We start from the raw sequence: 70147 nt of genomic DNA on the forward strand, positions 1-70147 counted from the left end.
TGGATGGTATCGAGGAACTTCAGAAGACACCAGCACACATGCAAGAATCTGAAGACCTATCTGAAATGACAGACATGAAGACTCCAAATGTGAAGAGCTCCCCATTGGTGTGTCTCACAGGTGTCAAGAGAATAATGAAGACGCCCAAAGAAAAAAGTGCTCCAGTTGAAGATATGGTTGGTGTGAAGAGGCTCATGAAAACTCCCAGAGAGAAAGCTGAACCTGTTGAAGAGAACTTTGGCATCGAAGCACTCATGAAGTCACCCAGGCTGAGGGGTAATGCTCCAGTGGAAGACTTTGAGGGACTCCAAGAGGTCATGGAGGAGGTACTGACGGATTCTCCCGGACCACTGAAAACAGATGAGGTAATGATGGAGACACTTCTATCAACCTTTTTGTTATTTTATTGGAAGGATTTGCCTGAATTAAGTATTTAAGAGAAAGAAACTTACAGCAGTTGGCAGATAGTGTGATCACCAATATGAACAGTTGGGATTCAGCTGTATGAAAAGGCAGACCAAATCAATGACTGAATCTAGTAAAAAGCTTTTTATTGAGATAGTTGATGAGTGAGACTTTCATGTTACAGGAAGTCATTTGATTGAATAATGGAAACAAAGATTTTGGGCTTTCATGAGTGTCCAGTAAACACACAGCTGAGCAAATTGTGTTTTCAATATATCATTTCATTGATGTAATTTGTGTCTAAACATTTAAGCTCGTTTCATTTTTCATCAACAAATTTTTGCGGGGGCTAAAATGAACAATGAATGTAGCCTCAATTTCACTAATCCCAGCCTGGTGTTGTCTTGCATTGTTTGCTTGCTTTATTTCACAGTGAGGGCCAATTGTCTAAAATGTTTGTTTTTTACAGGTTGAAGATCATCCAGCTCCTCCAGATTGTGGTGAGGACATAGCAAAAGGTCAGTTGGTTGAGTGTAATAAGAATAATGTTAGATAAGCAATAAATTACATTAGAGTGGTTATATAAGCTGCAATACACCAATCAGCTGATTATATTTTTTTGTTTTCTTGTCCTCTGTTCCTTTTATATAGAACTAGACTTTGCCTGTGGGGAGCCACAAGATGATACGGCGTCTGATGTGATCGACAATGTTCCCCAAGTTGATATGGCAAAAGGTAACTTTGCTAATATTTGTCCCTTTTTAATTGGTTTATGTTAAAATTACTTATGAGATAATGTCATACAGAAACTGAAAATATGGATTTTGTGAATTGTGTTTTCTGAAGCTGAGAGTAATGGAAGTCCAAAACAGTCCTGTCTAAAAGAACTACCACATGAATTAAATGTCACACATAAACACAAAATATACTATACAAGTATTTCAGACACTTTTCCCCCCTTTTTGTGTCTTATTTTAGAAACGGATGCAAATGAAGCTCTTGTTCACAACCACATTGAGGAGGTGCCAAGTGGACATGATAATAATGAATCATCAGATGCCATGGAAACTATCTCTCAGGCAGCTGTGGATGAGAGCCTACCTGTGGAACAACCCAAAGTGGATGCAGTAGATGAGACTTTATCTGAAGAACAACAACCAGAAGTGGAGACTGCTACTGGCAAAGTCACAGAGTTGGACATGAATGCTGCGGCTCCTCACCATGAGAAGAAATCTGTTCGAGGCCGAAGAGCAAAAACAGTGAAATCTGAGGCAGCTGAGGATAAACAAGAGGCAACAGAGCATTCTGAAGATCCTGTTGCCCCAGCTCCAGTCAGAGGAAGAAGAGGGAAGAAAACTGAAGCCCCAGCTCCATCCACTGTGAGACAAACAAGAAGAAACAGAAACAAGGATGTTGAGCTCACATTAGAAGAAAGTGCCCCTCAGTCTTCTGAAGTTGCCCTTAAGCCTAAAAGAGGAAGAAATGCCAAAAAAGCTTCTGAAGATCAAGTTGAAATGGTAAAAGAAGTTGCCTCTGAAACAGAAATGGTGCCAGAAGTTGAGAGCAATAACATCCCTCCACTTGATGTCGACCACAAAGCAAATGACAGTGCAGCACCCGAGGAGAAGGCTGTTTCCAAACCCAAGAGAACGAGAAAAGCTAAACAAGAATCTGAACAGTCAGTGTCAGATGTGCCTTGTGACGATGTTCCCCAAGCAGATGTGGCAAAAGGTATGTCATCTTTCTTGTTTGTTTTCTGCTTTCCTATTTCTGACCCCATGCATGTGTAAAAGTGAAGGAAATTGATCAATTTTCCATTCATTGTTAACAATTGTATGTCTCATTTTACCAAAGCAAGACAGGGTGTTTGAGTTGGCTATAAACACAAGTGTTGATTAAAGTAGCTGCTCTGTGCTTTAAGGACATTTTTCTGTGTATCAGCTTTGCCACAGATTTTCACTGGAAAAAACAATTCTGACTGATGTACTGTATTTGTTATTTTTACAGTTGTTATTTGATAGTTAAATGCAGAAGCACTCAAAAATAACATTCCTCCAATGTTTTCTCCAATGATTTTAGATACAAATGAAGTCTGCAGTGACCAGCTGGAGGTGGTGCCCAATGAAAATAATGAAACTAAATCCATTGCCATGGAGACTGTTTCCCAGGCACCTGTAACTGAGAGTCTACCTGCACTGGTCACAGACACGGATGCATCTGTCGTTCAGAAGAAATCTGTTAGAGGCCGAAGGGCAAAAATGGCGGAAGCTAAAACAGCTGAAGATAAACAGGAGGCAGCAATCAATTCTGAAGATCCTGTTGTCCCTGCTCCACTCAGAGGAAGAAGAGGGAAGAAAACTGAAGCTACTGCACCACCTGCTGTTAGGCAAACAACAAGAACCAAAAACACAAAGTCTCAAGGAAGCACCAGTGATACTAATCCTGAAACGCAACCAATGACTGAGATTTCTACTGAAGCTGTGAGTGACCAAACCAGCCAAGAAGAAGATGTTTCTGCCTCCCCTGTAGAGGAAACTGACGTGAAGCCCATTCGAGGGAGAAAATCTAAACAAAAACCTGTTGAGCCAACTCAACCAGAGCCAGAGAAAAGTGAAGTCCTGAGTGAGGAGCAGCTCATGGCAGATCCTCAACCGCCTGTCCCCACTGTTGGAAAACCCAGAAGAGGGAGAAAGACAAAAACTGATGTTGAACAAAATGAGGTTGCAGAAGACACAGTTGTCATTGAGCAGACCAAGCAGCAGTCTCAGCCTCCAGTCAGGGCGAAGAGGGGAAGAAATGCTAAACAGGAAGAAGAAAAGCAAGAGAACGATGGCAAGGCTACCTCAGCTGAGACTCTTAAATCCCAGGAGCCCGTTAAAAAATCAAGGAGAACAAGAAAGGCTGAGCAAGACAACGTAGAACCAAGAGAAGATGAAATCCAAACTGCTGAAATGGTTTTCCCCAAGGAGGCTGAAGCTGCACCTGTTGATGAACCACTGAAGATGAGTGAACAGGTTAGTGTGGCTGCAAAACCCAGGAGAGGAGGGCGAAAAGCACAAAAAGACACTGAGAGTGAAATCCCTGTTGAGTCCACTGAGGTCCCTGCTGTCAGCTCCACAGACAAACCCAAACGGGTTAGGAGAGGAAAACAAGTCACTGAAGAGGTTGACGCCACCATCGAAGTACCAGAGGGAAAACCTGACCATGAGCTGGAGGCTGAAGAGAAGAAAACTGCTGAACCAGATGTTCCAGTCATTAAACCTAGCAGGGCGAGGGGGGTGAAAACTGTGAAAAATGATGTTTCAAATGCCATTCCAGCCAAGAGAGCACGTCGGGGTGCTGCTCTTCCCCTTGAGGAGACCAATCCAGAGTCCACAGTCCAGGTTTCAGAGTCTGTTCCAACCTCAGTAGAGCCACCTAAAAGGGGGCGACGGGCAGCAGCAAAGCCCACAACAGATGAATCCGCTTTGAGTTGTGACCAGGCAAATCCCTCTGAAGATTTAAGCAACGCTGTTGTGGAAGACACAAAAAAGTCCAAAAGATCTGTCAAGTGGAAAGCAGAACCAGAAGTCTTTCAGATTCCAAAAGTAACACCTGTAAAAGCTGTTCGAGGCAGGAGGTCAAAACTTGGAGACCAAGTTGAACCTGAAAGCAAAAATGTGTCAAAGGCTGCCAGCAAAACTGAAGAGAAGGATCTCTCAGATGAAGTTGTTGAAGCTCAGCCCATCAAGAGAGCCAGGCGAGGGGCAAAGGTCACTGCTGACACAGAGACCTCAAGCAAAGTGGGCCCAAAGAAAGGTGCTGAAGCTGAGACACAGCCAAAACCCAGAAGAGGAAGAACAGCAAAGAAATAAGAGCATTTGTATACTGTATATTCTTAATCACAACTATTTTTTTCCTTCAAACCCTTTGTGATTGTCATGTTTTAGATTGTAAGGCATTTTAGAAAGTAGTTTTATAGACTAAAAATGAAGCACTGCTTGTTGTTTGTTTTCCATGGCTGCAGGGAATCTGGTTTTAACCATTTGTTTTGTGACAAGTTGTATGTTATTCATTACTGATGTTTTTTGTTTTTTTTTATTCTTCCAAATATTTTCATGGTGGCGGAAAAAAAGTGCTTATTAAATTTTTTTTGTACAATGGGGAAAAAAATGGTCTTTTACTGTTATTCAGTGCCTTTGCATGTGGTGTTAAAATAACTGGGATGATTAATCAAACATGGCTTGAAAGGCATCAAAAATATATCGGCACCTCGAGCTTATATGTAACCTATTGTAGGTGCAGGTAGTGTTTTCTGGTGACTGCTTGATCGTTTTCAATTTTCTGTCAGTTACATAAGGTGAGACCATCAGTGTCATTACATTTGCTCTCGTGCTACTTAGTGTTGGTGCAGGTCTGATTTTATAAGCAGAGGCAAAAAAGAAACATTGTTTTGTTCTCAGTACATTTATACATTTCATACGTGGGGGAATGCGAAAGGGTGAGACAGACATGAAAGTGTAAATTGAAAAATAAATTACGGGGTTCAAAAGAAGACGCAGCTAGTAAAAAATTGATCCAAGAGGAATACAGCAATCTGCCTCAACATATTGTAATGGGAAACAGACTTAGAGTGGGACCTGCGCATATGAAGTTTATTATTAAGTATATTATTTATTTATCTTTGAGTTTGAGTCTCCATCATTCAGTATTGCAAAATGGTTACTACAGTGTATTGTTTAGCGCGAGACATTTTAATCCATTAAAAAAATAGATCAACGGGAACTCTGATAAAACAGTAGAGCAACCCGGACAGGTTTTGTGGACGGACTGGAAACAAACGAAGAATCGACGCTGGAGGGAGATTTGAGAGGCGCATGGACGATGTTCGGCCTTAAACTTCGCTGAGGACTTTGCTGGTCGATTTATTTCCTGTGTTGTCGTTATATTTTATTTCTCTCCATCATGGAAACAGACAGTGACATAAAAACGACGCCGAGGGGGTTTCACTGCACCCTGTGCAATGTCGGTTTACCCAACAGTAAGTAACCTTAAGCTAACTTAGCCAAATGCGAGTCAGTTGAAGTAACTTTTGATGCAACTTTTTTCCAGGCAGGCGGTCAGATGGACGTACAAACCTAGCCAACTTAAAAATACGACGTTCCCGCCACATCAAAAACTTACGTTATCTTCCTCGTTCGTCCTTGAACGCTACAGTATGACGTTAATGCCATGCGTTGTTAGAACGATTAGCTAATGTTATAGTGGCAGAAGAGTTTTAATGTATTTTATAAACTTGCCATGCTTAGCAAAGTATACTAAATGTTCGCAGCAACTGGTGTAATTGCATGTATTCGCGGTACTATATATTTTAATCTTTTAAACATTGGTGTGTCTTGGGGTTTTTTTTCTCATTCAGCATTGCTCATATTATCATGTCCAACAGTGCCAAGTCTGGAGCAGCATGTCAAAGGGCGGAAACACAAGACTTTGAGCACCGTGCGGGCTACCAGGAAGACCCAGGAGGAGCATAGTGTGTTTGTTAGTGGCATCAAACCTGTCATCTCTCAGACTGACATAACGGAGTACTTCCAGAAGTTTGGGCCAGTCTCAGATGTTATCATGGATAAAGACAAGGTCAGACAGCTGTTCATTATCAGACACAGCTTATTTTAAATGATGTCCATAGCCTCAGTCTTTACAGATTGTGTACATGTCAAGAGCACTGATGGTCAGTTTCTTCTTCTTCTCTTGTGACTGTGATGTGTCACTGTGCACTCACAGGGTGTGTACGCCATCGTGCAGTTCAGTGAGACTGAGAGTATACAGGCGACGCTGTCCTGTGTTGAGCATCAGATGAAGGGACTGAAGCTGCGTGTCAAACCCCGGGAAAAGAAGGACTTCAAATTGATTCCCAAGAAGAAGAGTGACTTCCAGAACCTCCAACAAGCTCTTGACCGTCTCAAACCTGAGCTGTGTGAGCTGACATCTGTAAGTACCCTGTTATCAGATATAAAGTGTGGCTCATGCCAGTGAAAGTGTGGGTGTGTAAGAGTAGTGAATACACTCGGTTGAAAGGAGCATTGAAGACTTTAGAGGATGCTAGGAGCCTTTTAGATTCAATGTCGTTCCACACTACAGTATATCATGTATTAACCATTAATTGTGTAGTTTCATATAAATTAAATATGCAGTTTATACCATATTAACTATAATTTATGCCCTGCATACTAAACGCAGACAAATATTAATCAAACACAGCTAGTTTATTGTGTATTTGGACTCTGTTTAGTCTGTTTTAGTCAATGAGAATATACCAGCTCATTATAACATGTATGTATGTTATCAAGACGGCTTGTTTAAGTAAGCACTGTGGTGTTGTCCTTTGTTCCTCTCCAGGTGGAGGCACAGATGCAGCACATTGTTGAGCGTTTCCAGCTGGGAGAAAACGAAAAGAATTCACGAGGCTTGCTGGTTCAACTCCTGCAAGAGGTTTTCATAGAGTTTTTTCCAGGTGACTTTTCTAAACAAAGACTCAGTTTCTGAAATCTCCTTTCATAATGATAATCGTGCAAAAGATTGTCATAGATTGGTTGTCTCACTTTTTATGTTATGTTTGGATGTTTTGCAGACAGCCAGATTCTGCCGTTTGGTTCATCTGTCAACACTTTTGGCATCCACTCCTGTGACTTAGACCTCTTCCTGGACCTGGACAATACCAAGGTGTTCCAGGCCCGTGCCAAGTCCACCACAGAACAGGTCTGAATTATTTTTTTTTAATATACAGTAATGGTGCCTATACATTTTTTTTTGTACCTCAGTTTTGTCACCAAAAATAAAGTTTGAACCCAGACAATATAACCAAAATATTAGATAATCTATCTAAACAGGAACCTTCTGTGAATTGAATTATCCTTCTTTATCTCTACCATCTTTTTCAGGCAGGAGAGGGCATGTCGGATGATGGCCGCTCTGAGGACTCCATCCTGTCTGATATTGACCTGTCCACAGCCTCGCCGGCAGAGATCCTGGACCTTGTGGCAGCGATCCTGAAGCGCTGTGTCCCCAAGGTGCACAAAGTCCACGTAGTCAGCAGCGCTCGTCTCCCAGTGGTCAAGTTCCATCACCGTGAGCTTAACCTGCAGGGGGACATCACCATTAACAACAGGTCAGTTGATTATTCCTCGATACCGTTTAGTACTGACAGACCTCAGAGGTGATGAGAAATGTTTTATCTTGTACACTAGGCAGTTAATGTATGGTTTTCCTTTTTTCTGTGTCCCGTACTAGACTAGCAGTCAGGAACACCCGCTTCCTCCAGCTGTGTTCAGGGATGGAGGACAGGCTGAGACCTTTGGTGTACACCATCCGCTACTGGGCTAAGCAGAAACAACTGGCTGGTAAAATGAAAACACTTGCACCGTAGTGCTGACAACATCAATTAATGAGAATTGTGATTGTAATAAAAACAGATATAGTTTTTTTAAACTAAAAATTAGTGTCTTTAGGTGGTTATTTCAGTTTTTGGTCAACAGATGTCACTAGAACTTCACTTGTCCCATGTGATCATGTTGGGATCTGCTTGGACACACTGATCTGCTATGCCTTTAGAGCCTTGTTACGGAAGCTGTGGTAAGATAAAGGCAGCACAAGCACAGCCGCTGTGTTGTAATGGTACAGGCAGATCCTCCTGATATAAAATCAAATCTCAGTGAGAGGGATGTTCACTGAAGAACACACTCATTACCTTTTACTACTGGGGCATATATCGAGATCTCAACAGAAATGTGACTGTATGTGAATAACCAGCTTAGTTATTCACTCAGCATTGCCATTTCCCTTCAGCATGAGAACCAAACTCAAGCTGCAAAAGCCCTCAACAGATGTTACTGCTTTCATCTCAGGATGGGTATCGTTAAGATTTTAATGGTACTATTACTTTTACACATCAGTCCGGTACTTTAATGGTACTTTTATCGGTACTTTTTTGTTATTTTGTAAGAGAAAAAAACAAATTAAGAACAGAATTAACATTGCTGTGTTTTCTCACCATGTACTCAATTTACATTCTTGAGTAACAAACCTCCACAGCATTGTTTTGAACAAGTCACTGCTAAAGACTGATTTTGAAATGATGAAAATGTAAAACAAATGTAATACACAGTGATTTATAGTGCAGTACCAAATCACTAAATGTGTCCCTGCTGAGTGATTTGAAATGGATGAACTGTGCGAGGCGGTCGGACACTTTACGTTTTTCCGTCTGTATGTGATGGATGTTTCAACACATCGCTCATCTCTACGTCCTTGCATGCAAAAGACTTAACTACACTTAATTCTCTCCGCCATTGTCGCTAATAACTGCAGGGTGTGTGTGTGTGTGTGTGTGTGTGTGTGTGTGTCCGTGCGCGTGTGCTGCACGGTGCTTCAGTGTGTGAGACAGAGCTGTCCCTGCCGCTCACAAATAAAGAGCCTTGGAGAGAGAAGCCTTTCTTCCGCATTGTGAATAGTGAAAATGCAGAAACGGAGTTGGTGAGATAAAATGTGTGAGAGAACTTTTATGTAGCAATAACAAATAGGAAATCTGTTTTCTTAATTTCTCCAACACTGAGAGCAGAACCAGTAACGTCAGATCCTATTGATACTATGGTCTTAAAAAATGTAGCCCCAGGGCCCGTTTAATACCTGGTTTCAGTACCAATCCCTACTTTCATCTGTTGATTACATCCTGTGGATATACACATTCATGGCCTTGCTGTAATTATAGTATCCTCCTGTTACACACACATTCTGCGTTGTTGCGTGTAGGTAATCCCAGTGGTGCCGGTTCCCTTCTCAACAACTACGCTCTGACATTGCTGATCATCTTCTACCTGCAAAACTGTGAGCCTCCTGTCCTCCTCCCGGTGGACCAACTCAAAGACATGGCCTGTAAGTGCTGCATTGCTCTGATAATCACCACGGTCTGTTCCCTGTTGCTCTGCATTACTGTACAATTTAACTTCCCTGATAGTTTTGCTAAGCGGTCTCAATGAACAAAAAGGGGGTTACCTTGCTGTTGAATTGTTTTACTGTGAGAATAGATGCAAGCAAAAAGGGTAATTTAGACTGCAGAGAGTTTTAATTGCATGCACATTATGTCTGCATGTATCAGGTCTGCGATCCAAATATTCAATTGTTTAACAGAAGGGTTTATTTAGGACAAGTTCAAATTACTTGTGTAATATAGATAAGTCAGAGAGTCCTGCACAATAAAACTGTTTTAGCAAGTTAATTGGTTCTGTTTTGCTGGCATGTCAATCAGATGCTTTCTTTACCTCTCTTTGTTAACATCCTTGCAGGTGAGGAGGAAGAGTGTGTGATTGAGGGCTGGGACTGCACCTTCCCCAGTCAGCCCATTGCTGTGCCCCCCAGCAAGAACACACAGGACCTCTGTAAGTGAGAGTAATGTTAAAAAGGAAAAGTGTGTGATTTGTTTTTCAGAGATTTCCTGTGACATATGTGACTTAGCTTCTTCATAAATTTCTAACTCTTGAATGAACTGCCAACATCACCAGTACATACCCGTAAGGACACTCTTTCTGTGCATCTGTGTTTTCTCTGTCTAGGCACCCTGCTATCTGGCTTCTTCTCCTTCTATGCTAACTTTGATTTCGCCAGTAGTGTCATATCTGTCCGGGAGGGACGTGCACTCCCAATCACTGATTTCCTCAGCAAGAATAAAGAGGAGGAAGCCATGCAAGAGGAACAACCCACCATGACCCCCCACCACAGTCCCAAACTGGGCCCCCTGAATCTCTTGGACCCCTTTGAACTCTCACACAATGTAGCTGGAAACCTGAATGAACGCTCACACCGCTGCTTCCAAAGGGAGTGCCAGGAGGCTGAGAAGTATTGCCGCAGCCTACAGTACCAGCGCAAATCCACCAAGGGGAAGTCATGGGGGCTGGTGCGCTTATTCACCCCCCATGGAGATGTCCCACATACCAAAACAGAGCAACTGACCATCAGCATCCCCTTCAAATCAGCATCGCTCCCTCAGGGGCTGCGTAATCAGCTGCACATGGCGGGAGATGGTTTCCGGCTGGTGTGGTTTCAGAAGGTTTGTGCCGCTGTAGAGGGAGTGCTCAAAAGTGTTCTCCGTTGTCGCCTCACTCCCTCCACAGATGCCGTCTTTGGTGAGGGTTCAGCTGTCCATACTGCAAAGGAAATGGAAACTAGCTCAGCTTCCCTCAACACATCACTGAATGACAGCTGTGACAGTGTTGAATCCCAAAATGAAGCCAGCTCTCTGGGTACTGCCGCGGTTGGTGCCAAGAGGCGGCTGTCTTCTGGCAGTGATGCTTCTGTGTCTCCTCAAGGCAAAAAGCAAAGACTGGCGAGAAGGGGGAAGTCTGATTTCCCTCAGTGGATCTGTGTGCAAAAGCACATAGTGTGGGCTGGCAGGAGGAAAGTGAGAAGGGAGCTGATCAAAGATGCGGACTCGAGGCCAGAGGGCAGCTGTATGGAGATGGAGTCCCAGGTCACAGCTCACATCATTGAGAAAGAGCCAGAGCTCAAGGAGCCCCTGGAGTTCAAGGTTCAGCCCCAGATGGTGGGTGGGACTGAAAGCACAAGGGCAGTGCTCAAGTTGGAGCCAACCAGTGACAAGACGGGAGTTTTTCAGGACTTTTTTCATTTCCTGGAAGCCTTCTTACCTAAGATGGTAGAGACACTGCTAGAGAGAGAAATAGGAAGCTCTTAAAACGGGGCCCATTTCCCATATGTTGCAGTTAAATCTAAGAATTTGGGGTTTTCTTTGTTTTCAGTAAAAGATGCGATTATACTGCCACTTGAATGAACCTTTGAGAGTTGGACATGAAAGAGCATTACTTTCATGACTTTATATATACCAGCCACCCATTATAATACTGTGTATATGGACTTTTTGTTTGTAATGTTTTCATGTATACTGTATATTTTATACTTGTGACTTTGTTTCCGAAGCTTACATTTATGTTTGACATGTGGCTTGGTTTTTAGTACTTTTCTGTTTAAAACTAGTGCTCTTAAATCATGAAGCTGTGAAGGGAAACTTCAGTGGCATGGCGTCTGTTGTCTTCAAATGAAATTTAAAAAAAAAAAAAAAAAGATTAAAAAGATAAAAAGAAAAGCTTTGTCAAACACTGCCTCATTCTATAAACAGTAGCTGCGATTAGTCAGGACCGTATGTACGTTTATTCTGCATCCGTTCTGTCATTTTTTTCTTTGTATAAAGCGCAGTTGCAGGGATGGTTTTAATGCTTTGGTTCAGCTTGTGTCGTGCTCTGCCAGAAAGGGGCCGTGGTGTGGAGCTTTTATCCAGTCGGGTCTTCGCTCATAGGACTGAGACAGATGAGAGTAATTACTCAAGCAGGCAGATTGCTTTATTACAGCAGGACAAGCAGGAGCTGAGGGATGCGCACAGCTCCCATGTGCTGATTAACATCATTCATCTCACTTTTAAAGGGAGATGCAGATGGCCAGCAGGTTAGATGGGGATGTGGGAGATGGCGATGGCTGTGCTGATGAAGACGTTTTGAGACGGCTTGATGCTTGTTCACATCACTGGTGGGATGTTTGCTGTGGCCATGAAATTAAAGATAAAACTGGGGGGTATGACCTGAGGACTCTGTACGTGTGGTCCAGCAGAAATCAGTGTATTTTTAGTAATAATCAGAAAATAGTTTTACATAAGTAACTTGTCCAAAGTTGATCGCCAAATCTAATGAGCAACACTGTTTCTTATAAAAAGTATATTTTGGCCCAAAATGGACAAATTTGACTATTATCAGAAAAGCAAATGATGCCGACTGACATTTGAACCACTTGAATATTGTTAAAATTGATTTTAGCTATGTTATTGGCTTATCTTTGGGCCTGCCTGTACACTCAGTCTTGTTTGTTTGTTTTCCTTGGCTGAAACTGACTGTTCTCATTTGTGCGTGTGCTTTTCATAGGTTTATCTCTTTCACTGACCCTCCAGGCCACTCCAATATCACCACCCCTTGTTTTCCAAAGGAGCCTCTGATATATGGCCTGTGTCTCACACACCTTGAAGCCAGACAGTCAAAGTGATTGATATGAGAACTGGGGGGTGTGTTTGCTGTTGGCCAAAAACAAAAACGACAACAAACATCATCTGATAAGAAGCTGTTTTCCTCAAAGTTCCCTTCGTCGAGAAACAATCCATTGTGAAATCTTTGTTAAGATGCACAGCAGCACATGGGAGATAGTTTCATCAGGTATTGATGACCAACCCCTTCAAATACATGTAGCTCATTTGCTGTAATTACTATAAAAATTGATTCTAGTGGGTGCTGTGTCTGATGGACCTAGAGATCCCAAGACAGAAGAGGGAGAAATAAAACCAATTTCATGTTTCGTGTAATTGGCGTCCACTGGGAAGAGATCCTGAGTCAACCTCCCCAGAGACCTGAAATCTCCACAGCTTGCTGGCAGTATCGGCTATTTGCGTCGTCTTTCCACGCCACTGTGACGCGTGAATGCATTGAGTCACATCTAGTACGACGTCATAGAGTTTTGTAGTTCCACGCTGCAAGTTTACGGCCCTTCTAGTCATGGTCTGATGCCTAGAATATGGAGGGAAAGTGAGTAAGATACTGACTTCATCTTGCCCTTACAGATTTTCCTGGGATCATTTCAATACATAAACAGCACACTGACTTCCCTCATTTGTTGTGACTTTGAGAACATGCTCTTCATCAAATCATCAACCTCTCCCGAGCCCTCTAACACCTGTCTCGTCATCCATCTGAGTTACCTGAGGGTGCCATCGCCAGCTCACTCATAAACACATCAGTCGGTGGGATATTGCCGTAATTGGTCAGTTCTGCTTTCCAGAAAAGACAAATGGCCAAAGTGATGCTGCTGTTGGCAGAGTATAGCTTCAGGCCTCTTGGGGTAAGAGAATCACATGAGGCATCACTGTTTGGTAAAAACCAAATGAGCAAACGAGAAGCCCTGACTTGTGCACCCAGCGTTTACTCTGCTGGTTATGAAGACGCGGATTTCCTGATTGTGTGTGTGTGTGTGTGTGTGTTTGTGCCCAACAAAAAACATGAAAAATTTAAAGGAAATATCTTACTGTTTGCTTACGAGTCATGTATAGTGCTGTATAGTGACTGAAACTCAGTAGCCATTTATATGCTCATGGCTTATCGCACTGTGGTGGTGGGCAGCCATCAACCCCCCATTTTGTCTCTTAAGCTGTGCAAACAGACCTGGCTGCCTGAAAAGCACTCTGTTCATATTAGTGGCTCCCCCACTCTGGAGATAAGGCTAAATAAAAACGCATAATCATTTCCCCCTTTCTGTCTGTGATGGCAGGAAGGAGTCAGACATTCTCCCGGGAGATTGCTCTCACACCAGAATGGACTTTTGTGTGTGTGTGTGTGTGTGTAATCTTCCTTTCATATTTGGACTAGGCAGCATGTGTGATGCAAATGGAAACGGAGGTGGTTTTACTATGTAAAGTGAAGGCAGAGCTTCAGGAGAAAAAGCTTTTAGAGCTACATTTGAGGTGAACAGGTAGATGCCTGCAGTAAGTAGATTTCCACCATCATGATTTGTTCAAGTTATCGTTCTCAGCTACAAAAGTTCTGCAAATTGCCCACGTCTTACCTAACAAAGTCGCAGACATCATTAGCACCAGCATCAGTTGGAAAAGTTGGTAAAACCGAATAAGATGAGAGAAAAAGTTTTAAAAATCACTGGTCTCCTTCTGGTCCTATTACCTTGTCCTTGATGGCAACTCAAACACTTTTCCCCACAGTAGGAGCCCAAACTGCTCTTCTGGAGAGCATTAGCTGGGGTTTATTGGACTGTGCAAACCTTAACTGTCTGCCCTTTCCCTTATCTGGGGGCTGTTACTTTCTCAGTGTTTACCCACAAACACTGGAGCAAGCTAATGAGTTTGTCTTGTGCATACTGTTGTTTCTTGCCATTGACTTTTATTGTCAGTTGAGTAAACGCAGAGAGGTTGATGACTGGAGTAGAATTAACTAAATGTTCAGGGTAGCCACCGTTAGCTGGTGGAAATGGGTGATTACAACAGATAGCACCCATGAATGGGAGATTTATTCATTATTTAATCACTTTTAGCTACTGCCCCTCTTTTTTCAACTTATCAAATTGTTAAAAGCTACTTTTTTCCAATTTAGGTTGTGTTTTGTCGTTTTGCTCCAAATTGGATGCCACTGGGTGAAAAAAAACAACTCTGCACTAATTGCCCCTCAATATCAGTTTGAATTATGGTACAATAATTCCTCAGAAATGGTCAGTGCAATCAATGTGTAATACCACAATCCACTTACAGCCTTTATGTGGTCATATAAACTTTAACTGCTTGTTTATTGTCAACAGCAGCAGAGGCCGCTCTACCGAGGCTGTCAGTTGGGATTTATGTCTAAATCAAGTTTTTGACAAGGGTTTAGGGACAGGACAAAGGAAAACCAACTGTTTTTTATGACTCCATAAACAGCACACCAGCATCCCCGGGGAGCCCGGCAGGACAACATGTAGTGTGGTGTTATGTTGGATGGCAACATGACAGTTTCTTTGATTTGTGCATGACCTAACAGTGAGCCTGTACAATATTATCATTCCTTTTAGTTGTGTGCTCTCTAGCTGAACAATATGTTGCTATTCATGTACCTTCAAGATAATAATGCATTCTCTCGAGAGTGAGCTATTGAAGTATCCATGTAAACCAGTGGTTAAGATGCGTACCATATAGTAAACTGTTATTGCAACATTCACTTTTTGATTTCGGCAAGGGACCATCGTTGCGTATCCCTGTCATGTTTCTTCCCCCCATGTTTGCAGTAGAGGTCCATCAGTAAATGTTAAAACGTCCACAAATGAAATTAAAGGAAAGCAACTGCATCAGTAAATCTCAGAGAACCAATGTCATATTGACTTTCCTGATACTTTTGCAAATACGGTTACTGAACAAAACATCTAAACTTTTTACATACGCCGGTTCTTTGCTGCAATTTTATCGGCTGCAGAATAAAACTGCAGCTAGGTTTCTCACGTATACATTATATGTAGGATACATAGAGTGTAACTCATATATGGGATGAATTTCCCCATGTACAGAAGTCAAAAAGCATTTATTGTTGTGGCTACATGATTAAGAACCACATGCTGGTCTTCCTCTGTGTCAAATCAACATACAAAGACTGTAAATGTAAAAACTAAAAGAGCATGCTTCCATTACACATGAGAAATTACACAACCATGTCTGGCTTCCTCAAATAAATGTATTTCACAAAGTCTTTGATACTGAAAATGAGTTTCAATTAGTCCCTACAATTTCATTCACATCAGGGCAGGAAATAGCTTCTGAAGTAACATCTAGAGCACACAGTTTCAAAACTGAGGCAAACGCTTGTTAATGGCAGGATTATCCACTGTGTCTCTGCAGTGGTAGGAGAAAATGGGATGCATATGGCCTTTAAAAGATTCATTACAGTTTTGAAGACGGCACAAAATCATCTGCACATCTCCGCCCTGCGTGCAAACAAACCCCTCAACGTGTGCACACAGTCCCAGAGAGATGACTGCACCTACACTGTGGGTTGAGGGACGACTTCAGGCGTCATGAACCGAACAGTAGACCGTGAAGATCCAAGACAAACATTCGCTGCAGCACTGGTCATAAATGTGGCCGATTACATTAGACTCAGCCTCAGCACTTGAGACCTGAAAGGTATTTGTGTACACAACGTCTTTGTGCGAGTGTGTCCTCGTGTCATAACAGCGTCGTTGGTCCAACCCCCACCCCCCCCCACCCCTCTCTGGTTATATGAATTTGGAAAGGCAGCATGTAAGGGTTAAAAAAAAAGTGATATTTGATCCACAAACGCCTCAGTGAATCATTTCATCCAATCAGAAGAGAATCACTATGCTGAAAATGACTTTCCCTGACGCATGCTGCTGCTGATGCTATTTCCATGTGAGCGTGTGAAACAGAATAGCAATATTGATCTGTGGACACTGTAGCCTATGACCTCCACCTCCAGACCATATTAAAGCCTTTATCACCACATGAATAATGTATGCAGGAATGATGAGTGGATAGAAGGCTAAAGGTGTCCGAGCTAATGATCAGACGAGTTAGGCGACATCATCCCTGAGGGGGATCTCTGTCATATTAATGAATCAACTTTAATTAATGTGCATTCGTCCAGTCCTTCACAAATATTTTGTTTTCAATCTCCAAAGAAGAAGTTATAAAACAGTTTTCTATATATTTTGGAATGTAATTTTGGTGGTGGTTTTTTCCTATCGCATACTCTGTGTATCTACCTGCAGATTAATGTGTTTGTTCATTAATCACCCATGCACAGATTAAACTGGAGTCAATAAAACAATTGCAGGACTCTGATTACAACCGCCTGTGTACTGCAAGAAATGCACCCTAACTAATTAATTAAAAAAAACCTAATTATCCTGCCTGGAATTCATGTTAGCGTCACTGTCATGAATATATCAAATAGCAAATGCACCTAAAATGCAATAATCATTTCACATTTCTGTAAAACTGGAGAATGCTGAGCTCAATAAAGCTCAATAATAGCATTTTGTATGAAAACCTGATACAGCTGATCACGTACATTTTCTAGATTTATATAAACTTTTTGAAATTGATGTCTTATATTCAAGTCACAAATATCAAGCTAATATTGTGAAAAGTATATATTTTCAACAAACTTGGACAGAAATGACTTACTTCCCTTATTTACAGGGACATGCTTGACAGGTATTTCCCATCCCATACACTGTGTATCTACCTGAAGATTAATGTGTTTGTTCATGCACAGATTACTTGTGAGTCGCTTTGGATAAAAGCGTCTGCCAAATGAGTAAATGTGATGCAATGTAAATGAAAGTTATAGTAAAAACAGACAGATTGCCATGTTTGAATATTCTCGACAAAATGCAGATATCATGAGAAAATGTCTGGTGACAGAAGAAATGATCAGACTACAGCTTCAGACTGTGATAGTGTGTTTTCTCTGTGGCAGGATAGCAGGGTCAGTCCTCCCATCTCTCTCCATGTGCCGCCACACTATGGTTTCTGAAGGGCTGTGCCTTTGTTTCAAGTGTGGAGGGCCAGTTGTGTTATTTTCTGATGGTTGGTGTGATGTGGTTTCTCCGCTCCAGCTTGAGCCATTTCAAGGAAGAAGGCTGGTCGGCTCAATAAGCCAGTTGTTATTGTGACTTTAATGTACATAAATAGAGGATTGTTTCCCAAGTTTAGACATGAAACTTAGTGGGCTGAGGCTAGTGCTACCTTTAACCTGTGATTTCAACTGATAAAACACGGGGGGGGGGGGGGGGGGGGGGGGGGGGGGGGGGGGGGGGGGGGGGGGGGGGGGGGGGGGGGGGGGGGGGGGGGGGGGGGGGGGGGGGGGGGGGGGAGACTATTTTATTGCGCTGTTCGTGGTGCTGAACGAGCAGCCTGTTGGCATGTTTTCCTCACACCATCACAACAATACTTCATTTTTATTTTTTTATTTTTTTGAAAGACTCGGGGAAATAAGTTTTTTTTTTGCAATGTTTATACTCAACAAAATAACCTTCAGCTACCAAGGGAGTCAAGTTCAGCTGTGAGTGTGTCCTCCAGCTTTGGCAGAGATAAGTGACCCCGTGAAGGATGGTGCCGGAGGAAAGAGCGAGGGGTGTGGTTAAGTGTTACTCGGTGCGCATCAGGTATCCGTCCCACACTATATAACCCTGTGAACCGAAGGGAGAGCAGCGAGACAAGGGGCAACACCGGGGTGACTACACCAAGAGACAACTGTCAAAAAGTAGGTCCTCTTACTTTTCTGATACTTTGCTGCATCTTGAATTTTTAACCGCATCCTAGAAAGATTTTTTTTTGCATGTTATTTATTCATGAAATAATGTGGGTTTTTTTAATATAATATTTGAAATACTTTAAAGACATTTTGTGCATTAAGGTAGGCTATTTATGTGAAATGGAGCAGAAACGTAAACACAAAGTTAGTTTGAAGATAAGAAGCAAGAACAAAATGACATTTTACCATGGCATCTCTCCCTCTCCTCAGATGGCCAACATGTTGAGATCGTGGATGATGCTTGCAGCGCTCGTCTTCTGCCTCCTCGTGTGTTTGAGCAGCTTTGCGGACGCTTACCCTCCCAAACCAGAGAGCCCCGGGGGCAACGCCTCACCGGAGGACTGGGCCAAATACCACGCGGCTGTCAGGCATTATGTTAACCTCATCACCAGACAGAGGTGAGTCCGCTTTACCAAACCAAGTTACAAATGTGTGTGTGTGTGTGTGTGTGCGTGTGTGTGTGTGTGTGCGCGCTTTCAATTTAGACTTATAAAATGAACTAGAGTTAGAAAGCTATACAGATTCACATCCATCCACTTTCCAAGTTCTGAGAGTAATTAACTCTCAAATCAACATATATGACCTGGAAAAAAAAGAGGAGAGATCGAGGGACTAATAGATGCTGAAAACATGCATTTCTTTGGTAACTTTTCATCCTCTGGTTGGGTCAGACAGATAGTCCACCTCCCTTGATGTGAGGGATTAAGTCTGGCTCAGGGACAATTTGGCAGAGATAGCCACAAGCAGGATCGAGCTCTCTCCCAGTGCATGAATTCACTCACACTAGGCCTGTTTTTCATCCCAAATAAAACCCTTTCAGATACTAGTTAAGAGCTCATCCTTTCTTTGGAAAGCCAAGGAGCACCCTTGGGTCATTATGCTTAAGTTACAAAGCCTTGCTGTTGTTCCTCTGATGGGTATATAATGTTTAGACCAGGGAGAAGCTAACAGCTCTGTTGTGACCCCATGTCTTGTAACAGACATACAGCAACACCAGATATCCTAATAATTTCCTTTTGTTTCATAGTAGGTGAATCAACTGGATCATAACACAGTATTTAATACCTACATGGTTGTAGATGTATTACACATCTTGGCTTTTGAAATGTAGCAGAGATTATTTGAACCTATAATGAAATTTCTTCGTTTTTAAGTTTGTGCTGTTTTCTTATCCGTCATACTTAAAATACCAAAAAGATTTCCGTTTTGACAAGATAGCTTTGTCAAATAACTGTTGTGTTGAATTCTGTTGCTCCATTTGGAGAAACTAGTGGGTGTACAGTTTTCCTGTGATGGAAGCAGAGTATAGTCTCATCATTAACCGTCCTGCTCTGTAATTAAAGAGGCTGGATCTGTCATTAGACTCAAAGGACTGTGTGGCACCCAGTGCAGCCCCCCACATCTCAAACAAAGGAAGGTTTACTCCCTTAGTGGCTAGGCATTGATTTTGCAATGCACAGCGTTATTCTTTTTTTTTGACTGGACTGCAGAGATTGAGCAGAGAAGTGGCACTGATTAAAGCTCCACAGGGTTTTGTGGAGTTAACTTGCCTTGTTCAAAGCTGGATGAGTCTTGAAAAAAGATGTCCTGTATTTGAAATTCATAACAAGGCTGGTGGGGGTCACAGGAGCACCCAGTGAAATGCTGAGTGAGTGACTGTTGATGTGCAGCAGAGAGGCGCTTTCACATGAATGAGAATCTCATATTAATGTTGAGTGGCAGTCATTACATGCTGGTGTTTGGTTTTCTCCAGGTATGGGAAGAGGTCGACCCCGGAGCAGGCGGTGGCGTGGCTGCTGTTCGGAGCTGATTCAAGCCAAGACACTGAACCACGGTGAGAGAAACAGATAGAAAAAACATCTCTGTTTAATCGCTGTGGGCTTTTTAGGATCCCTAATGAAGGGTGATTCATGTATTCTTAAAATACAATTGGCCTCTGAAAGACAAATCCATTAACAAAAAAAGAGAAAAATTCAAGAAAGCAAGCAAATCAATATATAAACTGTTCATTGAAGAACATCATAAATGCAGCTGTACCAATATTCAAGAAAAGCCCCATCAGTCAAACTCTGTGTCCTAAGTTATGATTTTACATGTCACAGTAATCAGTTTCTTCTTATTAATTAATCAAGAAGATGCAATTTAATGAGACAAGACCAACATAAAATGGACCAATATTTCATCTCCTGTTAGCAAACAGTCTGAATTGAAATAACACATTATCACTGCCATCTACAGTAGTGCAAAAACATTTCTGCTTAATGCATCCTGCCATATATGAGGCTATACATCTGGCTGCACCCACCCCTATTTAAAATCTTTAAGAAACAGACCTGTTGGTGCAGCATATTGCTTTACCGCCGTAATCCTTTCTGCAGAAGGATCATGTTGCTGTTGTTTAGTTCCTTGTTAATATTCTTTGCTCTTGTTCCATGACATTGTCACAATGTCACGATCACATACTTTGACAGCTGAGCTGGTGATCTGAAGAGAAAAAAAGGACCTGAATCCTTTGCAAAAACCCGGTTTTCTGATGAATGATTGCTCATAAATTGTGATCTTATCTTCATCTAAGTCGTAAATGTAGACAAACACGGTGTCCCTAAGCTAATATCACACAAACAGTTATGATCTTTTGCATCTTTATTGAACACACAGTGCTGGTGGTTACCTCCATCGGTAGCAATAGCCTCCAACAAACACTTCCTGTAGCTGCTAATCAGACCTGCACAATGTACAGAGCTGCTTAACCTCAGACATATTCTTAGGATTTCTTGTGTCAGCGGCTCTGCTCCGTTAAGGTTAACGTTTGGGCTCTGACTCTCCAGCAGGTGGACTTTCTTTGTTTGAGGTCATCCAGTGGTAGAATAACTTTGATTGTGTGGACAGCCACCATACACCATGCTTTGTGTGTGGAAGACCTGTGAGATATTAACCAGCTCCAGTGATTCCTTTAAGCCTTTAGCTGTTACTCTGACATTACTGTACATTCTGCTCTGTGCTTTTGAAGTTATCTTAGCTGGAGGCCCTATTTTTGGGAGAGTAGTCACAGAATTAAATCATCTCTATTTATAGACAGTTTGTTAGACTGTGGACTGATGAATCTCTAAACTCTTTGAGATGACTCTGTAACCTTTTCAGCTTTATGCAAATCAGCACTTCTCGATCGTAAGTCATCTGAGATCTCTTTTTTTGGCGATGCATAGTTCACATCAGCAGATGCTTCTTATACAAAAGTAGCTCTAACCAACATCTCCAATCTAGTTTCATTCACTGGACTCCATCTTTGATAACTCCCGACTCCATTTAGGTTTTGTTGATGTTATTAGCCACGGGTTCCACATATTGTCTCCAGCCTATACTGTGGATGTTTGAATGTTTTTTTTTCAGTATGGACAAGAACAATACAATGATTTTATGTGTCATTAGGTAAAATAGATTATGTTTGTTCATAATTGTAACTTGGATGAAGATCTGACCATATTTTAGGACAAGTTTATACATAAATGGAGGTAATTCTGAAGGGTTCTCTTACTCACTACTTTTTCTTGAAACTGTATTAGGATGCATCAAGTGTAAATTTCATTTAATTAAACAGCATTTTCTCTTCTCTTTCAGCTCGGACTACAACGATCAGTGGTAAAACACTCCGACATTAACCCTTCCCTGATCCTTTGATTAAGCAACAATGAAAAACACTGAGATTTTCAAAAGACAACCTGCACTGGACTTTGTGACTGCGTATTGGATTTGTTAATGTGCATGCAAATCTCTCTCTCTCTCTCTCTCTCTCTCTCTCTCTCTCTCTCTCTCTCTCTCTCCCTCTGTTTATCTGCTCCTCTCCATACGTCTATTTGTTAGTTGGCCAAAAATGTAAATAATTTGTATCAAAATCAATTACTTTACAATGAAGACTTGAATGGAATAAAAGTATTAAACAGACACACACATGCTTTGGTAGTCCTTCTTTTTACAGACTGCACTTGCTCTTGTTGCCACTAGATGCCGCTGTATCCCCAGGAAACGTGCACTTTCAAGTTAGTCTATCCTATTGCTGGTCTTGTATGGGTTCATATCGACGGCAGCGGACAGGCTTCAACTTCAGACAGGGGTACCACACCGAAAGACGCGTTTGTTATCACAAAACCGTCCTTGGCGTCCTTTGGAAAAACCGGATCAGAGCGAACCGAGCAGCCAATATAGGTTCTAATCAATGGATGCTATTTGTGAGGGCAGGCGAGCCGTTTTAGGTTAAAGATAGCAGTTTGTGTGGGTTGCCGTTGGCTTCAGTGTTGTGAAAGTGACTGCATACATTAAACAAGACCTGCCGTGCTTCAACAACTGCAACTCGACCAGTGGAGATATCTCAAACCCTCTTGCTGCATCTCAGACGAAGGTAACCGGACAGGTGAGCGCTTTCAACCTTTCGCTGTTTTTATTTTTCACGGAGAAAACGTGCTGTTCAGTTTGATGTTAGTAGATAACGAATATGCCGTTTTTCAATCAAAGCCTTGCCAGAGATGTAGTCCACCTTCCCCACTCGCCAGGTGGCTACTGGAAGGCTACATGCAGGCAGTTATTTCATGTCTTCTAAGTAAGACCTCCCGAACAGATGAAGTCTTATTACCCGCATAATTAACGCTAAAATCCACTTATTGTCAAACCTCGTGGACCATTTTATCGAAGTTACGCACATTGGGCACGAGAGAGCTACGCAATTCCCCCTTCCACGGTCTCGTGCGCCTTATTTGTTCCTCAATCAGTAGCTACATGTCATTTTTTTTTGTTAAGCTAGCTTAATTGACCCCAGGCTATTTGCACCTGTACAGCGACCACAGGTAAAACACAACTACAGTATCGATGACAGCTTTACTAAGAATTACCACAGCCTGAACGAGGGAAATTGAATCAAATTATAATGTTGATAACAATGAGTGGATGCACGTCATGCACCTGTTCTTTGCCATTGCGCATGCCCAATCAGAACGTGCACAGATGTTAGAGCACATGTGGACCAACACACACACATAGAGACGAACACACATATATATGTGTGTATGTATGTATGCGTGTCTGTGTGCACTGACGGCTATATACAAAAGCTAAAATGAGAATCAAATATAAGGAAACAAACTAATTATTTTTCAAAAACTGCCACTGGCAGGGAATACAGTTTCATTTATATATAAGCACGACCCAGTTATTCACTCAGAACACGAATCCAAACATCACTCTATCTTCAATAATTGTTGTAATGGTTCACTATTTTAAAGGCATGTTATTTTTCCAGGTCCTTATACACTGTGTCATATTTCTTACCCAGCCACTGATGCTCGGCGGGATATTATCACCTTAAAATGGTCCATAAGGTGAAAGTTTTTTTTAAACATTAGTTATTGTTCCCTGAAAACTTTATCTAAATGACAGAAATATTAATAAATGAATAAATATTTGGGTTTCTGTTGATATTGATTCAATTGGACATCCATCTGTTTAACTTGATTTTCAGTTTGTTGTCTTTTATGTTAGAAATGGTCACAGCTGCATTCACTGAAACAAGAGTATACTGACTGACAGTGTCACACTGTGAGGACTGTTTATCACTGGGGAGGAATTATTCAAATGTCCTCTATCAGCAAGAGTTAATGTATCTCCAGTGATAGTAGAGACACTATCCAGTTGTGTGCAGGGATGAGAAAGGGAAGATTTGACGGTTATTAACAAAACATCAGTTTACATGTAAATTTATTTCATAAATTACAACATTAAGCCTTAGCTTTTTGAAACTTAAAATGTTTGTGTATGTGTACGTGGTTGGGAATTTATGTTGTCAATTCAGTATGAATAAAAACCTTTTAAAGATTGTGCCCTAGACAAAAGAGCTGCCAGGAATGATAATGAAAGCATAAATGAAAATGTTTTTTAAACATTGTTCTATATAAAGAGTCCATCTAGTCTATACAGGTCTATACATGACTGATCTGTAAAGCATCTGTTGCACAAAGGAACTGAGAATGATATTGTTGTTTTGGAGCAGTCTTTTGAAATCAAAGCTCATATTATCATGAGCATTTGGTGCAGTTTCACTAAAATATGCGTAATGTATAGTTACTTATATCAAAATGAAAATCCCCCCTGCTGGATTTTCATATGACACCACAGATAGGTCTCATTTTTAAGAGTTTTTGACTGGGATTAAAGAAACTTCAGCCCTCTTATCAGTTTCTGTTTTGGAAGTGGGAGGTTTACCATAAATTTCCCTGCTTTTGACAGCTTTGGGGATTGGCTACAAGATCAGCAGGTCTGGTTCTACCTCGACAGAACCATAGTCTAAGCACTTCTTTAACGATTTAAGAACTCTGCTTGAAATCAGACTCCTTAGACGTTGAAAAATATGCTCTCCGCTCTAAATGCTCTAAAGTTTTTCAGGAAGACTGGAATTCATTTTGTACGAGACATAAAATTGGATCGAATCAGAAAAAATGGCAGCATGGTAGTGTAGACAATGTGACCGTGACATATCTGAGCCTCAGAGTAATGTATACATGACATTAAATTAATACAAATCCTTTAACATTGGTCATTAATTCAGAAAAATTCAAAGAGCTATCCCTGTGTGACCCCTGATCCTCGCCCAAATCTTATTATACAGAAGAAGTCAGATGTCATCCTGGTTATTTGATGTCACAAACAGAATAGTCTTCATAAGAACACCTTCAATGGTGCCTGACCGTGACACTGTTCAGTTTTACTGCTTTGATAGACTGAATGATAAATTACTGCATCAAACAGGAATTCTAATCAACTGTAGCTGGCAGAGTGAAAGGCTGCAGAAGCAGAGCCCATCCACACTCGATTCCACTGGGAGATTAATCAGTGGCGGTTCACGTAGTCTCAGCATCTTTTGCCCAACCTCTTCGGTGTCGATCAAAAAAATGACCTGCCCATTTACTCTCACACCTGCCACCTCACCCCCGGCCGGCACAGGTCTCCATGTACAGAGGCTGTGCTGTGAGAACTGAATTATGTCATTTTCATTACTGTATTTGTATATGTGGATTTTTAATGTTATTTTGAATATTGTTTGCCTTGCAATGTGGCTCTAGGGATGGCAGAGTCTGTCAGTCCAGACTGAAATATCTTGACAGAAATACTGGATGGATTGCTTTGATGAACAGAGTGTCCTAATGGCTTTGGTGATTCTCTTGACTTTTCATGTACCAAATGTTCACTTTTCAAAGTGAAATATTTCAACATCTACATGATGGATTGGCACAAAATCTTGCACAGACATTTATATTCCCCAGAGGACAGTGACATCTGACTTGGAAGGTTCCCTGACTTTTCCTGGCGAGCCACCATGAGGTTGACTTCTGTCGTTTTGAGCAAAATGTCCAGACAGTTTTTGATAGATTGCCCTGAAATTGAATACAAACATTTACGTTCACTTTGGTGATCCTCTAATTTTTTTTTTTTTATCTTTCAGTACCATTGGGTTAAAATCCGCATTTCCATCAGGCTCAGCTTTACTTGTGTAGTGTGTTTAATGCTACTTAACAAATGTTAGCCAGGTAACATGCTAAGTTAAGAGGTTGAACATGGTCATCATTACCTCAGCAGCATGTTGACATTGTCATTAAGAGCATGTTAGCATGCTGACAATACCATATAGCTCAAAGCCAACATATAGCCTCACAGAGCTGCAAGCATTGCTATAAACTCTTAGTCTTATATTGGGCTGACATTCAATATCTTTACACCAGGCTCACTGAAATGTCTGATCTTTAATAAAAGCCAGTATCAGCCAAATACATGGGCAAGCCAGTGTAACCATCTTGCACTAAAAGTGGAGATTTTCTCTGTAATATTTGGGCTGTAACCACCAGAGAATGTGTCAAGAGAGATTTGAGTGACATTGAGACAGTGACATTCATTTAGTCTATTCCATCATGGCTGCTTCCTCAAAAAAATGAAAGGAGTGGGGACCTTTAATGAAGTCCAGGTAGGGTGGTGATTGTAAATGTTCCCCGGGTGGCTCTCAGCACTTTGCCTGACTCCTTTAGCCTCTCAGTGGTATGTACATGACATTTAATTCTAATTACACTAATCTGTATGGGGCTGAGGGGAAAGGAAGACTCACAACACTAAGATGAACAGCATTTATTAGATGTCTTGTTTTCAGGTTTTATCTGTTGATAGTGATCAATCTTGTGTTATGCTGACAAAAAAAACATAGTTCTTACTTTTCTAACTGTTTGAGAATCTCTGAGTTGTTCATGTTTCTGAGTTGGCTAATGAGTCCCCAAGCTGTTAGCTGATGGTTAATCATTCATGATAAGATTTTTCTTGGCATGTTAAGATGAAGCTTCATAGTAACTTTATGCTCAATATGCATCAAGGAAAAATACATCAAATGTTCTTTTCCACGCAGTTACACAGTTTGTGTACACCTTGATTTTTGAAATCGCTCAAACATTCAGCACTGACTACTTTAAACCGCTTTTGAATTTATACTCTCCTTCAAAGGACTTCAACATAGACTTTAGATTTTTTGTGGCATTTGTAGTGACTTGGGCGTGATGCAAGATTGAATGAATTGCTTTAATACTGTCTTTTGAGAAAGTTTAGTCTGACAACAGGGAAGCATAAACATACTAGTGCTTTCTTCGAGATACTTGAGGGCAGATACTCAAAAGAAGCTCTTATGATAGTTTCCACGAAGCCTCTGAAGTGACACGCCAATATTTTTGTAAGAATAGTATAAACTCTGACAGGATTGTCTGTCTTTCTGAGGAAACTGTGAATTTTCTGTCGTAACTCCCTGTGAATCAGCGCAGAAACAACGTGATTAGTGTCAGCTGTAAAGTTTATATGTATTAAAACAACAGTTTTGAAATCGCAGTTGAAATATTGCTCAATTTCATTAGACCTCGTCTCTGAAATTGCTGTTAAAGCATTTAGTTTTGGCTTGTGAGTTCTGTCAGAATTGATTCCCTGTCTGTTGTGTGAATGCTGCAGTCTTTTTTTCAACTATGATGCTGATAGAAAATCATTTCCTCAGATAAAGAGCAGCTCTGTGTTGAAGTATAGCTCAAACCTTTTAATAGATCCAATTTTAGCTCCAACTTATTATTATTTTACGCATTTTCCCTTGTTGCCATGGCAAAGCGCCGGGGAAAAAGGCGAAGAGCTGCTCATGGTTGTCTTGGATACGACAGTTTTCCCTTGTAAAGTAATGAGAGGAGCTGAACCTGTGGGAGCACAGGGCTATTTTTAGGCCTGACGCCAGGCTGCATGTGTGGATTAGGACTTGTTTGGTCGTTGGTGCATGTATGTATGTATGTATGTGTGTGTGTGTGTGTGTGTGTGTGTGTGTGTGTGTGTGTGTGTGTGTGTGTGTGTGTGTGTGTGTGTGTGTGTGTGTGTGTGTGTAAGCATGTTGACAGATTTTAATGCAGCCTCACTGGGAACAGCTCAAGGCATTTTACACTTGGCATACTAACACCTGGGCCACCACTTGTTTCATTGCCATAGGCCAAAATGTGCTGGAAGATGCTTTTTTTTTTTTTTAATTGTTCGAACTGAGGCTTTATTTGCAGTTGTATTTTTGATATGTCTGCAAGCATTACCTTGAAGAAAAAGATATTTCACTCAACCTTTGCTGGGGATCTTTGCTGATAGAGAAATATTTGTGAAAGTAATTTACCACAGTGCATTGGTTTCATGTCAGAGTGACAGAGGGCAAAAATCTTCAAGAGCAAAGGAAAAGTAATTTGAATTAAATAAAGTCACAATCTTCAATGAATAGTGGAAAAAGACCATCCAATCTCAATAAAAAAAAAAAAAGAAAAAAAAAGGTGGAAGCACTTTCTCTCTTGAATTTCAGGGATGTTTTTAAAGCACCAAAACCTCGACCTTTGCCCTCGTTATTGGTTTATGTAAGACTTGGGTGATTCAGGAATTTAAACTCACTGCAAAGGGATATATGGCTTCAAAATAAATGTCTAAAATATATAATTGTGGATCAATGTGCATTCGCAAAAACCACACCCCCCCAAAAGCACACACCCAGCTGGCCTCTTGTTTTAATAGATTGACAGTGAAGAGATGATAGCAGGTCTGCGAATGTGATGTCATGGCAGCTGTGCTATCGAGCTGGTCTGTTCCTGCAATTCACTGAGAAAGATGGAGATTTGGGTGAGTGTGAGTGTGACTGCACGTGTGTGTGGTTTGACTAATAAAGACAGAGGGAAAAAATCACTATGACACAGTTTACATATACACAATATTACTGTGGAGACACACTGACCCACAACAGCAGCATTTTTTCCATCTGCAGCAGAAAGACGATTTGTGTGAAAATACCAATTTTCACCTCATGGAAGGATCATTTACACGCTGTTCAACTACAACAGTAGTCTTAAAAGTATTTACAGGAGTACTTGTTTAATCCTTGTTTGTAGAGCTTGGTTACTGGTTGCACTTCTTGTGAGACGTCCATGCTTTTCTGCCAGAAAATACCAAGAAAATGCCACCACTGGTGATGATTGCACCATCACTAGCTCTTGGCTAATTTTACCTCATCGAGAATATAAAATAAGAGCCAAGGACAGTGGCAGAGGCAAAGAGCAGAGAGGATCTTGCCCCCCCCTCCTCCCAGCCTCAAGTGTGTCAGCCCAGCCCAGCTCCAGCGTCGCCAAGTCCTGCTGCAATCGGCTTTGACTTCTTAGCTGCCGTGTGGTCTCCGCATACTTTTAACAAACTCATTTCACAGTGCAAACACAGGATGCCACGGATAAGCCTGGCGGACTGGTATGTGGTATTAAGGTCCTGATCCACATAGATCAGAGTTTTTGTGAAAGCACTTGGTCCTTCAGCATCTAAGAATGTGCTTCAGTGTCACACCGGTAGCAGCAGTTCAGTTACAGCTGTTAAACAAGTAAACATGTCGTTCCATCATGTATAGAGAAATTAAACCAGCTTCAGCTTGAAAATGAAGAACAAAAAACTGAACCTTTGACTGACCTCAAAAACATAATGAAGTTGCCTACACTTAACCAAAAATGAATACAAGGAAAAAGCTCGATGTGACAGCGTTTCTCTGAGCCAGTTACGCTGAGTTCAGGTGTTACTATTCCAAATATGATATGACATGTCCGTGGGTTAGGAGAAATAGATTTATTATATAAGACAAAGGGAGGGAGTTAAATATAGAAGCCCAAAAGGATGAAAACATATGGCAGAATAAACCAGGTTATTGCAAGGATTATTGGGTGACGAAAAACAGATTTACAAAGGGATGAATTTAAAGCTGAGCGGTCATTAGCGTAATGAAGTCTGAAATGAATTATTCCAACCTGCATTTGAATGGAGGTATGAAAAGCAGTAATACCATTGTCCCAGTTTGGTGGATCAATATGTTTAGATTATAACTGAAATATGCCCTTCTCCAGTGGGTTCCCACTTAACAGTTTATAAGATAGAATATTTTAACTGGTGCCCAGGGATGCACTGATGAAGTGCTTAGACACAAAAGTGCAGACCTGCAAACATCTGAACAAATAGGATTTGGGAATATTTTGATCTGTATGCAGAGAATAAAATTATTAGAATTACATAGGACTGGGCTCGAAGAGGCTAGAAAAGAAGTTAGTGAGTGATAAAAGAAGCTTTCTAAATGAAAAATGTCCCCCAGTAAAGTCATTTTAGAAATGTTGGCTGCTCAGTACTAAAAAGAAATGTGATTCCTTTTGAAGGAAGAAATTAATTTAATCCGTTTATTAAATATATAACATTGGAAGCCAGACAGGAAACATTTAGAGTGTAGCAGTCATTTGTAATATCACTGATTGTGCCCCTGTTTTTAGTGTAATTCCTCACATGCTGGAGCACTTTGTGAAGATTCTTCATCACCACAAATCTGATCGATGGTGATGAGGAGGCTGAAATAGGATTTATGTGTTGACATAGTGCACACATGCGCACACACAGTGACCCTGTGGTGACATTGCTGGGTTTTGGTCACCACGGCACTGGTTCCATCATGGATCGCTATTGTCATGGCAACCAGGAATTAGCATCCTTGGATACCACAGTCTCTCCCTCATCAGCTGCACTCCTTTCTTCCTCACCATTGTTCTTGTTTGATCTCTCTCCTTCTCTCTTGCCCCCCCCCCTCCAATCACACACACACACACACACACACACAACCCTTATGTTTCCCCACAGCCAGAGCCTTCCTGCCTGACAGTTTTCTTCCTCATCCCTCTTATATTTTCTTCATTCTGTCTCTCTTCACCCTCGTGACCATTGATTGCCTGTTCTGCTCGTGTCCCTGGCACTCCCTCCTTAGCTCCTAATTGCTATTCACTGTGTGTCTTTCCCAGATTCCACTTCACCTGAGAAGCCAGTTTTGGATCTCAGGACAACAGATGCTTAGTCTCCCACTCTTTTGTCTGTGATGCTTGTTGCTTTTTTCCTGCTGCATCATGTTAAATGGATCAATTAGAATCAACAGAGATCCTCACTAAGCTAATGTTAGCTGGCCTGCCCACTCACTCACTCACCCGCTCTCTCTGTCTTTCCAACTGTTGCCAATAGTATTCCTGATGGACATGATGACTGTTTGGGTGTTACCAGAGCAACTGCTTATTCTATTTTTAGGCATTAATAACGTTAGATATCAGTTGTCGTGTGTGGGAGCCTGGTTAGAAAAATTGGGAATATCCACAGGCTGTGATTATTACAGAAAAGGATTTGTTGTATTGAACTTGACAGACTTCAACCTCACAACACAACTCAACCCTCCTTCCCTTGTTTCAGCCTTAATTCTGCCTCAGTGGTCTGACAACCGAGGGATTTTTGCATTCAAATTCACATTCAGTGCTTCATTAATGTTTTCACTGCAACTCCCTTCACTCTTTTTTTTGCACTCTCTTTCATTGCAGTTGACTTAACACGTTTTGTGGAGGATACTGGGAGGAACCAATTTTTAAAATGCCCGTGGCAACATCCAGCTCTGACTCTGGTAAGTGGCTTGGTCTCGCTATGATCATCTGTGTGTGTGTGTGTTCGTGTGTTCGTGTGTTCGTGTGTTCGTGTGTTCGTGTGTGTGTGTGTGTGTGTGTGTGTGTGTGTTAGCAAGAGAGGGAGAGAGAGAGAGAGATATCAAGACAGAGAAGAGGGAGGAGATACTGAACGGTTGGTGGTTATTCCAGCACTCAGGACATGTATCTCATCTCCCGAGTTCTAATGTGACTTAATGAGCTGGCTAATAGAGCGCTAAAACTCCAGTCTTAGATCAGTCATGCCTCAGAGGATTTGCCGTTGTATCCTTCGCAGTCCTTCACTCATGCACACATGCACGTTGAGTCTGCATTAGTGGCCAGTAGTAAAAAGGAATCAGTGCGAGTGCACGCACGCACATACACGTTAACATTTTTCTTTGGAGGCATTAAGTGAGTCTTTTATTACGGATTGATGGATAATCAGGGTTAAGTGATTTGTGATCAGCATTGAATGCCTTTATGCGTCATAGTTAGTCAATTACATTAATATCTTTTCTTACCCAGTTCAACTTTTTTTTCTTTTTTTTTTTTTTAAACATATGGATGTTTATTTAAAGATGGCTGGTGTTTTTCGATCAGATGGATTAGAATTTGATAGTATTTTTCATGTCAGGAGACAATTTGGCGCAACTCCAGTGCTACTGGGAAAGAAGAAATTTAAAGGAAAGATGTTGTAAAGACATTCAGTCTGGCACTTCACAGCAGTCTATGCAAAATTTAACAAACTCCAATGACTGAAAACATGTCGCCCTCTCCAAACAGTGTTCTGTTAATGCAGTAAATCCCAGGCTGTGTAAACTGGTTGATAAAACTGGCCCCAGGGTGAAAATATTCAACTATTTTTGCCTAAAATAAGAAAGACACGGATTACACCCTTGTGTTTTGATGGACTTGCTGGAATCCAAGTCAAATTTGGCATCACAGTGTCGCCAGTGTGGGATGATCTCAATGAGATGGTCTCTCGTTGGCATCATATCAAAGTTACCTTTCAGGTGTAAACCTTGGCATTTATGTGAAAGTTAAAACGGTGATATTTCGACAACAGTAGAATTATATTTTCTTGTTTCAGTGCCAAAAAAGGTGCCTATTATTATTCAATTCTAACCTGGCACTTCTTCCATGCATTTCCTCTTCACTTAGCGCTAAGTACACTTGATCCAGAGACATAGAAGATTGAAAAACCATGGCCAGATTATTGGAAAATTAAGACTCAGTATATTTCTTAACAGAGGGCCAAATCTAGAACTTTATAGTAGAAGCTTTAGAGTATTTTACCGTGCTGTAATAGATTGCGGCAGTCAGCTGTCGGATAGCGGGGGAAAAGCAGTTCCACAGAGAGTTAAAATGTGTGTGTAGTTTCTTTTTTGTAATGGGCTTTCAGTCACTCTTGATCTGTACACTAGCTGAGGGCTGAGGCTGGATAACTGGCGTTTTTAGTAACACAGTAAATTCTTTCTCCAAACCAATTCATGTCTTCTTTTTTTTTAATTTGAAAAACAGCCTTTTCAACAAGCCTATTGTCTGTGCAGGCTGGGAGACAGGTTAGAGAAGGGTCAGTTTTGATTGGAAACAATAAGATATATTTCAACTCCCGTCAGCGAAGAAGCTCGGACATACTTTTCCTCGAGTTATGAGCAGAAAGCACAAATGTAAATTTCCAGATAAGCACCCATGACTTACAGTACATCTGCAAGGCGTGCTGTGTTTGTACCTGTGTCTGTGATATCAGATGTAGAGGGTCACTCAGATACATGTCAGCTCCCTCCGCACTGCCTCCCTGACCAATCCTCCGTCCTATAAGCCTGCCTTCTGCTGCTCTTTCCCCTCGTTAACCCCCACAGGGAAGCCTGGAGGGAAAATCTAACTGCCTCCTTTCCTCCCTCCTCCTAGAGAAAGCATCATACCCCCCCCACCTTCTTTTGCTCATGCCCACAACACTCTCTCGTCTCCATTCATTCATGCAGAGGAAAAGACGCTCAGCCAGGCATAGCTTATACACATTCACGTCAAGAGCAGGTGGAGAGGAGGGAAAGAGCGAGAGAATCAGGGATAGATAGGGAGAGAGAGAAAGAGAGAGAGAGAGAGAGAGTGAGAGATCTCTCAGTCTGCCTCAGTAACTGTATTGGGTGTGTTACTGTGAGTGTGTGCACTGTAGTGAGGTGTTGTTCACCATGGCTGGCAGCCTGTTTGGAAGGCTCTCCCTGGAGGAGGGGGACTCAGCCAACTCCCTGGAGGGCCTGGAAATCAAGCTGGGGGGAGAAGGTAAGAACACAGGTCCCTGCCTTCTGGGTGTGTGAGGGATGCAGGATGGTTTGAGGACAGATGAGTTCTCTTGCTCTGTGTTTTGTTACAGGTTAGGGAAGATACACCGGACAGACGCTGATATCTAAGGTAGAATCACTTAAAATGCACATGTTGGCGGTTCAGGGTCTAGCCGGTGTTTTAAATTCGCATTGCACCTGCTCTCGATGCACTGGTTCAAACCTCCAGAGTGTGATGAAGATGGGCAGAGACAGATTAGGACCCAGGGCAGCATGTGATGTACAGGAATCTGAGGCAACAGAGTACAAAGGCAGGAAGGGAGATGTAAAAAGGCAGCAAGGTGCTTCTAAATATTCACTAAAGGATATTATAAACACAGTGGAGTCGTGCCACTTTTTCTTCTATTTAATCCACAATGTGAAGCCTGATTGTCAAATTGAGAGCAATAGAGAGTGAGACACAGAGGAATGCACTATGAGCTAAGCACAGAAAGCAGAAAGATAAGATATCAGTAAAAGAGCAAGTAAAAGCAAGTGTGTCGTTGTTGCATTGAATGATAATGCACAAAGAATGTTTGCTCACACGGCATGGAGTGGGAAGTACCATACATCCAATTCATAATTGATGGGGTTCATTAATATTGCATAGAGTTGCATACTACACACTAATATGTTCTGAGTGTGTGTCCATATCTATTTATGTACTGTTATTTGCTCACATTGTATCACAGGAGTGCTGTGACCTATCGGATGCTTGCCCAGTTGAACACACAAAACAACCTTTTTAGATTTTAGGTAAGAGGAATTAAAGCGACTGTTTGACGGTGCCGTGTTTAATTAGTCAAGTTTAAAGGGTGTCATTGCATCATTGCCAAGTCTCGTGCGTGTCACACAGTATAACATGTTGCAAGATATCCTCTGTAATGTAGCTTGACAAGAGAGCAGTGGCGGCCATAATGAATCACATTTTCTGTCAAAGCATTTGCATCCTGTCAAACAGTTCAGAGTAGGTGTGTGTGTGTGTGTGTGTGTGTGTGTGTGTGTGTGTGTGTGTGAGAAAGACCGAGAGAAGGATAAAGAAAGACTCCCAGTGCATTGTACATTCATAGTGAGTAAGTAGGGGGTCATTCATATGCAGCAGTGTTCTGATCAGAGACAGCACGCTCAAAAGTGTCAGACCCACAACCTTCAAATAATTCTCTGGCTCGCTCACTTTCACCCAGTTCTTCTACACACACACACACACACACACACACACACACATACACCCTGCTCTCTATGCTGAGCAATACAGAGTCTCTTCCCATCGAACCCCCATGCTATCAGAGGAATATTCTGTGTGCCTACCGGCCTAATGAAGCAGTGTTCAAACACAGATGATGGATCATTGAGTACAGTGTGTTGGTAGGATTAGGCTGTCAAAGATAATCGCTGGGTTTCAAGAGAATGGGACAATTTAATTCTGTTCTGGCTGAGGGTATTCGATAACGCAGTGACACTGGCAATTATTTCATCAATATCGCAGCCTCACGATCTGCGTTTGCTCTTTCATTAACTGCTGCATGAAAAACAGATGTACAGTCCAAGTCAAAATGTTGGCCTCCCAGCAGCGGGTTCAGTCGATAAACTCGTTCATGTTAATTTCCCCTCAAAACTTCACTTGAAATTATCTCTCGCTCAGCCTTCTCTGTGGCCATGTGAGGTGAGGTGTAATGGGAGCTGCTGTCCATTTGCAAAATGTCAACAAATATCACGAGTGTTGTCTCCAGTGGTGACCTTCAGCCAACTAATAAGGGGATCCCGCTCGCATCCATACATGCCAGCTTGGAGCAAGAATCACCATGGCGATGGGGTGGCTTAAATGGCAGCTTAAAAGTCCCTCATTCTGCTGATTGGCTTCCCAAGAGAGAAGTGGTCAGGGTTACAGTATTTCCCCCAGAAATGTGGCCTCTCACGGGACAATCAGGCACACTGCTGTAGTAGACAGAAGCAGAATATAACGGATTTTGTTCTTGTGAAACAAAAAAAACTAAAGGATAAACTAAAAGATATTTCCATGTGTACTTCAAAAGAATATCCAGGAAATGGCTGCTACACGGCTTTATTTCAGTGATTTGATAGATTAGTAGAAAAACTTCCCTCTACACCTTTAACTTGTAATGACCAGACTCTGTAAGACTTTCATTTCACCTGCAGTAGGTCCACTAACAACCGAACTAATAGACTAATGAAGTAAGTAGTCAACAGTGTACAGGCATACACTCTCAGCAATTAAGCTTTACAGGCTGCTACAGGCTACCAAAACCTCCTGGTGTAGGTGGTTGTGGCTGTACGTAGCCTGAGAGGACGATTGTCTACCTCTCAGAGCAGAGACGTCCTGTCACGTTGTTGTTTTTATTTACAATGGAAAAACAGCAATATTTATCATAAAGTATCAAATCTCTATGAAGGAAACAGAATGTGATTATAGGGTTAGTGCTTTAATAACGCAGAGATTTCTGTATGTTGGATGATTTCTGTACGGATGTCTGACCTTTAGTGGCCTTTTCACAGCAAACATTTTGACTCGACACAATAACAAAAAGCACAAGTGTTACCAGTGACATTAACAAATGGTCTGTTCTGTCCACAAGTGCTCACGGCAGTGTCCGAATAAGTATCGATAATGAGTATTTTGAGCGTTTTTTTGTCGGACAAACTGCTGCTGATATGCAAAATTGAACCGAATGGGTTTTACGTCTATTTAAAAAAAAAAAAAGAAAGAAAAAAAGACAGTGAGGCCGGTGGGCGAGGTATTTCATCAGTGTGTGCCTGAACACCGGTAACATCGACTACCGTGGCAACCCTACTTAGCCCTTCATGGTTCACCCACACAAGTGATTTCAGTTATCTGTGCTGGTAACTGTAGGCTAGATGTTCTCTCAGGACTGTGTGGGTGTGTACAGACGCTAGTTGACTGACATCTCCCCTCATTCTTCTGTTAGCTTTGTTGTACCAGATAACCCGGGAAATTACATATTTATCTTTCCTATTAGTGCAAAGACTTTGATGGCCTCATATGATTTCTAGCATAGATTCACCCAAACTCAACCTGAGCACAAGTGGAAACCCCTGTGGGGGTGTGGGGGGCTGTAGTTTGTCAATTCCCACAGAATGCAGTTTTTTTTTTTATACACACACACACACACACACACACACACACACACACACACACACACACACACACACACAGACATTGAACACAAAAGTACATTACACAATGGTTTTGCCCACACACGTTTCACACAACATCCTCTTAACTTGTCATGAGCCAGCTCGGCTTTTCTGCGAGGCTCCTTGAGGAGGATGTTGACTTAATTATGCTGAGCTGAGCGCTTGTAGTCCAGAGCAGCGTTCACATTTCAGCTGGAACAGTTGTTTTCTGGATGCTCAGTGTTGTCTGAATAACTGATCGTACTCTGCTAGGGCATTAAGGCAGATAGAATCAAGAATATGGGAGTATAAGGACAAATTAATCATATACTTCAGTCATAAATGATCTAATCCAATCCAATCCACTTCACCACCGGTGTCTTATACGTTCATCTTTCACTACCTGAGGGACTGATAGTAATTATGTTTTGCTGGAGAGCAGGGAGCAGAATCAAATCTAAGAGAAACCTTAAAGTATTCAATAATGTCTGTCGAGGCCCATGAGTATTTTATTATACAGAGGTGGCTTTGGCAATTTGAAATAGTTTCGGTGTCATCCTCATCATGCGGTTTTCCGTCGTTTTAATAGAGTGACAGGGAAATAAGGCTGCAGTGACTTTCAACGGTGTATCCAAGAAAGAATAAGAATATCGCTGTGGAGAATACTGCTCACTTATCCGTCGGTGTTTTCACAGAACAAGGCAGGTGGTATTACTGTGGAGGTACTCTACACCCTGAAAAGCTTAACATTGACCTTAAGTGCCCTGATTCAAGATCAGATACTTCTGACTAAACAGTTTTGTCATGTTTAGGTGAAAGGTGCCTTTTAATGCAGCACCAAATTAATCAAAGCTGTGTGATGAAGACGGCCAAGGTAATCATCTATTCGAGGTTTTACTAGTATTAATGCTGCTATTCATTTGTTTTCTTGAAGTTTTTCCAATGAAACGTGCTGCCAATGTTTTAAGCTGCACTCTACTGTATATATTACACATCACAATGCATTGACACTTAATGATACTTTGTCTATATTGATTGTTTTGTGCTTGAGAATCATTAAGAAATAAGTTGTTTGCTGTGCTCACCAAACCGTGAGATGACAAATAGCAGTTGAAACAGTTCAGCTAAAGATAAAAAATGAAGTCACAGCAGTGAACTTTCAGCTATGAATCTGGAAATTGAGCCCTTGGGTTTGGAAGTAAGTAACTAACATCCACTGTGCTGCTACCGGGTCCATCCATTACCTGTTGCTGATAGTGCCTCTTTCACACAGTATGATTCTTCCGTGGCGGAGCTTTTCACGTGTCTGCATTTTAAGACGAGTAGTTTATCTCAGTAAATTCCAGCCGACCGGACTGATTTTAAGACCTGGAAGCTGGGAGTGGAAAGAGTCACGCTGTACTCCTCTGTGTACAAGACCCCTTGAGGATTCAGCATGGAAACGGGACCAACACAACTGAATCTCCCACGTCTCCTTGTCCACCCCCCCACCCTCCCATCCTCTCTCTATTTCCCTAACCGCCGCGCCATAGCAACAGAACAACCTTCACTAAGTGCTGGCTAAGAGGTTGATGTTCCCCCACTGCGCTCTAACCACAAACAATAACAGCCCAGATTGTTCAGCTGCCTCCATGACATTGAGTTTAATTGTAACTCTCCTTGGAGGTGAACGGTTTCTCGGATGAGACTTTAACAGACAAAAGTACCTTTAATTTGGTTTCCTTGTGATTACATGTCCTGTGCTGTCACCCTGGCAAAGAAGCTGTTATAGTGGAAATCTTTGTTGAGAGGTGATGCAGAGGGCCACCGCAGTGCGTTATTATTACAAAGTTTACCTGAAGAACACATTGCTGAGAAAGTAGTTTTTCACCTGAAGGGTTTCTCTAAAGTGGTATTAAAACTAAATGAATCATTACCACGTTTATTGGCCTCCTTAAATGTAAGTGCTCTTAGTTGTTAACTTTGGTATGCACCCTCTTAGTCTCTTGGGATGCCTCTTTCTCCTTATGCCAGTAAACACACATCTATTCAAATATGAAAAGAGCTTAAAATTTTATAACATTTCCCTGGAAGGCTAAGTTCTGTACATGACGTACATGTTGCCGGTTCAGTCTGTCTACATCTGAGCTCCTTTCTTGTGCTCTTAAGCGCTCACCTGTTAAATGGAGTTCTGTAATGGTATCAAGTTACAGTGTATAGCACGGGGAATTTAGATTCACTGAAGCGAGAAATGACTTCCACCTGAGTTCTCATCTGTAAAGGCGAGAGGATGAAAAAAACCTGAGTATATTATTACGCAAATGTCTACATGCAACTTTTGAGCTGATATGAGACGAGCAGTAGAAAGATAAATGCTGTTAGTGATATAAAAAAAAAAGAAGTAGTTTGGTCCTGGCTGTGCTGCTTTATTGGAAGTTTATGCAGGTTTATGCAAGGGAGGATGGCTGTGACAGCAGCAGTTTACAAGATGAACTACTCCACCTGAATGCTAAAGAGGAAGTTATTTTCAAAAGAAAGTTGCAGTTTGAAAAGAAAGAAATGAATACGGTTCAGACCTCCTCCTGTGTGAACTTTTGACCTGCATAGCCAATCCTCTGTTGTCTTTGCTTTGATGCATGCCAAGGAAAATTAGGGAAGCAACCCTATTTAGCTATATGTGCAGAGAGAAGAAAGGCAGAGAAGAAAGACCCGAGAAAGAGGACAAGTTGGATTTTTAATAATCTCAATGAATAATAGAACGACCCCCGGCACTCAGCACTGGAAAAATTGGTATTATTCTCCAGTTCTTTTTACACCTTCTTTTGATTTCTCTTTATTTCCAGAAGTCTAAATACAAGTCAAGCACATCTCTTTCTCCTGATGTTTTTGTTTAACATCCTTGATACACTGTGGGGAAGCAGCAGAAGTCAAGGAAGCTGTGGAGAAATCAATTTCGTGATGATTGTTAGGTCAGACTGGGGCTGGAGTGAAAGGAGAAAAGAGAAAATGATAAGTGACATATGTAAATGTATTAGGACAGCATGAGCATGTGAGAAGAATCCAAAAAAGGTACACAACTTTGAAAATAAGGGCAACACTGAGAAGAAGAGAAAAAAAAAAATCTAACTGCACACACACGGTGAATCAGAGCGTTGGCATCGGGAAAAGTGCCGATGTGGCAACAACACTGGCATACAGTTGTTGTGATTAAACAGAATTATGCAGGACCTGTAAGCCGAGCCTGCTGGTCTGATACTCTCTGCCAGGCGCAAATCTGGCAACAGTCCTGATGGAGCAGAGCTTGTGTTAGCGGGAAAATAGAAGAAAAACAAGACTTCACTGCGGAAGACTTGTGCAATTATTTATTTAATTTACTTGTCAAATTATTCAGAGAGAGAGCGGATGGACTGTGTAATCACTGAGGTCATCTTCCTCTGGCCTTCTTGCCTTTATAGCTTTCTATCTTTTCATCTTTTTTCCTGAGTCGAAGCCAAGATGAGGACAGTGTCCTGTCTTTCTGACTGTTTGTACATGGATGTACAGTAAGTGTACATGTAGAAATACTTCCAAAACACACACAGTAGACCAAAAATACTTCTCTACTCATTCTCAAAATATCTATTACCTCATTATTCCGCACCTTAAAAAAAAAACCTCCCACAGCACAATGCTGAGCAACAGAAACATAAATCTGCCGGGTTCTTGACAGACCTGAGCTGCACACAGAAATGCATACTGTTCAAATACTCAGCATCAGTGGACACATTTTTATCAGTTTCTCTTTCCTTACCCGAGCTTTCAGTCCATTGAAGATCAAGTTGAAACAGTGAGTTTGGTGATTAAAAGGGGATAATTGTAAGGAGATTAGAAAACATTTTCAGTTGGAGTTATTGATATTGTTTGAGTCCACAAAGTAATTTTGTTGTGTATTGTCAACAGCGCAGCTTCAGGCTGTGCATCAGTGAAACCACGGAATAGAATCATGATACTCTGAGAAACTTATTTATTTTGCCAAATAGTACGTCCCTTTTTTCACAGGAAAACTTTAATTCTTCCAGTCGGTGATTTTCTGTGGATCACTGAAAACTTTATATTGTCTGATTTCTGTTTATTGTTTGTTTGTTTGTTTGTTTGTTTTAGTCATGTTAGTGGCCTGGTTTGATTGATTGTAATGTCAGTCGATCAGTTGGCCCAGCACTTTGGTCCAGGCTGAAATAGCTCCATAGCTGTTGGGTGTATTGCCATGACATTTTGTACAAGCTATAGACTGTTCAGTGCAGACATTCATAGTCCCTAGAGGATGAATCTGAATGACTTTGGTGATTGTCTGACCAGCGGTTTGATATTCTTGTTTTGATTAGCGACATGTCTTAACAACTGTTGGGGGGGATTTGCTATTACTATGTGTACAGACATTCATGCTAAGGATGTATTTCAATCAATTTGGGGATTCCTTAGCTTTTCCTTTAGCACCATCATCTGGTCAAAATTCAAATTATCCCTGTAGGTTTTGTGCACCGTGAAAAAATAATAACATTCACATCTGCCTCAACTGTACGTTAGGTTTAGTGCTAATTAGCAAATGTTAGCATGTTCATACTCTAAACTTAGATGGTAAATGTGTTAAATATTATATTTTATAAACATCAGCATGTTAGAATTGTCATTGGGAGCATGTTGCCATGCTGGTGTTAACATTAAGATCATGGCACCACTGTGGCTAAGAGTAGCCTCACAGAACTGTTAGCATGGCTGTAGACTCTTGTTCATTGTTGGCTTTTGTTGCATTGCTCAGTTTAAAACCATCATAATTAATGTACCTGGATCCAGCCATTGATCTCATTTTTCCTGTAACTGTGCGTATGGGATGCATTTGTAAATATGCTAGCTTGCTAGCTCACTAAATCAGCTCATTAGGGAGAAGACAGAAGTTCTTGTCGGAACATAAGAGTACATGGTTCCACAGAGTTACTGTAAATATTGCATGTAGTGGCGTGTGCTTAGTACAGTGCAGTATGAGTCATGATCTAAAATAATACTTTAAAGTATACACAAGCTATGTTTATCCACTAGTATATAGTAGAAGAAGTCTATGTACATTATACCACTAACAGAAAACAATACAACAGAGGCACTGCCACTAATGCATTAATCAAATATTACTCTGTTCCAAAAAAAATTTGCAAAAGCTAGAAAATATTTTCTTGGATTTATTACCTTGCCTGAGCTCTCATACGACCATCCGCAATATTTTCATTTACTTTTTACAGCTGTGAGTAGCCCCTCCATTTTTATTGCGGATTGCAGCGAGACAGTGTTATTTTATTACGCACACTGTATATCCAGATTATACTTCATCCTGTCGTTGTCGTTTTCGGAGGTGCTACATGTTTAAAACAAGGTTAAAATGAGTCTATAGAAAGCATTTGGGACAGAGTACTCTCAGAAAAAAATGAACTAGCAGCCTTCTGATTGGACCAATCCCCTCTTAATGCTCTATTATGTCCTTATAAGGGCATAAGACCTATGAAGTGGGTTGTGCAGGAACTGTGGTGGACCACCAGACTGCTTCCTTTGTGAGGAGTAAAAGCCAGTGTTGTATTTTTAGCTTTGGAAACAAAGGCCTCGGTGTCTGTTGAATAAATTACAACAGACAAATGTTCCCTGTGAGTAAAAATGCCCACTCCTCTGACAGTTACATCTGCTGTAATTCATGCCTGCTGGTGGGTGACGTCAATGTGTTTGGTACCATGATGCGTCACATTCAAAGCTGAAGATGCTTGGAAACTAGACCGAACCTTTATTGACCTTTGTTGAATTGTTGATATCATCTTGCATATGCCATTTGATTGGTCATTTCATTGAGTGATATGTGTGATTTAGAAGTTTGATACACATCTTTGAGATAATGGTATGTGTGTGCATGTATTTCCTTTTAAGGCTTATCATCAAGGCTCCTGCATGAACCAGGAGAAGGAAAAAATAATGCATAAGCTTGTGCCATAGTTGCACCTGGCCAGCCTCTGAAATGTTCTTTGGTACAAGCACACAAATTGATTAACACACAAAAAAGTCACACATAAAATGGTAAAAATGTTTTTCCTCTCAGCAACTTCGGAAAATGTTGTTGTTCAGACGGAATGGGCTTGTGTGTATGAACGTGTGCGTAGGAGGGGGAGAGAGAGGAAGTTGGGAGTTGTAGGAGAAAGATACTGTTGCCTCTGACAGACTTAAGAGAGGGGTGACTGACAGAGGTGAAATTGCTTGGGAAAAGATGTGAGGCAGCTCCCATCCCCTCTCCCTCTTCCTCCCTCCTGCTGGCTGTTCCTTCAGCCTCCTCTCGTTCAGCCATGTAGTGTGAACTACTGTAAATGTGCCCTCTCTCTCTCTCTCTCTCTCTCTCTCTCTCTCACTCACTCACTCACTCCTTCTTTCTTTCTTTCAGGTGATCTATTTCCCATGGGTAACTATAGAATAGGGAGGGGGGAGGAGTGAAATAAACTCTTTTCTTTCTCTTATTTCTTCTCTTTCTCTGTGTGTGTGTGTGTGTGTGTGTGTGTGTGTGTGCGTGTGTGTGTGTGCTTGGTGCGTGTGCGTGCGTAGCCATGCATCAGGCCCTGGACACACTGAGTGACAGCACGAGCTCTACAACTGCCAATGACCTGGACCTCATCTTCCTCAAAGGCATCATGGAGAGCCCTGTGGTGAGAACAACTTTATGCTGTACACTATTAAATGTATGATGGAGTAATGTTTGTGTGTGTGTGTGTGTGTGTGTGTGTGTGTGTGTGTGTGTGTGTGCGCCATCCAATATAGGACACCGAAAGCTTTTAATTGGTCTGTGTTCAGGGATGGGCGCTCAAACGGATGACTCAATGATAAAGGACTTAAATTTTAATGTAAATAAATTACAGTTAGACGGCAGGAACACAGGCTAGTTATACTCATTTGGATGCCAGTAATATATTCACTGCAAAATTTATTTGATGCATGAAACTTTAAAAGTATTTTTAAATTGGCAATGCAGTCTTGCATTTTGTACATAAGCCATAACATTAAAATTTAACAGTGACGTGTAATGCAGAACAAATCATAATATTTTCATAGAGTTTCACATGCATTATGAGAAGATTTATTAAAATGATGCTCCAAAGTGGAAACTTAAAATTCACAGCTGTTATTACATTTAAAATTTAAATTATCCCAAAAAAAGACAGATTAAATTCATCAAGTGCAATCACATTACCATTTTAATGGTCTTGCTTCATTGTTTTCTCATGAGTTGAAAATGCAAATGAAAGAAGCATCTGGTATTTCATTTTCACTCAGTGTCATGCTACACAGGCAGCAAAAATCAGATGAAAACCCAGATGTAAAGAGGCAAACGGCGGCTCCCCTGCCATGAAATGATGCTCACCTCCTCATCTCTCCGAGTTGCAGGGAAAGCAGATACGGTAGATGATGATGGGCATATTTTTACGAACAACAGAGAGCTGCTCATGTTGTTGACAATGTTGTATGAACTTAAACCCATATAATACACACCTGTGGCTCCTGTAACTGCTGCTGGCGCTTGTAACTTGGTGAACGCAGAGGGTTTCTGTGATGGCACAGGTTGAATGGGTTGTTTATCAAGGGCTCTATTGAATATGTCCCTAAAAATATTGAACAGGATTGGCATTTGATACGAACATGAAAGGAAATTATTTTAGTACTGTGTTTGGCGTATAGCAATATCAAGCGGAACAATATCTTCTTATTGAATTACTAGCATTTTCCCACCTGTCAGTCATTTTAACAAGGCAATGCAATATTTTTGCCGATCAGAGCAAAAGATTGAAATAGCAGTCGATGAGCTGAGCAGTTATCTTTGGCAAGCTTGTCAAGTTGACAGGTTCAGGTGGAGTATCAGTTATTGTGTTCAGTGAATAATACAGAAGTCATTAAGTTTTACACTTATTTAGTTATTTATTAATTTATTCCAAAAACCTGTTTGAATGCTTCAACTAAACAACTCACTTCCACATTCTCCATAGTTCAGGGGGTTTCTCTGTGCATCCATCAGGATATGGTTTGTGTTTTTGTGGATACTTGGAAACGTTTTTCAACTGTGAAATGTTATCATCATTGGTATTCATTGTAATTGACATGGATTTAAGATGACCACAGCTGTCCTGCTCTAAGAGACAAACTCAAACAGTATACACAGTAGCATATACAGTATATACAGAAGTTCTTGAAGGAAATGTCACTGTGAAGAACACAAAAGTACAAGCTAGTGAGGGAAGTGGCCGTAGATTTAAACGAGGGACATTCTTCCAAGGACTTCATAACTTTATCCAAGAAACGAAGACGTGGCTGGCACTCATCTTTTGTTGTTCTGACCGGCCCCAAAAACTTTAACCAAAACATATGTGCGACCAGCACTGTTGTAATATTTGAATATTCTTTCATACAGCTGATTTCAGTCGGTGCCAATCAGCTGTTTGTTTCTCGTCTCATCACAACTTCTCAGTGAAGCTAGTGTCTGAACTTTGACCTGAATTCCTTGAAAGTTTTCAGCCATTCAAACGTAAACAAGACAAACCTGTGGATCAGATTGCTTTTTGCTGAATAACTTGAACCATCAGCGCTCAGATGGTGCATGTTTTTTCCCATATGCTGAAGGCTCTATGAGACTCCAGCCTATTCCCAGAACCACTTCAAACATACACTTTCTGAGTAGAAGCAGACATTTAAATAAAATACCTCACTTCTCCGCATGTAAACTCCCTTTTATGAAACCAATCCCAACTAGTTCTTGATATTTACATGGAGGAGAGGGATGTCATTGTTACGGACTGCAGCTTTTTGAAGTGAAGGGAGAAGAGTGAAAAGATTCTCTGCCGCTGCTAAGCTCCTTCAGAGTCTCATCCAACCACATCTCATGTTCTTTCTCTCCTGTCGAAGTCTTCCCCCTTCACTTCTCGCCCAAGACCACAGTATCACATGCCTTTTTAAAAATGCAACAGGCAGAGAAAGCGAAAGTACACTGCTGTGCACTGCAAAAGTATGCAAGGCAAAAAGTACCGATACAATTCACGTCATATACTGAAAGTCGTTCTTGTTCTTTTCCTTTATGCTGACAGCAGTCATTAGTATGGATAGCCACATTTGTTTTTTTAACATTGCATAGTCAGATTCCTTGCAAATATTACATTAGATAAAAGTGGCTCCCATATGCCAAAATCATTCATTCAAGCCTGGACAGTTAGATGGGGTGTTTGCAGTCTATTATGCAAATAGAAAAGCCTGTATCTGACCAAACTCAATGTGATAGATTTGAAAGAATTTCTCGGCATGGTGTCATATTACCCTGCATTCATAGGGACTCTGACCCACCTGGCTTCATCTATGCATGTTATTTTACCTTGCTCACCAGTTATAAATAATGTCACAACATTTCTGAGAGACTATTTATGCTGTTTTATAATCTCTCTGCGAGCCTTCTTGTTTCGTTCCATCTGTGTTCCACTTGTCGTATTTTCTTTGTATTGTCTTGTATGTCCTTTCAGTATATTCTGCTACAGTCTAACTAAAAACTGCACCGATGTGGAAGCTGCTTGTGGCCATGAGGTTTCTATGTCCAGGGAGATGCATTGGTCTGTGGGCTTCCTCTCAGACTCAGACAGAGCCGGAGGTAGAAAGCAGGATCGTTCAGTAATTCAAAAGCAGTTCTGTTCAGGAAATTTGAAGATGGACTACCCACAGGGAACAAAGGGGACTACTGCATCAACAGCCTGCCATATTGCTGAAAACAGAGCCTCTTCTGCGTCTCTCTGTCCTCATTTCTCCTTCTCTCTCCCTCTCTGTCTTTCTCTGTTTTTGGTTTCTTTTTCACACAGAACTGAAGGATTTTTCCTCTGCAGAAAACTGCATATGCATGTGTGTGTGCTAGCGTGCAAAAGCTTGACACTGGTGTTTGTTTGCACTGTAGCGTATGTCTGAGGGGGTTGATGGAAGTACCGGTATATTGATGAGCATTCTCATAAAAGATTAATGTGCTGATGCAAGCTGTGAGAAAAGATGCTTCACTGAAGGATTATGATATGAAAAAGGACGGCAGTTTCACTTGACCCCTCATGGATCTATCAACTATCAACAAGCTATAATTTATTGTGCTGATAGAGGAAAGGACACGCTAACAGAGGGATAGGGGGACACACTAAGGGTCCATACATGTGTTCACATTGCCTGGGGACTTCAGTGAATTGTGCTGATTGCACCACACTTACTGCAGAATGATGCAATCAGCACAACCCACAATTCTTTAATGAATCTCAATGATGATTAGAGCCACAATGAGCAGATACTGACAACACGAGCTATCATCATGCAAAAAAGGGCTTCCGCAGTGCTCAGTTATCATCAGTTATGACTGTGGCACAGACTCAATAACTGGCTCTATCTAACTGAGCATTCAAGATCATTGTGGCATCGAGGACAGCTATGTACCCTGTGCTTTTGACCCTAGCTAACCATCACATTTTCCCTCGGTTGGACTCTAAATGAGACTCCAAGATCTTTGAAGAATGGTGCCATTTGGCCTCATAAACAATAAATTCTAGTGTTAAACAAAACAGCTTGTGCAAAACAGTTTAGCTAATATGTGCCGAGCGGTCAAATCCTGACAATTATCGTCCAATTTCCCGTGAGCTATTGACATTTAGCTGAAAGTGCAGAAATAGAAATCATACATGAAAGCTTTCTGTTTTCATTCAGTAGTACATCTCATCTAATCTTGTCACTGTTCTCAGAAAGGGGCACCAGGAGCACTGGAAACAGAGACAATCAGGCAGAAAGCAAGCGGAAACGGACCGGTGTTTAGGGAGCTAGTGAGGGAATAGGGAGCAGGTGAGCAGGTGAGCAGGTGAGCAGGGAGGCGGAGCAGGACAGGTGACGCTGCTGGCAGGGAGGACAGGCAGGTTGGAGAGGCAGCGTCTGAAATGTCTGCAAAATTATAACATGCATCTACAAACAACTGGACTGATTGAACGAAAGGATGAAGCACACTTAAAACCGTGACAAATGTAGTGCTAAGAGTCTGATTTAGAGAGAGAGAAAGAAAATTGTTGTTAATATATACGATAATGTTACTGTTTGCTGTTTCATTAGGTACACATGCTGCACACACTGTCTTTTACCTGTACAAAAGAGCCTGTTTTAACTTTCTCTCTCTTTATTTTCAACCATGACAACAAGTGGCATTTCAAAGATAATGGCTCAAGTAGAGAAGATTTATAAGTTTAGTGACCTTATTCTGTGATGACAGTTACACAGTAATATCGATCTCAACCTAGGTCAAACCAAGAAAGCTGCGGCAGCAAAACCTTTGAGTGTATTGATTTGAGTAAGGATGCATTTTATTGCTCATGAATTCACTTTTTCCACGCTTTTATTTTGTTGTAGATATGAATAAAATTGCCATTTTTGCCCTCAACAACCCATAATGACAAAGTGAAAACATGTTTTGATAATTCTTTGCAAATTTATTAAAAAATCTAATTATTTTATTTATTTGAAATTAAATCTACAACACAGACAAATAATAATTAAATAAGATGAAGAATTTTTTTTTTTTTATTTCAAAAGTTACAATAATGTATGAACTTTATCAGCCACTTTTGATGACCAGTGGGAGCTACACTGATAAACAAAAATAAGCCGCTGAGCTACAGTGGCTTGTAATCACATCAAGCTGTGTTGCATTTTGGCAAAGGAGAAGAGAAGGCCAGCTTCCTTAACCAGAATAATTCATCAGAAATATCTAAAGGAGAAGGAAAATATAATTATAACACTGCTCTGTCATTCACATTTTGCCTTGAGAACAGCAGTGCTCATTAGCCTTTGTAGTTAAAAAGTCTAGATGGAGAAGAGGAAGATTAGTAGTACTGGTGCTACAATGAATAGGAAATTTTGAAAGCCAAAAAATCTCGGTAGTTGGCAGAATAATTGCTGAATAATTGGCATCAAAGATAGACTACATATCGACAACCTGAGACTGCTGCTTGCAGATACACTATCTAATGCAAAATAGGACAGTACAACACATGCTCATCTTAGTCATTTTATTTCTAATATAACCAACAAATTAGTGTCAAAACAAACACATGCGTAGCAAATTTTGTAGGCCATGTCCACGGCTCTCAAAACAGTGTAATAATATAGCAACGTGTCCATGCTGGCAAGTCGCCCAAGGGCCAGACACCGACAGCTCGCTCCATCAGGTTACAAAGAATTCTGCCAAAACACCAAATGTGCAAAATCCTGCTGCTGTATCTCTGAACAGGGCTGAAGAGCTCCCTGTGTGACTGTTTATTCATGTGCAAATAACTTTCTCAGTGTGTGTGTGTGTGTCTGTGTGCTGTGCCTGTGTCCCTGTAAGTGCAGTGTATGTGTACCAAAGGACCATGAGGATTTGTGCGTTGAAGTGTGTACATGCAGGCATTTGTGACTATCTGTTGTGTATCTGTTTGTTTGTGTGTGTGTGTGTGTGTGTGTGTGTGTGTGTGTTGTCAGCAGGGGTCCTTCCTCTCTTCCTCAACAAACAAACATCATGGCTGCCAGAGTAGTAGTGAGTCCCACCAGACAAATCCTCTGTGGGAATCGCCTGACGATGTGGATCTTCAAAAAAATACAAAATCACTTGGTGTGCAGCTGCAGATTGTGCTACTGTAAATGGTTTCGTTTGAATGGTTTGGAAAACCTGTTGATATATAATAGCATTCTTTGGGCTTTTTGTCACATTGCAGTATAGAAATCTCAATATAAATTTTTTAGTGCAAAATAGTAAAATTTTGTCACAAAAATATAAGAGAAATAACAGAAACCAAAATCCAGGTCTGTGATCCAAAGTGAGCCAAAACCAGACAGGAAAGGATTAATTCGCTCATTGCATATCTGTGCCAGAGGTGTGGAAGCCGTGTCCAATGAGCAGAGACTCCTTCTGTCCTTGGTAGCAGCAAAAATTAATGTTCCCTGAAATATTGATGCTTCACAGAGCACACCAAAAAAACCTAAGGGGCAAAAGATTTGACTCCAGTTTGAGTTTAGTTTTCTTGGTTTTTGTATCTTTCGGTCAGGATTGATGAGTGCAGGCTGTGTTCTCGACAGGGGCTTGGTTTCATGTTGCTGTTTTTGTTGTTTGCCGCTGTGCCCTTTACTGTGTTAGTGAATCAAAACAAACAGACCTGCAGAAGTCAGAAAACATTTCATTATATCTCTGCTAGGTGCACTGTCTGCTCACTGAATAGATGCACAAGTGGAAACTCCTTTTCAAAGACAATGGCATGAGGCCATAAATCAGAGACAAGGCTATCAGGTAATTGGTTAATCCTGGCGTTTATGATGGGAGATGTATCCCTAAGTACCATCTGTTTTCTATTCATTAAATCTCAGGCCCATGAGCGATTTGAGGAACCAAAGCTCGAGGCTGTGAGGGAGAACAACGTGGAGCTGGTCCAGGACATCCTGAAGGAGCTCAGCCCGCTCGCACAGAGGAGCTCGGCAGCTGACGAGCTGGTCCGCATCCTGAAGGAACCCCACTTCCAGGTTTGGAGAACAGGACCTATATCTAGCAACAAACTGTAGCTTTAATTAACAGTCATTCAGGCTAAACCTTTAATTACTTTTCAAAGCGATGTTCACGCTTAATGATGCATGTTGTGCTAGCATGGATTTAATTGATTTGGAGCCACAGTAGCTTCTGTATTGACAATAGCCCCGTACAGACAAAAGCAAGACCACCTGATTTGTGAACTATAGCATCTTCGTCATCATCAGTGGTTTTGTCGCCCGTCGTTCTGCTCACAGTCCCTCCTGGAGACCCACGATTCTGTGGCATCCAAAAACTATGAGACTCCTCCTCCCAGCCCCTGTTCCTTCATGGACGCAGCTCTCAACAACCAGCCTGTGCCCCCAGACGCCGTCAGGATGGTGGGGATCCGTAAGGTGTCGGGTGAGCACCTGGTAAGTCTGCTCAGCGAAGGAACCGCACATTGTAATCATTTAAGTGGGAAAGAGCTTCTCCTTTAAATTGTAAACTCCACAATAAACAGTATGATTTGTGCCTTGGGAGAAGCACACGCACTCAGTAAGATTAGATCATTTTGTAGCATTGTTAAGAAGAGAGATAAGTCAGATTTATACTGCCATGTAGCACAAAATAAAGGTGATTTATCAGCAGCAGGTTGGAATGCTGTTAATTCATACCGTGCAGGGGATCTATTGTCTCATTTTCTACCCTCAAACTCTCTGCCTCCTGTCTGTGGAGGCAGTCATAGGTGTCTGAGGGGTTTGTTAGACACACAACTTGAGCTTTGCTGTCACCAAGTCAACCAAGTCACTGGTGCCACAAAATCTATAATTTGAAAGGTGAGGGAGCAGAAGTAGAGTCTAAATACGGAAAATAGTGAGCAACAATAACATCTCATTGTAATAACCTTGGATACCTGTTGAACAGCTAAACACACCCTGAAGTGTATATTTGTTTAAGCCTGAGTAGCTTCTTAATGGAACAGTTTAGTGGTCATTACATTAATTAGCTTAAGACAATCACAGTATATTATCAGGTGTAGTTAGCTAAATGATTATTGCATTGCAACTGTGTGTGTGTGTGTGTGTGTGTGTGTGTGTGTGTGTGTGTGTAGGGAGTGACGTTCCGAGTTGAGAGTGGCGAGCTGGTGATTGCCAGGATCCTCCATGGTGGCATGATTGACCAGCAAGGTCTGCTCCATGTGGGTGACATCATCAAGGAGGTGAACGGCAAGGAGGTGGGCAACGACCCCAAAGTGCTCCAGGAGATGCTGAAGGAGGCCAGTGGCAGTGTGGTGCTGAAGATCCTGCCCAGCTACCAGGAGCCACACACACCACGACAGGTCAGTCGGCGGGGGGGGGGGGGGGGGGGGGGGGGGCTTCATATCTACAGTTACACAGATTATTAAAACTCATACCAACCCGCTAAGTAAAATATAAATTTAACAAATACAAAGATGCAATAAAAACAGAAAAGAATAAAACAATGTAAGAAAATGCAATTCTCAAGTGATGAGTTTTGAATGAACCTGTCCACCAATCATGACTCGTGTATGTTATTTGTACAAATACATAAAAATTTGAATGTATGTACACACATTAAAATTTTAGTCTCGCACTTCATCTCACCCTCGCTTGTGTGCAAGACCCCAAGAGACTTAAACGTGTAAAATCTGTTCATGACAATGGACTCACATATTCTTTGTGTGCAACTCCTTGTGAATTTCCACATTGAATCTCACACTCTTTAGAAGCTGAATCCATTTTTGAAATCACATTCTTTAAATGAATAATGTGCAAAAGGTTGTGATTAGTTTGAAAGGATACTGTCATTTTCATCAGTCAGTAAGCACCACTGCCTGTCCTCGCTGGCATCTTCTCTGCAGTCTTTAACCTTGCATGCCGTGCCAAGACTCGTATACCTTATTCTACAGCAGGACTTTGTACATGACTTTGCCTATTTGGCTATAGGAATACCTGCATTTCAGTTTTGTCACTTATCCAAATGCAGAGTAATTTTCTGGATATGCATAATGCATCAAAAATGGAAGCCTCCGTGAACAAGAGAAAAATAGTGATCCCATAGACAGCTCATGACACTGGAGTTAGTTTGTTATTCTCGATCTTTTTTGGATTTGTCCTTTGGTCCCACGGTCTTACAGTTCACAACAGATTTGTTGCATTATCAAATGTTTGTAGGAGATTACTCAGTACAGTGTTTTTTAACAGCTGGAAAACACACAGGGAAAAATACTTGGTGTTGTGGCTCTCATACTGTAGCTTTATGCTAGCTAATGATCACTAGCTTTCTCAAAGCCAGAGGAGGCAAGTCACAGTGAAAATATGACCCAGTTTACAGTGAGGGGAAATAGAAGGGTTATCTCGCCTGGTGATGCATTGGCAAAAGGATAGAGCACATCAGAGGATGTATATACAGCTGGAGAAGTGTTGGGCACAAGGCTCTGTGACTGATTGATCTCAGCCAAAGAGAAGAGGAACAGTCAAACTTGAAGAAGCCGTGCTAAATTAATTCCTTACACCAGACCAAAATATACTAGAACAAAATCTACAAGGAATGATATAGAGAGGGTTTGTGTGCTTGGATTATTAGCATAGTTTATACATGTATTCGAAGCGTATTTTGCTGTTGTGTGAAAACATTTCACCAGGCACTGAAAAATGAGTTTTCCACTGGATAAGAATTCAGTGGTAGCCATGCTAGCAATGTCAGTCCACCACTTTATCCATACTGAAATATCTGAGCCACTGTTGGATGGATTCCCAAGAAATGTGGTACAGATATCCGTGGTGCCCAGAGGATGTGTCCTTCTCACTAGGGCGATCCCCTGACTTTTCCTCCAGCTCCAGTAAGGATGACATTTGTGGGTTTGAATGAAATGCCTCGACAACTTATTGCATAGATTGGCATAAAAATTCAGTCGTTGGCGTTTAGCTCAAAGCACCACCGTGCTTAAGTACAGCCACACGCAGCTACTTGCACTGCTGTATTTATGTTATTCTTTTGCCCAAGCGATGAGAGGATTCCTTCAGCACTTAGAGGAGCAGTGAAGTCTGTGAAATTGAATGAAAACATGTAAAATACCAAAACTGGAGCTGGGATGATTGTGTTTGACAACAGTAGAGTAGCTGTTGTAAGACTCGCATTTCCAGCTGGTTTTTTCCACTGCTCTGGTTAGACCTGCAGAAACTGAGGGCAGCAGCCAATCTTGCAGAAATAATCTCGAATTGCCTTCATGTAAGAAAACGTAACACCCTCCTATTTCTTTGGGTTATTCACTGAAAAGAGTCTCTTCTGAGTCATGGCTTCTCGATGCAATTCAGAAGACTCAGACTTCCCGTAAGATGACATTTCTACAGTGTACCGTCTTCAGACTTTTGCTTTGTGAAAGCAGAGTGCACAAGTGTTTAGTTTTCCTTTTTTTTGTGTAGTATTAGCTTCGGCTATAGAAGTGCCTACTTAAACACTCAAAAAAAAGCTGTCTGTCTGAGATATTAAAGAGTGATTTGGAGGTGCTCGCACAGTTAAGAGCTGTGTAGGTGGGTGTTCTGTGTGAGGAGCTCTGATGATTAGAGTTGTTCCCAAAAGTTCTCTCTGAATGTAATCCAGCTGTCTATGTTTCACGCCTGGAGCTTGGCCATCGCATGATAGCTAAACTCAACTGACAGCTCCCGTTGGCCGATGGAGACTGTGATTTTTGTGTGTGTGTGTGTGTGTGTGTGTGTGTGCGTGTGTGTGTGTGTGTGTGTGTGTGTGTATTCCACCATCGTGTCCTTAGAGGGGAATGAGACACACACACACACACACACAGTACAGTAAGGGCTGGCAGGCTTTTTTTTATGTTCATGCATCAGTTCAGTACGAGAAAAGGCGTCAAGTGCAAGGGGGGAGGGGATGGTTGCCATGGCTACAGATTTTGGCGCTGTCTCTCTTTATTTCTGTGTCTCTCCCTCTGTCTATCCCTCTCCCTCTCTCTCCGTCTGTCTCTCAGACTCCTTGTCCTGTCAGTGGGGGTTGGGATACAGGGTTTGGTTTATGAGCTGAATCCTGTAGCCTTGAGATGTCGGGAAAGTGAGCTGAGAGATGGACTGGGCTTTAAGTGGGCAAGGCTGTTTCATAGCAATGGACACTTACTCGCCCAATCCATCTACCACACTTCACTTACACCACAGCCGGAGAATACAATTCCACCATGTTACAAAGCCAATTTTTTTCCCATTAAATGTGTATTTATTTGGTTTAACTTGGACATTTCCCTTTTCTTTTAGGCCTTTGTAAAGTGTCACTTTGACTACGACCCTTCTCATGATAACCTGATTCCCTGTAAGGAGGCAGGGCTGAGCTTCAGCAGTGGAGACATTCTGCAGATCTTTAACCAGGAGGACCTCAACTGGTGGCAGGTCAGTTCAGCCCCCAACCTTTCCAGCCAGATACAGAACCAACAGGATTATGTTAACAAGTCAGTCTGCATGTTTCCGTTTTTTCTTCACGTGATCACACGTATTTTGTGTGTGTGTGTGTTTCCTTCCTTCTCAGGCCTGTCACATAGAGGGAGGCAGTGCAGGTCTAATTCCAAGCCAGCTACTTGAAGAGAAGAGGAAAGCGTTTGTGAAGAGAGATCTGGAGCTCGCTACCACAGGTACAGCTCTCAGCGGCGCGCAGCAGAGCAGAGAGGCACTTCTCATTATGCAGATTCGACACAGACTCCTCGCTGCACAAACATACTAGCAACAAAGACAGCATCTGTTCCTCTCCATATCATACAAGCATTTCATCTGGCGCAGGCCGCTCATCCTCCTCTCACCTCTCCAGCCTGTTACTCCGTCAGTGAGCACTGGAGAACTTGTAATGAGCATCGGCTTGACTCAGGCGGCCTGATCCAATCTGCTGGTTATTAAGCCGCAGGGTCTGACATTCACAAACAGCGCTCCCTGAGAAGCAGCGTTGATTGAGGAGTGGTGATAAGACCGCTGTAAATACCGACCTGATCAATAATCATCTCTTATGAGATGAGGAGTGAATAGAGGCTCTTCTCCTCCGTTCAGTGTCCTGAGCGGCAACAACACAGGTGGTGAGTCACAGCCAGCCGCATGCCCTTCACTTGTGGAGGAGAGGAAGATGACAGCCCAACTGTACTGCCCTTGGAGCTGGGAAGGACACATCTGTCTGCTCGCACGTGTTTCACATATTATACCAACAACCAGTTTGGTTTGAGTCGAATATTTGAACGGAGCACTGCTGGATCCTGAGGTTGGGAAATTGTTGATCCAATTCATGAAATTGAGAAATATATTTCATCATTAGCACTTTGAGGTTTGAGGTGCACAGTCACAATTTTTACATGCCACAGCTTGATGAGTTGAATTTCATCATGAAAATGAGCAAGTGAGCTCCAACTTGTCTCTGTTGCGTATCTTTGTACATAAGAGATAATAATATTGTGCCATAGTGAACAGACGGTCAGCAGATCGCCTAGTCACAGGTGTTCTCTGGCAGCAGAGCGGTTGCACAGGCAGATCAGTATTGCTGCACAGTGCCATCTAGTGGTTATGACGGTCTATAACTCTTATGACCCAGCAGAGCTTTCACCTTGGTAGTATGTCATTTTAACAGGGACTTTGTTGAAGTGTATGACACAGACAAGCACCAGGGTTGGAGGTTTTATTGTGTTTTGTGTGTTGCTGTCTCAGGTCCTCTGTGTGCTGGGATGGGAGGCAAGAAGAAAAAAAAGATGATGTATTTGACAACCAAGAATGCAGGTATAAAAACGTACAACATCACAGTTTGTATGAGCGTAACTGAACTGGTCAGAAGGGCATTGCACTTCATTGTGTTGATCTCCGTCATTACCGGGTTCCTTGCTAGAATTCGATCGACATGAGTTGCGGATCTATGAAGAGGTTGCCAAGGTCCCGCCCTTCAGGAGGAAGACACTGGTTCTGATTGGTGCGCAGGGAGTCGGCCGTCGCAGTCTGAAGAACAAGCTGCTGGTGTCGGATCCCCAGCGGTACGGCACCACCATCCCCTGTGAGTGCAGCCATTCGTCATGACACTAAACCATATAGAAAATCCATCTATCATTCAGGATCGTGCAGTGGTTTTATTTTTTGTTGTTGCAGCACTTGTTGCATTTGTTGCACGCTGTGTTAATGTCGTCATATTGTGTACTATTTTTCACTAGTTAATGTTTTTCTCTGTCATCTTGGTTTTCTTGTGTCTCACTGTTCAAGAAATTCATTTTTCATAAATTCAAATATTTTTTTACCACTTTTTTGCATCCTTGCTTTTTGCCATGTTTCTACCAGTTAGTGTCAGTGTTTGCACGATGCAGCAAAAAAAAAACGACCTAAACCGAAGTATTCAAATGACAGAACTTTATCCTGTATTGCTATATTGTGGGATTAGTTTAAAATAGATTGATTCCATCTGTGTGTTTGGATTTATCTTTATCCCTCAGTCACCTCCAGAAAACCAAAGGTGGATGAGAGGGATGGCCAGATGTACTCTTTCATGACCCGCAGCGAAATGGAGTGTGACATTAAAAACGGCCGTTTCTTGGAGCATGGCGAGTATGACGGGAACCTGTACGGGACGAAGATCAACTCCATACACGAGGTGATAGAAACGGGAAAGATCTGCATCCTGGACGTCAACCCACAGGTAGAGGAAGCTCACACACACACACACACACACACACACACACTCTTTATCTTCCCTCCTACCTCCCTGCCTTCACTTCTTACTTCTGTTTCTCACCTGTCAACACTTGTCATGTTTTCCACCGTAAATGACTGAGGTGTAAAATTTACTAAATGTATATTCATACCAGTTATATACAGCTTGTTGCTACTGAAGTACTTTTAGGCTACGCACATCATCAATATTTATCAAAAAAGTTAATGATCAGAATGACTCGCTTGAAACACTCAGCTAATTGTATTTATACACATTAGCTTGATAAATGTGTTAGCTGAAGACCCTGCAGAGGCATTTTAATCACTTTCTCAGCTTTATAATTGCGTCTGCGTTTTTAGCTTCTCCCATTGCTTGCTTGTTTCCTGTACATCTGTTTTTGTTTTGTTTTTTCACAAAGGCTCTCAAAGTCCTGCGGACGTCAGAGTTCCTGCCCTATGTTGTGTTCATCGAAGCCCCAGACTTTGAGGTTCTCAAAGCCATGAATCGGTCAGCAATCGAGTCAGGAGTGGTCACGAAACAGTTAACGGTGAGTGTGTGTTCTCTTAAAGGAATAGCTCGACAATATGGGAAAAATACTTACTCACTTTCTCTCTCTTCAAGAGTCTCAATGTCCGTACGGTAAACATGAAACCGCAGGCAGTGGCTAATTAGTTTAGCGTAGCATAAAGACTGGAAACAGGGGGAAACAGCTAGCCTGGCTCCGTTCAAAGGTAACGACATCCACCTACCAGCATCTCCAGAGCTCACTAATTAACAGGATCTATCTTGCTTGTTTAATCTGTTCAAAAACCACAAGTTTGACATTTTATGAGGTTTATGTGCGATGTTTATTATTTGTTGTCCTGGACCATTTTGCCGTTTGAAATTACTGGAGCTGTTACAATGTTACATGATCACATATTTACCACAGAGACATGAGAGTGGTATCAATCTCCTTATCTAACTCTTGGCAAGAAAGTGCATTTCCCAAAATGTTGAGCTATTCCTTCTTATCCTTTCAGTGACACAAAATACTCATGATTCATGTTGTATCCTGAAGAAAGCTCACTGTTTTAAAAACAGGGATAGATAATGTGTTTGATTCACTCAGTAAGGAGGAATGCTTCATTACTACTTTGATTTTAGTTGGGCACCAATTTCACTGTTTACTCCATTTATTCCATTTAAGTAATTGCCTGCTCATTACACTTATTTTCACCTAATCTGTCCCACTATCCTGCGCCTCCCCCTGACTGCTCCCAACAGGACTCTGAACTAAAGAGGACGGTGGATGAGAGTGAGCGCATTAAGAGAGCCTATGGACATTACTTTGACCTGTGCATCGTGAACGACGGCCTGGAGGCAGCTTTCCGAAGTCTACGGTTGGCACTGGAGAAACTGACAACGGAGCAGCAGTGGGTGCCTGTCAGCTGGGTCTTCTGAAAGTCACCAAGAGCTCACCAGCACAGTGCCAGAGCCGCAGGTCAAAGGTCGGAGGACGATTTAACATTCGCAGCCTCAGAGGCGCTGCGTCCATGCAGTCGTTGGCGGTGGAGGTCTGTTGTGAAGGGCTGAGCGTTATGTTTCAGTGCAAATGACCAGCCTCATGTAGAGCATTTTTTGTACAAACTTAGTGTTCCTCTGTTGAGCCTAACGTCAAGTTGTATTTTATTTGTCAGAATTGGAATAATTCTCTTGATATTTGTTGAGAAGGATTTAGAGTTGCTTATGAGGTTTAGTGCAATAGTGTGAGTGAGCGTGTGTATGTTATCATAAACGTGGAAATAGGCTTAGAGTAATGCGTATGTTTTGCAGATCACAGTGCTCTGTTGGAGGTTTTCGTTGAAGGATATTAAACTTTTTAGCCTTTCCAAATCTTAAATACTTTATGTAGTGTAATGTTTACATTGGATCGGTAGGTCAAATTGGTTACGGAAAAATACCAAATGTCACATTTGTGTTAAATTCTCTATATTTTAATCATTTGATCCATACAGTATGATTGTATGTGTTCAGAAATGTGCTTTATCTTGTATGTCTCCACTCATTTGAAAAATGAACAGCAATAGACGATTATAAACAAAAACATACATACGCTCATCTACTCACACACAGATATACACGTATGTACACATGACAGCACAGTGAGAGCAGTGGAAACATGTCTTTTGTTGAGGCATTTTGGATTAACCCGGCAGTCTCAGTTTGTTTTGTTTCCTTTTTAATGTTGGTTATGTTGTGTATTTCCTGTCCTGTGCTGGTAAAGCTTCTGGTTTGTGTGACGGGATCCAGCAAATGGATCAGTGTCCGACCACTGCCTGCTTTTTTTTTTTTTGTAGCACTGAGAACACGTCAACCCTAGTTTAAAAAAAAAAAAGTAAAAACTAAAGAGGTAGCCTACAGTATGCACTGATTGTATAATGAAGGCATACATATTACTTATCATTACAGTTTGGACAGCTGATGGAGATTATTACAATTTTTTTTTTTTTTTGTTATTTTTAAAGTACAAAAAGTAAAAATATTTATCAGTGGCTTCTTCATACTTACTTTTGCCTTAACATGGTTCAAAAGCCAAGGAAACACTCTATTTTTTCATCATGGAACATTTCACTTCTGTCACTGTTCCTTCTTAGAAAATAGAAAAAAAATAATAATAATGGCAACTTATTTAATATTCATTTTATTTTCCCTAAAACTTGTAAGTACTGTATTGTAATAAAGAATATATAGTATAAGATAGAGAAACACTTGGTGCTTTGATGACTCTGCCGGTGAGTAGATGCAGTTGGACAACTACGTACACTGTAGTTTTGATGTTCATATAAAAATTAAAATTGAAAATGTCCAGAAACTTGCCTCATTGTTTACAGTTAATATTCATGCAAATTCATTTTTAAATTAAAAAAAAAAACAAAAAACATTTATATTAAATAAATGGCAATACTGTTTTTTCAAAATACACAGAAACAACACAAGGTGTGTCCTCAGAGTTTAGTCATTGGGGGTCTGCAGTGACCTCTGAGGCTGTTGGTGGCCATGGGTGGTGGCAGGTGAGGGTGATGGGGTTGGATATAGAGATCCTGTGGGTGTCATCCAGTGATGAGGCGCCAGAGGCAGCGTTATCGGATACATCTCGTAGGCAGGCGGCGCCCCCCCCGGCCATATGCTCGTCAGCTTGGGGTCAAACTGCGTGAAAGTGACATTCAACATAAAACTCTACTTTGCCCTTAGAAACACAGTCCATTTTAAAACTGCTACCCAGTGTTTTATACTCGAGAGTCGGATCAATCTTCCAGAGTTTGTAGAGTTGGAGAACCGTTGTTCATTTACAGAGCCTTAATATGCTTCTTAAAAAACTAGGTAGGATTTTAAAATGATTGTGTGACTCTGTGCCAGTATAGATTGTTGATTTTTCTGTGACACAATGTGAAGAATGGCAAAGGTCAAAACAACAGACCTGATATAACTGATGTAAAAGGTGCTCCTATGTGTCAGCAGTATTTTTGAATAATACTGTGATGCAATGGCTGACTGTGGAGAGGGCGTACGCACCAGCGAGTATGGAGGAGGGTGATCCACCGTGCTGTAGCGAGGAGGGAATCTGTCGTAATGTTGATCTTCCTCTAAAGAAATTGTGTGGACTACTGAAGAAGTGTTGTCGTCTTGCGTCATCGGCATGGTTACATCATATGCTGCTCTTTTCTTTTTTGCCTGAAGATAGAAGCAGAGGAGCACCACAGCGATGCACACCACCAAGACTGGGAATCTGGGGACACATTTCAAGACTTAATTATTTCATTACCTTATTTTTATGGAGAGATTCATCCATGACTTTCTTTGATTACTTACATATATCCAAAGATATTCAGCACCGCACTCATGGCTCTGATTATGTCAACCTGCTGACATTACTGTAAAAACAAATTAAGATATATATTGTGCTGCAGATGCAGATTTGTGTCATCTTGCTTGAAATCAACAACAATACAATTATGTGAAATATGGACTTTCATTGAGAATGAAATAACCAATCACAGGGTTGTGACCTGATCTGTTTCACTCACAATAATCTCATTTTAAAAACTACTGAAAACTGCTCAGCTGTGAACCACGGGAGAGGTTAAATCAGTTTCTTAGACGCATGTTAAGCGGCATGAATCACCAGCGTAAAGTTTGACTTTATACTGTTTGAGCTTAACAATGGACGGTGAACCTTCATCCTATAAATCTGTAGCTCATATAAACTTTTAAGTAAAAATCGGTGAATTCACATGAATGAAACACAAATCAAACCGATGACACAGATTTATACCAAAACTAGATTCTTATCTTTTTTTACACTGTGATGAGTCCTTACCTTATCAAAGAGTCCAAAACATACAAAAACTGTGCTGACCTGCAGGTCGCTAACAAAAGATAATGTGTCACTTAGGGAAGTGCACAACCTGAAGAGCTTTTACAGCATTATTGTCTTGTTTAAAGACACAGGACATCGAGGTGTGCTCTGTGTCTTGCATATTTCTTGTGTATGTTGAACGAAATCACTCGCCACTGCGCCGTAACTCTGAGGTCAGCTATCAGACCACTAATATACGACTTTGTCATGATAGCCAGAAAATTTAAACTTCCCCCTGACTAGTGATGGCTGAATTCCTCGCACCTTATGAAGTGAACAAATTTCTTACTTTGATTTTTAGAAGAAAGAAAAAAACAATAGACACTTTTTTAAAAACAAATTTCAAGTGTGATTTCATTTAAATCAACTTTATTCATGAATATAAATTAGCTAATTTTGTAAATTACATACACTATAAAGTAAGAATGGTTTATTAAAACATGTAAACAATTAGTGCCCATACTTAAATATTTTACCTCATACCTTACATATGGTACACATAATTCAGTAGTTCTGTCAATCAGATTTAGTGCATTGTTTCAAGGTACATTCATCCTATACACATATGTCCCAAATAAAACATATAACCACATATTTGCATTTAAAGTGACTGTGACCTGTATGGGCTTAAACAAGGTTCAAAAATGTAGTTGTTATAAATGTTCAGAAATACTTTCAAACTCTGTGGTTGCATATCACCTTTTGAAAAGCTGTGCAAGAGAATGTGTAAAAAGATTTGTAGTTAAAGTAGAAAAAAAAAGTAGGGAATGTCTACTGAAAATAAAATTTATGCAAAAAGGAATAGCATCAGTGAGGTTACAGAAGGACCAGGGAGGAAAAGAAGGACAGATTTAAAGCAGAAAGTAAACGGACATTTAGAGAAAGGAAAACTGAAATGCAAATCTTGGCCCTGGCAAGGCTGACATCGCAACGTGTAACTGCCCTGTAATGAGAAGTTGAATGTGTTCAGGCTGGAGGGTGTTTGAAGTGGAGGAAGAGGAAAGTGAGGAGGATCACTGCAGCTCTGAGTAAGATGGAGGGTCTGTATATGATGGTGGAGGGTCTGCGTACGATGGTGGAGGGTCTGTATACGATGGTGGTACAAGCTGGAAAAGAGAAGAGGAGACGGTTGATGCTGTTTGGTTGCTGCTGATGAAATTCGAGACACCTTGCAACAGACAACCACCTACATGTCTAAATAAAACGAGCATTCTCATGATGAAATGTGATAAATGCGTGAAAATGCACAGTGCTGTACCCTGTATGGAGGCGGGCTGACGTTTCTTGAGCTGTACATGGGAGGGTCTCTGTGAGGGGCTTGAGAATATGGCTCATATATGTCCACTACTCCCTCATCCTGCTCGTCCTCTTGCTCCATCTCATATATGGGGATGATGTATACAGATGAAGAAATACTGGGACTCACGGGCAAGTTTTCCCTTTCTCTGTGTTTCTTTGCATAATGGCAACACAAAAGCCACAGAGTGATACCCAAAAATAACGCGGGAATCCTAAAATGAATACACAGCTTAAATATATACACAGCATGCCTTCGCTGAGGTATACCAGTCACATTAACATGCTGAGAACAGAGGAAATACTCACTCAGCCATAAGATGATGAAGAATCATGGCAGTTTTGTTTTTCCAAATCAGGTTTCACAACTGAGGAAAATTAAAAGCAAGAAAACAAAACAAGATTCGTTGTCAATCAAAACGACGGAACTGATTTGACATTGGAAGATTGCGACTCTTTTATTGTTTGTCGTGCAGTACAGTGTTCGGTTTTGCAAGACATTTATCCGCAGGAAAGGTCAAAGGTAGCTCTTTGTTCATATCCTTGCATGACACGACATAAACAGAATGTCTTTAAGGCAGACGTAATTACTGTTTGTGTGAAATGGGCACAGTACTGGATGTTTCATCAGACACACAGTAGATTTCCTTCTTACTCACATGGAATATCAACTCTGTCTACATAACATTACAGATCAGTTAACGTTGTTGCGACATGTAAGATCATAGATATGAATTTGGATCAGCTGTAGACAGTAATGAAAGGCAGCAGCGACATATTTTCTGTAACAATGGGTCTTTTGTGATCAGACTGGTCCTTCTGTTTCAGGCCTTACTGGGAAGAATTAAATACAATACAACCACGCAAATGATTTAACGTTTGAATAAGCTGGGCCTGACTGATCTGATATTTTCCATGCTGAAAATAAAGCTTACCTTTTAAGTAGCAGCCATGTAGTGAAGATTAAGTAAGAGTGTTGACTTGCAACAGGCATTTTATAGTGTCATTGACCTGTTTAAAGTAGCAGAACTCACTGAGGTTACAGCCTGTGACGTAAGCAACCTCATCATTGACAAGGTAGAATGAGTGTTAGGTGAAAGGCCGCTGGCTTTTAAGGTGACTCTTACTGATTGAGAAACTGCAATAACACAAAGACGTAATAAGGAAGGGAAATCACATTACAGGAAAACAAGAGAGGATAACAGGGAAACACAAGAATCCCTGTTTCAGCTTGTTTCTTAGGAATGCAGGCAACGTGTTGTTGAAACTTGTTCAGCAGAGCAGCACTCAACACGGCAGAATGTCTCGCTTTGGCGGACTTTCTGTCCCTGGAAGAATATCATTTGAGGCTCTCGCTGTGTCATTCAACACACAGGAAACAGCTCAAGGTGAAACCACTTAACACAAGTTTTCAAACTTTTATTTATGCTTGATGTTGATCTCAAAACACGCTGCATATGTTTTATACACCAGTCTAATGGCGAACAGCCAGCATGTCTGCTCACACTGTTCACCGCTGCACCCGAGCTTAACATAAAATCCTCCCATAGCACGAACTATACTGTTCGTTAATGTAGGAGAGGGGGAGGCGGAGGTGGTGGAGGAGGTGGTGGGGGCACAGTACCAGAGGTGCCGGTATGAAGGGGTGGCGCAGGAGGAGGGGGCACAGCTCCTGACACTGGTGGGGGTGGAGGAGGAGGAGGAGGCGGAGAAAGAGAACCAGCTCCTGACACTGGTGGGGGAGGAGGAGGAGGAGGAGGAGGAGGAGGAGGAGAAAGAGAGCCAGCTCCTGATGATGGTGGAGGTGGAGGTGGAGGGGGAAGAGGACTGGCTCCTGATGATGGCGGAGGCGGGGGTGGAGGGAGACATGTGGGTGAGGTCAAGGAAGGCGGAGGGGGGAGGCCAGTGTCCATGGAGGAAGGGGGAGGTGGTGGGGGTGGAGGAGAAGTCACGCTGGAGTCCAGGTCAGCAGTAGGAGGGGGAGGGAGGCTGTCGTTGGTGGGGACTGATGGCGGAGGCACAGCGATGCCAAGACTGGATCTGCACACAGGACAAAAACAATATCGAACTTCAGCCACTATGATCAATGATGACATCCTGAGAGTGAAACAAATGTAGTTTCTTAAAGAAATACATTACTCACTTTCTTGCTGAGAGTTATCGGAGAAGATTGATATCACTCTCATGTGTGGACATTAAATATGTGGCAGTGTAACACTGTAACAACTTAGACTGGAAACAAGGGGAAACAGCTAGCTTCCCTCTGACCAAAAGTAAGGAAATCTACCTTTCTACACATCACTAATTACCTGACTGATCAACAGGTTATATCTCACTTGTTTAATCAGTTCAAATAATGTGTAAAAATGTAAAGATTTTACTGGAGGTTTGTGTCGGACAGAAACCACAACATGTAGTTTGTAAGCTTTGGTTTTTGTACAGACAAAAATCACTAGATACAATGTGTTATTATTATTATTATTATTAATTAGTCGGCTTCAGAGGTTTGGACAGGGCCATGCTTGTTGGTTCCCGTCATCATGCTAAGATAAGCTAGCTGGCTGCTGGCTGTAGTTTCACAGTCACCACACAGACATGAGAGTGGTATGAAACTTCATATATAACTCTCCACAAGAAGTGGACAAGTATGACAAGTGTATTTCCCAGAACTATTCCTTCACAGAAATATTCAGAGTTTTCATAGAAATTAACATTTTCTTGTTCTCTCTTTGTCGTATCAGATATTCCTCCTACACCCAAGTATTAACTGTTCTTGAGAAACTATGAAGGATCCCATTTTCCCACAAAGGGTCTTCTATGCTAGCAAGAGCAGTAGCTTGGTTGGGATAAATTTGAGAAAGGTTATAACATAAGAAACCTGATCTAGTGATTGAATAAAAGCTCCAGCATCCAGGAGACTGTTAGTTTAGCATAATGTAAAAACTGGAAATGGGGGCAAACTGTGAGCCTGGTTCTGTCCAAAGGTAACAAAATCCACCTAATGGCTCGTCTACAGCTCACTAAATAACATGATTTATCATTTCTCGTACTGAAAAACAAGCAACATATAACATGTTAATGATTGAGATTTAGAGGCGCTGATAGACGGATTTTGTCACCTTGGAACAGAACCTGGCTAACTGTTTACCGTTTCCAGTCTTTACGCTAAGCTAAGCTAAGCTAAGCTAAACAACTGATGCCTGTGGTATTTTATTCCACAAACAGCCATGAGAGAGGTAAAGTCTTCTTATCTAACTGGACTGGGTGTACATACGCAGAGGTGTCTGCAGTGCTCTGTATGCTGTCTGCTGTCTTCCTGGGCTGCTGCTCTATGATCTGTGGGGAGAAGACGAACAAAGGTGAACAAAGGATGGTACAGCACAGCTCTACTTCACAGTCAGCCATACTGTATATCACATTAGACATAACACTGGCACTACCCCATGGAAAATGGGGAGTGTTGTGAGCTGTACAGGTTAATCTATTGGGAATTAATTAAAGGTGTGTGGACTTAAACATTGTGATAATTTTTCTCTTTCAGTTTAGTTTCCAATTTACCTGAAAACAGTGTCCAGTGGAGTCCAAGATGGAGTATGATATTGGTGCTCTTGAGTAGCTTATCTCTGGCTGCCTGCCTGAAGGGGGCGGGGTCATAAGCTTGGAGCGGCTCTTGTTTTTGGGAGTGGTAAAAACACCAATCTCTCTCCTTGCTACCTTCTCGTGGTGGATCGCTGCAGCCTGGAGCAGAGCACAGTGTGAAAAGCCACAACCAACACATGCACAAGAACATTTTCATATCACTCATTTCCCCTTGGAAGTGCCTCTCGTATAAAGAAACTGTATATAAAAATAAAAATAAAATAAAGCGAGTAGCTTGCCTGGAGCAAAGCAACAAAACTGACCACACATGAAAGGGTTGGTGAACAGTTCATGCATGAATGACAAGTGAAAAAAAAAAATCAGTAAAGCACACCTCTGGCTCTTCTTACTTCAGTTGCATGCAATTAATGACTAATCTTTTCTGGATTCCATGCAATTATGCAATATCATGCAATTACCTTTGAACATCTACATTCTTTCTTAGGAAATCAAATACATGAAATACAATTATTAGGTAAATATTAAGCCATTTAATCAAACAAAAAGAATGGTGCAGCCTTCTATGGACTATGCCTTAGATATATATTCTTTTCAGCTTTAGTATGCAGGGTCACTTTGTTGTGCTGAACTGTTTCAGGTGAAAACTGTTCCTTACCAGTGACAGCATGTTGATAGAGGACTCTATGGCTTTAATCTGCATCGCCTGTGAGTCCAGCAGTCTAAGCAGAATGCTGGCCAGGCTGTTGATCTGGTAGGTCACACTGGCCAGCGCCTGGTTAGCTAAAGCCTTGGCTTCGTCAAGAGCCTTACTTGGATCCTCTGCCTGCACCATTGAAAAAAACAGGACAGGGTATACATGTTGGAAAATGCTTCATAATGCGTTTAATTTTTCGAAAAGCTCTAAAATGACAGTATCAACAAATAATACTGTGTGTGTTTGTGTGTGTGTGTGTGTGTGTGTGTACGTATGTGTAATATGTTTTATGAGCATTACTCACCTGGAGATAATTGTTTTCGCAGTAATCTGCGACTCGGAGGAGGTTGCTCTGGTTATCAGCGAGAAGTTTCCTGGCATCTGGCGCTTCTTGTAATATCTGAGTAATAACTTCAGAGAAGTTCTTTTGCTCCGCCATTTCTCCCATAGGCGCGGCTAAAAAACTTTACAAACTGCTTAAAAGATTGACTTCACGCTACCTGAGGAGATGTTTGTGCCAGTAGTCAGTCGAGGCGGGGAGGTGTTTGGTCGGCAATGAATGCGGAATTTCCGCAGGGTAAAGATTTTCACCATCTCACAGCAGCTTGTTCCAGGGCAGGGCTGCACCAGGTAGATATCCACTGAGACTGTAGAACAAGTAGGCCTATCTTAGTCTTCAGGAAAGATGATGTCTCTTATATATTATAAGAGGCTAAAGTTTGACATAGACAATAGTATATATAATAAAATATATAATATGCAAGGGCGTAGGTTTGGTCTCAACATTGGTAGGGACGCCATAAACCCGCCACCCCTTGACACAGAAGTAGACTTTTTAATGCCGTCAACCAAACGGTTTATTAATATATAAGATCTGAATTAACATACAGGAATGACCATTCGCAATGTACATGTGTTGAATTTCCATATATGATATATATGTTCATATGTAAGTAAATCATATATAAATATACAATATAGCCTATATGTAAAAATGACATGAAACGTGAAAAATTGGAACAATATCATTTATAGACAAAGATGTCTAGCTACATGTATTTTAGCATGTCTGTTGTCATAGTATAGTAAGGTGAAAAATGTAAAAAAAACGTCATAGTATAGTAAAGTATAAAAATGTCATAAAATGTCATAGTATAATAAGGCATAAAATTTCATACTGTAATGAAACATAAAATTGTCAAGAAACTTCATAGTATAGTAAGGCAAAAAATGACATTATATATTAGGACGTAAAAATGTCAAAAAAGTTCATAGTATAGTGAGGTAAAAAACGTTATGTCATATTAAGACAAAAATTTCAAAAAACGTAATAGTATAGTAAGGCATAAGAATATCGTAAAATGTCATAGTATAGTAAGGCATAAAAATATCGTAAAATATCATGGTTAATAAGGCATCAAATTTCGTAGTATAGTAAGGCAAAAAATGACAAAAAACGACATAATATATTAGGACATAAAAATGTCAACAAACTTCATAGTATAGTGAGGTATAAAACGTTATGGCATATTAAGACAAAAATTTCAAAAAACGTAATAGTATAGTAAGGCATAAGAATATCGTAAAATGTCATAGTATAGTAAGGCATAAAAATATCTTAAAATGTCATGGTTAATAAGGCATCAAATTTCATAGTATAGTAAGGCAAAAAATGTCAAAAAACGACACAATACAGTAAGGCATAAAAATGTCATAAAACGTCATAGTATAATAAGGCATCAATTTTCATAGTATAGTAAGGCATAAATTTTCCAAAAATATCATACTATAGTAAGGCATAAAAATAACAAAAACTGACACAATACAGTAAGGCATAAAAATGTCATAAAACGTCATAGTATAATAAGGCATCAATTTTCATAGTATAGTAAGGCATAAATTTTCCAAAAATATCATACTATAGTAAGGCATAAAAATAACAAAAACTNTAAAATGTCATAGTATAGTAAGGCATAAAAATATCGTAAAATATCATGGTTAATAAAGCATCAAATTTCGTAGTATAGTAAGGCAAAAAATGACAAAAAACGAGATAATATATTAGGACATAAAAATGTCAACAAACTTCATAGTATAGTGAGGTATAAAACGTTATGGCATATTAAGACAAAAATTTCAAAAAACGTAATAGTATAGTAAGGCATAAGAATATCGTAAAATGTCATAGTATAGTAAGGCATAAAAATATCTTAAAATGTCATGGTTAATAAGGCATCAAATTTCATAGTATAGTAAGGCAAAAAATGTCAAAAAACGACACAATACAGTAAGGCATAAAAATGTCATAAAACGTCATAGTATAATAAGGCATCAATTTTCATAGTATAGTAAGGCATAAAATGTCAAAAAATGTCATAATATAGTATGGCATAAAAATGTCATAAAACGTCATAGTATAATAAGGCATCAATTTTCATAGTATAGTAAGGCATAAATTTTCCAAAAATATCATACTATAGTAAGGCATAAAAATAACAAAAACTGACACAATACAGTAAGGCATAAAAATGTCATAAAACGTCATAGTATAATAAGGCATCAAATTTCATAGTATAGTAAGGCATAAAATGTCAAAAAACGTTGTAGTATAGTAAGGCAAAAAATGGCAAAAAATGGCAAAATATAGTAAGGCATACAATTTCAAAAAATATCGTACTATAGTAAGACAAAAAATGTTAAAAAATGACAAAGTATAGTAAGGCATAAAATTTCAAAAAATATCATACTATAGTAAGGCATAAAAATGAAAAAAAAGCGTCATAGTATAGTAAGGCTAAAAATGTCAAAAAACGACACAGTACAGTAAGGCATAAAAATGTCATAAAACGTCATAGTATAATAAGGCATCAAATTTCATGGTATAGTAAGGCATAAAAAATGTTAAAAAATTAAATAATATAGTATGGCATAAAAAATGTCAAAAAATGTCATAGTATAGTAAGGCAAAAATGTCAAAAAACAACACAATACAGTAAGGCATAAAAATGTCATAAAACGTCATAGTAGAGTAAGGCATAAAATGTCAAAAAATGTCATAATATAGTATGGCATAAAAAATGTCAAAAAATGTCATAGTATA

At 41.0% G+C, this 70147-nt stretch overlaps 5 protein-coding genes across 6 annotated transcripts in view; 4 read left to right on the forward strand and 1 right to left on the reverse strand.

Moving 5' to 3' along the window:
* Window positions 1-4542, forward strand: part of mki67 (marker of proliferation Ki-67) — a 10605-nt gene extending 6063 nt beyond the window's left edge. The window contains exons 13-17 of the mRNA XM_022743510.1: window positions 81-365; window positions 875-923; window positions 1057-1140; window positions 1384-2136; window positions 2485-4542. Coding sequence (XP_022599231.1) covers window positions 81-365; window positions 875-923; window positions 1057-1140; window positions 1384-2136; window positions 2485-4259 — 2946 coding nt within the window. The 3' untranslated portion in view covers window positions 4260-4542. The remainder of the gene's footprint in view (window positions 1-80; window positions 366-874; window positions 924-1056; window positions 1141-1383; window positions 2137-2484) is intronic.
* Window positions 4543-5224: 682 nt separating this feature from the next.
* On the forward strand, window positions 5225-11495 carry tut1 (terminal uridylyl transferase 1, U6 snRNA-specific). The gene is made up of 10 exons (XM_022742962.1): window positions 5225-5425; window positions 5831-6021; window positions 6169-6375; window positions 6784-6898; window positions 7016-7143; window positions 7326-7552; window positions 7675-7784; window positions 9193-9315; window positions 9726-9818; window positions 9993-11495. The coding sequence occupies exons 1-10, from the start codon at window positions 5350-5352 to the stop codon at window positions 11126-11128; spliced, it is 2406 nt and encodes an 801-aa protein (XP_022598683.1). The 5' UTR covers window positions 5225-5349; the 3' UTR covers window positions 11129-11495.
* A 7008-nt stretch (window positions 11496-18503) lies between these two features.
* LOC111220015 (peptide Y) lies at window positions 18504-21936 on the forward strand. The gene is made up of 3 exons (XM_022742945.1): window positions 18504-18691; window positions 20047-20127; window positions 21912-21936. Exons 1-3 carry the CDS (start codon window positions 18504-18506, stop codon window positions 21934-21936), a joined length of 294 nt encoding a protein of 97 aa, XP_022598666.1.
* A 449-nt stretch (window positions 21937-22385) lies between these two features.
* Window positions 22386-60181, forward strand: mpp2 (membrane palmitoylated protein 2). 2 transcript variants are annotated; one of them, XM_022743432.1, is made up of 13 exons: window positions 22386-22701; window positions 31241-31320; window positions 43396-43496; window positions 50230-50382; window positions 50644-50799; window positions 51480-51707; window positions 54652-54783; window positions 54920-55022; window positions 56074-56142; window positions 56249-56410; window positions 56841-57043; window positions 57477-57605; window positions 58325-60181. In XM_022743432.1, the coding sequence occupies exons 2-13, from the start codon at window positions 31290-31292 to the stop codon at window positions 58499-58501; spliced, it is 1644 nt and encodes a 547-aa protein (XP_022599153.1). In that variant the 5' UTR covers window positions 22386-22701; window positions 31241-31289; the 3' UTR covers window positions 58502-60181. The 2 variants fall into 2 exon arrangements, with proteins under 2 accessions (XP_022599153.1, XP_022599154.1); XM_022743433.1 differs by having other exon boundaries at window positions 22386-22689.
* Window positions 60182-63694: 3513 nt separating this feature from the next.
* Window positions 63695-67579, reverse strand: LOC111220337 (abl interactor 2-like). Its single transcript, XM_022743396.1, is given in 4 exon segments — window positions 63695-64793; window positions 66312-66491; window positions 67009-67176; window positions 67352-67579. Coding segments are annotated over 4 exon segments (1113 nt in total). The 5' UTR covers window positions 67496-67579; the 3' UTR covers window positions 63695-64172.
* Window positions 67580-70147: the final 2568 nt, after the last annotated feature.

The sequence above is a fragment of the Seriola dumerili genome, unplaced genomic scaffold (assembly GCF_002260705.1).
Source record: "Seriola dumerili isolate Sdu_G_001 unplaced genomic scaffold, Sdu_1.0 BDQW01000068.1, whole genome shotgun sequence".
Taxonomy (NCBI): Eukaryota; Metazoa; Chordata; class Actinopteri; order Carangiformes; family Carangidae; genus Seriola; species Seriola dumerili.

Bases quoted from the DNA above. Each gene is read 5' to 3' on its own strand.
- mpp2 (XM_022743432.1), top strand. From the start codon at position 31,290: ATGCCCGTGGCAACATCCAGCTCTGACTCTG. The intron at 31,321-43,395 runs GTAAGTGGCTTG...GTGCGTGCGTAG, and splicing joins AACATCCAGCTCTGACTCTG to CCATGCATCAGGCCCTGGAC. The intron at 55,023-56,073 runs GTACAGCTCTCA...TTGCTGTCTCAG, and splicing joins TCTGGAGCTCGCTACCACAG to GTCCTCTGTGTGCTGGGATG.
- LOC111220015 (XM_022742945.1), top strand. From the start codon at position 18,504: ATGGCCAACATGTTGAGATCGTGGATGATGCTTGCAGCGCTCGTCTTC. The intron at 18,692-20,046 runs GTGAGTCCGCTT...GGTTTTCTCCAG, and splicing joins AACCTCATCACCAGACAGAG to GTATGGGAAGAGGTCGACCC. The intron at 20,128-21,911 runs GTGAGAGAAACA...CTTCTCTTTCAG, and splicing joins AGCCAAGACACTGAACCACG to CTCGGACTACAACGATCAGT.
- tut1 (XM_022742962.1), top strand. From the start codon at position 5,350: ATGGAAACAGACAGTGACATAAAAACGACGCCGAGGGGGTTTCACTGC. The intron at 5,426-5,830 runs GTAAGTAACCTT...CATGTCCAACAG, and splicing joins CAATGTCGGTTTACCCAACA to TGCCAAGTCTGGAGCAGCAT. The intron at 6,376-6,783 runs GTAAGTACCCTG...GTTCCTCTCCAG, and splicing joins AGCTGTGTGAGCTGACATCT to GTGGAGGCACAGATGCAGCA.